The 52,821-nt window shown below is 37.6% G+C and overlaps 5 protein-coding genes across 6 annotated transcripts; 2 read left to right on the top strand and 3 right to left on the bottom strand.

Annotated features, from left to right (window-relative positions):
* The first annotated feature begins 775 nt into the window (after window positions 1-775).
* LOC121514855 (histone H2A-beta, sperm-like) lies at window positions 776-2,504 on the top strand. Its single transcript, XM_041795236.1, has one exon. It carries the CDS (start codon window positions 1,875-1,877, stop codon window positions 2,277-2,279), a length of 405 nt encoding a protein of 134 aa, XP_041651170.1. The 5' UTR covers window positions 776-1,874; the 3' UTR covers window positions 2,280-2,504.
* Window positions 2,505-2,639: 135 nt separating this feature from the next.
* On the bottom strand, window positions 2,640-2,960 carry LOC121514870 (histone H4). The gene has a single exon (XM_041795253.1). It carries the CDS (start codon window positions 2,949-2,951, stop codon window positions 2,640-2,642), a length of 312 nt encoding a protein of 103 aa, XP_041651187.1. The 5' UTR covers window positions 2,952-2,960.
* Window positions 2,961-5,224: 2,264 nt separating this feature from the next.
* Window positions 5,225-21,821, bottom strand: LOC121514849 (cytochrome P450 2F2-like). Of its 2 annotated transcripts, none has more exons than XM_041795230.1 (13): window positions 21,692-21,821; window positions 21,202-21,395; window positions 19,422-19,687; window positions 18,158-18,320; window positions 16,758-16,910; window positions 16,327-16,487; window positions 14,173-14,241; window positions 13,924-14,028; window positions 12,025-12,163; window positions 11,739-11,824; window positions 9,088-9,189; window positions 8,862-9,003; window positions 5,225-8,747 (listed from the first exon to the last, which is right to left on the bottom strand). In XM_041795230.1, exons 3-13 carry the CDS (start codon window positions 19,581-19,583, stop codon window positions 8,560-8,562), a joined length of 1,470 nt encoding a protein of 489 aa, XP_041651164.1. In that variant the 5' UTR covers window positions 19,584-19,687; window positions 21,202-21,395; window positions 21,692-21,821; the 3' UTR covers window positions 5,225-8,559. The 2 variants fall into 2 exon arrangements, with proteins under 2 accessions (XP_041651164.1, XP_041651163.1); XM_041795229.1 differs by having other exon boundaries at window positions 21,718-21,789.
* Window positions 21,822-22,623: 802 nt separating this feature from the next.
* Window positions 22,624-35,557, bottom strand: LOC121514851 (cytochrome P450 2F2-like). The gene is made up of 11 exons (XM_041795231.1): window positions 35,381-35,557; window positions 30,982-31,144; window positions 28,330-28,482; window positions 27,913-28,073; window positions 27,193-27,261; window positions 26,925-27,029; window positions 26,164-26,302; window positions 24,066-24,151; window positions 23,769-23,870; window positions 23,404-23,545; window positions 22,624-23,286 (listed from the first exon to the last, which is right to left on the bottom strand). Exons 1-11 carry the CDS (start codon window positions 35,540-35,542, stop codon window positions 23,099-23,101), a joined length of 1,470 nt encoding a protein of 489 aa, XP_041651165.1. The 5' UTR covers window positions 35,543-35,557; the 3' UTR covers window positions 22,624-23,098.
* Window positions 35,558-38,289: 2,732 nt separating this feature from the next.
* On the top strand, window positions 38,290-45,905 carry LOC121515260 (cytochrome P450 2F2-like). Its single transcript, XM_041795934.1, has 10 exons — window positions 38,290-38,356; window positions 40,725-40,877; window positions 41,091-41,251; window positions 41,794-41,862; window positions 41,987-42,091; window positions 42,301-42,439; window positions 43,865-43,950; window positions 44,908-45,009; window positions 45,106-45,247; window positions 45,364-45,905. The coding sequence occupies exons 2-10, from the start codon at window positions 40,781-40,783 to the stop codon at window positions 45,549-45,551; spliced, it is 1,089 nt and encodes a 362-aa protein (XP_041651868.1). The 5' UTR covers window positions 38,290-38,356; window positions 40,725-40,780; the 3' UTR covers window positions 45,552-45,905.
* The last annotated feature ends 6,916 nt before the right edge of the window (window positions 45,906-52,821 follow it).

The following is a 52,821-nucleotide window of genomic DNA, read 5'->3' as shown; positions in this document are numbered from 1 at the left end:
AGAGGCAAGTCGATTCATCATCCAATACAGTAGACAAGAACTGCAAGTTCTGGAATAAAAAGCTCAAACGGCGAGATTGCATGGATCTTAATAAATAATTTATTACAAATGATCCATGTTAAAAAAGAAAATAACTGACAGTAAACATAAAAGCAGAATCTGCTCTCTTGTATTTTCTCAGTTAAATGAAAAGATGTACTCCATGATTTAAAATAAAATAACTCTATATATAATACAGTTTCTTATGTGTATAGATATTTTTTATTTTGAATCTATACATATTTATATATTAATCTGATTGTTTGACATTTTCATTCTGAGAACTTGCACAACAAGGCCTTTTTCACGGGTATACAAAGTACTTTTGTTCCAGCACTTACTGTGCCGGACCACTTCCACCAAAATGGACCGTCTGCACGAAAAACGGTTTTACGATTTATTTATATGTACTTATATTTCACCATCAGTCATTGTTTTTATGTGGATCATTTATTACATGATTTATTAAGATCCATGTAATCATGTTGTTTGAGCTTTATTCCAAAAACATGCACAGTCCTTGTCTATTGTACTGAATGACATAGTGGACTATGGCAACATGGTGGCGATCAGCGTCCAGCCAGCCAATCTCCCGTTGCATATTATGTCTGTTTAAAGTGATACTTGAATTTGGATCATAAGTCAATAAAGTAAAATCAATTTTACATTATCGCTGTGCTTGTTATTCTGAAAACTCACATATTTTTCGTCTACTTACATCTCCTTATGTGAGAAACTTGCCTATGTTAATGCAGTGGCGATGCACGAAGAAAACAACGAAGAAGCCGTGTGACTTGCGGTATTAGAGATGAGATAAGGTGGCGCTTGTCCAACTTCCGGTGTGAAGAGGAGGTCCCCCGATGCATCCAGGTCCCTCTCCAAGTTATTCTGGTGAGGAACTAATGTTAGATTAATAAAATTAGGTTACAGTCAAATACAGGAAGTGAAATTCTGTCAAACTTAACTCAGAATTTGTTCATGATCATAAAAACAACCAATAAGGTCACAGTTCATGAGAAAAATGACCTTGCTTAATGAACATGATCATTCTGTTTGTGATTTTTATAGACATTTTTCTGATCACTTTAGGTGACACAAGTTCAATTATTCTTGTTCAACAATGTTGTTGTAATTAATACAAAAAAAAAAAAAAATTGGAAAAAAAACTGATGTTTAATGTTAGTATTTATTTTTTGAACGAACATGGCCTTTGAAATTAAAAGATCAAGTAACTGGTTTGTGGTATTTTCCTTTTAATATAAGAATGTGATAATTTACAGGGAAATAAGTATATAATGGGATAATATCATTCTTGTTTTTGTTTTTAATAAACTAGCTCCAGTTATTCAGAAAACTGAAGTTCACAGTATTGCAGAGTACATATTTCATTTGGTACTCCAAGCCCTGTGCTAAAATTCAAAATAAGCCAGTAAAACCTCTACCACACCACATATATTGCTTGTGCAGTCATGCTGCTTCTCTCTCTGTGTGGCGGGTATGTCTGAGTGCCATGTTCCACGCTTTCCTGCCTATCTACTAGTTGTTTTTGTTTTCTGTGTGATTAAACTAATTTGATCTGCTATGGATGTTAAATACTGATACAAGTGACATAAAAAGAGCCCATAGTATTTAAAACGTAGCCCAAATCCGCGGGAAAATTGCGGACCTGGCAACCCTAGTCAGCACATTTGTACTGGGCATGTCTCAACATGCTGTGCACTTGTCTAAACATCACTTCATACTGTAGTTACACACATTTGATAATGTTTGCCAGCTGGGTGGAGCCGCGTTGATATAAAGTGAGATACAGCCCTGTGATTGCATTGAAAATAAACATGTTAGGAAGCGGTAGAAGCGGGAAGACGAGAGCCGCAGCAAAGAGCCGCTCCTCCCGTGCTGGGCTGAAGTTCCCTGTCGGTCGTGTCCACAGGCTGCTCCGTAAGGGAAAGTATTCCAAGCGTGTGGGAGCCGGAGCCAGTGTGTACCTGGCGGCTGTGCTGGAGTACCTGACTTCTGAGATGATGGAGCTGGCTGGTAACATGGCTCGTGACAGCGGGAAGAGACGTATCATCCCCCGATACCTACAGCTGTCTGTTTGCTTTGACCCGGAGCTCAACAAGTTACTGAGACGAGTGACCATCCCTGAGGGCGGCGTGGTGCCTAACCTGAATCCCGCTCTGCTGCCAAAGAGGGTCCACAAACTCGTCAGACGGGAGGGTTTAAGCGACATGTTGTGGTAGTGTGAGAAGAAACCCAACGGCTCTTTTCAGAGCCGAATTACCGGCAGAGACATTTCCTTGAGATGATCAGACTCATTCCTACGCAGTGCATTAATGACTTCTTTTATCTGGTAGGATTGAGGTAACTCGGAACTGAACGAGTAGTGAGAGTTTTAGAGCTGGATGTACGTGAATACCATGTGAAAGCCCCCCTGTCCTGAAGGAAATAAAAGTCTAGTTACTTTACCTGGAGCGGTGTTTTCTTTAGTCATAGCACATTTTGTTATCAAATGAAGTATGCAGTAATAGAAAAACATGTTGCCCTTAAGACGTTTGGGTGGCTCTTAAAAGAGCCGTTGTTTGAGGTTTTAATGACACAGTTTAACCTCCGAATCCGTAAAGAGTGCGTCCCTGTCTCTTGAGAGCGTAGACCACATCCATGGCGGTGACAGTCTTCCTCTTGGCGTGCTCGGTGTAGGTGACGGCATCACGGATGACGTTCTCCAGGAAAACCTTCAACACTCCGCGGGTCTCCTCGTAGATGAGACCGGAGATACGCTTGACTCCACCGCGGCGAGCCAGACGGCGGATAGCGGGCTTGGTGATTCCCTGGATGTTATCACGGAGAACTTTACGGTGACGCTTGGCGCCTCCTTTACCGAGTCCTTTTCCTCCCTTTCCGCGTCCGCTCATTTTGGTAGATTCAGTGAGAAACAAAGTCAAACTGACGTAACTCGCTGTGGAGGGGCGTGTTTATAAATCATTCCGGCGGACGTTTGAGGAGAAAAACAGCTCGCGCTTTATGCGCTTTTTTTCTCTTCCGCATTTCACCCAGCAGTCAATCCCTACTTCCTCTGAAAAATAAAATTAGCAGCCTTCAAAATAAAAGCCGGAGCATGCTCCTACAATGTCCGTGGGTCCATGAAGATCAGAAACGGTTGTTGCATTAATTCACCATAAACGCTGACCTTATTTAATTTTTTTGAATATGCTATAAGATATTTTAGTGGTCACTGTATTTTTATGCTATTACTTGGATGTGACAGATAAAGGATGAACAGTTACTGACAATTACATATGTGCTTTGGTTATCTTAAAATTTCTTTTCAGTTTGATGGCTTACCTGCAATCTCTTGATTGATTCTTCATTTATTTATTGATTAAATATAAGTACATGAGTTAAAAATAAGATGATAGATTACATATAAATTGAGGAGCATCATAAACACAAACTGACTTATGTCATGATCTGACCCTTTGAAAATTTAAATATTAGTTTAAGGACATAATTCAAAAGTAGACGTCTCTGCTGAAAGGTAAATAAATACATGGCTACTGTCAGAGTTCATATTAGAAAACAGATGAAATTCAGACAAAATGCTGTCACCTCATAATTAAACATTTCTGCAAAAGAAAAAGAGATACAACTTAAACATCATTGAATTCATAATGAATCAGTGCATGAGGTCTGTCATATTTAATTGTTAATATCTTGGTAACATATTAGATGTGTAACGGGGCTACCATTGCTGAGCTGCAAGTTTTCAAACATTAACCTTTGCCATTATTCTATATTATCTTCATACAAACCCACAACCTTTGCACAGCCGTGAGACCTTCACAGTTATTGCACAACGTTCTTTTTACATGATAAGTGATTTAATCTGACACTATCTCTGCAGGTCAAGGACTCAAGCTCATCAAAGTAAATCAATGAAATGAAGCACACCTGGGCCTTTTAAGCCTGTGCCTTGGCTTACCCAGCAGTTTCTGAGATATGACAATATAAGTTTATGGGCTAACGCTGGTTCTTTGACTGGGTTTCATGATAAACATGAATGACATGCTTCACATTCTAATTATTCTAAAAACAACATTTAGTAACACAGAGATAACTTTGTAGTACCCTCTTTCAATGACTGGTAAAAACAAAAAGGAAGAAATGGCAGAGGTAAACCATTTAAGTGTTTCCTTCTTCTTAGCTCAGGTCAGCTAAAAATGAATCTGTGATTGAAGGCAACTTTTGAGGGGGGTCCCAGCACATACTAATGGTTCAAAACAATGTACAACATTATCAGTCACACCTGCGCAAGAAAGAAAAATCAGAAAATTCTTAGTAAAAGCAGGGCTGAACAATATATTGAAGTTTCAATAAAATCACAATATAACCTGATATTTTCAGGAGGTACTATATTTCTTTAAGGTCAAAATATTATTTTAATTTAGATATTTTGCAGCAGAGGTGTTCTGGCCTGCTATTCATGCACAGATGTAAAAATAAAGTATCTTTGGTTCAGACATGGCCAAAACAGTGTACTCTTATCATTCTAATAATCTTTCAATAACCAGTGTAAATAACATCTTGATTAAAAGAAAATAATTAGGCAAAATATGACAAAATAATCACAATTCAATATTTATCCGGTTTGTTCAACCCTAAGTGGAAAATGCAGTAGATTTGATGTTTGAGTGTCTTTTTTAACTGTTTCTTTCTATATGAGAGTTTTCAGGGTTTCTGTGGACAGGGTGGCTGTTAATTTATAGGCATTTTAGTTACAAAAATAAAATAAATAACAATAAATAACAGTGAAAAGACTGAAAATGTTAACTTTTTTTTGTCTTGAATAATGAAACTTATAAATGCAAGACAATTAAAACATCATTTAAGGGATGTCACAACAGACCAAACAAACATTCATCATGTTAACCCCTTAACGCCTGTCGTCGCATATTTGATACAAACTTTTATGATACCTCTATCTAATCAATGTGCTAAATAAATTACTCAAAAAACTTATAAATACAATCTGACAAATGATAAAAAAAAAAAAGTCCTCAAGTGGTTTATCAGTTACCAAAAACACCGAATAAATGAAATGAGATGCTAAAAATATATTTGTGTAATTTTATGGGAATTTTTATTTTAATTTTTTTTTTTTTTCATTTTCTTATTTTACTTTATTTTTTTCAGTAGAAAGTTAAATGAACATTTCAGTTCCAAAAAATTTGAATTTTCTGGCTATTATTTATTATTTTTGTTTTCAGGCCTTAAGGGGTTAATTTCAAAGTTTACACAAGTGTCAACATTTAAATTTTCATTAGATAAAGTAACACTGAAAATATGAAATAGTATCTATAGGCTACATATTGAAGACGGTTATTTAAAAACACAAGACGGTAGTAAGTACATACACACAGGTTCCAAGAACACATTGTTTTATAATCTGGTGCTCCAATTTACTCTACAAAAATCAGTATCCACAAAGAGTAAAATCAGTTTAAATTTTTAAAAATCTTTTAATGTTGGCAAATTGTTTTGCGCCCCTTGCACCCTTTCATTGTTACTATGACATCAGAATGGCTATGTCAATATGGATATAACGATTTCTTGTTTTGGGACACTTTTAGACAAAACTGAGCTCAACAGTATCCGCCCATCGTTTTTGGCAGTTCTGGTCCCAGGAGAAAAATGTGCCATTCAAATCCACCATGTGGTGGAAATGGTGTATGGTGATTTAAAAACATTTGATTTGGTGCAAAAATAAACATATGAAAAAGGAGAAAAAGGCAAAGGTTCAAGACTGTGCTTTCTTAGAAGGATGACGAGACTGCGAATCCCATAATGCATTAGAATTTCTGTTGTTTGTTGTTAAATATAGTTTTTCAAGCTTTCAAACCATTTATGCGACTTTTTGTACCCTTACCTTTATTGTAGAGTTCACATTTTAGATAATAATGCCCTTATATGTTGTAGTAGCGGTTAAATTGCTTCATACTGCAGTGGTACGAATGGACTCCATCACCAGTCAATAGCAGTCTTTAGCTGCCGTGGCAGACATTTCCATGGTAACTAGAGACTCCACCAATCAGGGACATTACTGTCACACTAGGATTTTGGGTACTCTCAGCACAGAGGTAGACATAAACTACATGTTTCTATAAAACAATAAATAAATTAATTTAAAAAAAAAGTTAAATTTCATACAAACTTTCGTCTTCTACAGGAGAATATACCATTGTTTTACACTCAGGTATTGATGGCATGTCTGACTCAGACATGTCTTAGAATAAGCCTGATAATCAAATCCACACCAGAGAAAATGAATGTGATTTTCACATCCGGCACCACACTGTTGAGCTCAATTTGTCTGGGGCTTACAGTCTCATTAAAGAACACATATGCAGCAACACAATATTCTTACTTCATGGAATGCACACTACAAAGGCAAAAAGCAGCTCATTACATAAAATGGGCTCTATGCACGGCAGGGGGTGGCATATTTCCGGTGGAAAATAAGACCGGTTCTCAACTTCAGCCTAACGATACATGCTAGGCCAAAACGGAATCTAAACCCTCCTATACTGCCTTAATTTGTCAGTTTTGTAGGGTTTTTTTTGTTTCGATTGTTGTTTGTGTTTACTCTACCATCATCGCTTGGCATCCAAACATGCTAAAATGATGTTTCAAAAACAGGTTAAAGCACTTCTGGACATCGTTGCTGTGTGCTGAAATGTACATCTTCAGCTAAACTTAACTCATCATTGACAGTCAGCTCAGGTAACTCATGCAAACAGCGAGTAAACCGCAACGATTTTGCCATCATACCCCATTCTCTTCTCCCAACTGGAAGTGTGGGAGCGGTCTAATGCCAAATACGGAAGCAGTTTGTGCATAGAGCCCATAGCTTTAAGACTTGTTGCAATAATTAAATTCATCCCATAGCAAAAATTACATTTATTCTAGTGCAACAATACCCATCATACTAGTGCAATACCTTCTTGTTATATATTTATACTTACACATAAGCAGTTAAAGGGCATAAGCATGATTTTTTTGATGCAAAAATAATGCATCTATTAATGTCCCCACTATACAAACTGTGTTTGTGGATGTGATTGTAGTTGGTTGTTTTAGACCATCATATACAGTGCCTATAACAGATATTCACCCTCCTTGGATTTTTGCCTTTTTACTGATTAAACTAAACAGTTAAATTATAATGGCCATGATTGATGTATTAAATCAATAACAGGGTGAAACATCATCTTTCTGTACGTACTATATATGTAATGCTTATTTGCTGGAAAAAGTAGCTGAAAAGACAGTTAAGGTAGTAAGGTCTGAACCTGAGCCTTTAAGTATGTGCCCATGACGCTGAACATTAATGCTGGGTATTTTTTCTATAGGCTTTGTAACGTAGCATAATGACGGTCACTGAGTGGGTGTTTCCCTAAGTTGTCTCTGACATGTCCATAACCATTATAAACTTCAGTGGTTGTTGTGTTGTTTCCAGTATGCAGTAGTTGAGGAGATTGTGGTGATTTATTCCATCGTTTCAGCAGCTTTTAACCAGCATTAGCATCATGTGACCAAGCATAAAATAATGATGGTTTATTTAAGCTTAAGGCATTAGTCGGTGATATAGTCTAAAGAGGTTTGTGGATTTTTTGAGAGCTAATGAAAGATGAGCGGTCAAAGCCTACCAATTTAATTGGCCCGAATTGACACGTCCCCACACATATCCTGTAGACTGGCCTGATCTCATACAGTGAAAAACATATATCCTTTTCCTCTTTTTGGGGCAAGATAGGTCAAGATATATAGAGTTTCTTATTGCTGTTGCAATAATATTGACAAAGAGTTTAGAATCAGAAAACCATAGTTGGCTAGACGCCTGAATGCGTCACAGTAGATAATGCAATTGTAGTAAAGCCTAAACAGATAAAATGTTGTCACATCGCTGGGTTAACACTGTTGTTTTGTGCCATTACTGGAAGCACAAGAGGCCTGATTTCTATTTATTTGAAGAGCTGTATGAGGTACTTAAAGGAATAGTTCAGGGGTTTTTGTCATGGTTGTATGAGGTACTTAAAGGAATCGTTCAGGGTTTTTTGTCATGGTTGTATGAGGTACTTTTCAGTAGTGAGTATACTGTAGTAGATGACAGTCAGCATGACCATTGCCAAATAAGCTCTTTGGAAGCTAAGCTGTGTCTGACTGCAGAAAGGCTCATGAGAAACATGCCCCTTAACCTATTTAAAAGTCCTACAAATAAAAGTCTTGCTGCTGAAGTGTACAGTGTTTATTTGGGCTATTTTCACTGCTTCAGCTTGATGTAAGAAAACCTGTTTTTTGTTTAAATTGATGTAAAAAAAGACAATCCGAAATATTTCATCTCAACTGTTTAACACTCAGTTCTAAGAAACACTCCATACATCCTCCCTCCATAATGTCTGAACTGTCCCTGTAGTAGCTGTCTGTGTCATTCAGGCGCATTCTCCACTGTTTCTGCAGACAGCCTTACTGCGCTGCTCTGAGCTGGACTTTCATGCTGTAGGGATGTGGAGTCAGAGTGACTCCATAGACCGGAGTGTAGTCTGGCTCTCCTGCGTCCTCAGGCCAGCTGAACTTAAACTTCCTCAGCAGCGTCACCATGATGAGAAAAAGCTCCATACGGGCCAGACTTTCCCCGAGACACATACGAGGACCTGAAGCATTAAAAAAAGACCACAGAGCCATATTTAACAATGAAACCCACACTATGCCAGTGAAATTGTCTCAGAACAGGCCCAAACCTATGTTTATTTTTCATGCTGATTTACCTGCAGAGAAAGGCATGAAGGCCTCTGGTTTAACAAACTCTCCCTTGTCATTGAGGAAGTTTTCAGGGTTGAAGTCGTGAGGGTATTTCCATTGGCCCTCCTCATTCAGCACTGAACCCAGGTTAGGGATGATCAGCGTACCCTGAGGAGAAAAAACTGGTGCAAGTAAGCCAAGTACAAATAGAGATTCAACAAAGGTACTAAAGTAAAGGTCTTTTTTTCCTACCTTTGGAAGAGAATATCCCAGAAGCTCTGTGTCTTTTGTGGTACAGTGGAAGACGCTCAGTGGGACGGTGTTGGCTACCCTCTGCACTTCATGGACCACAGCCTGGATGACAGGAGAGTTAAAAAGCATGCTTTAACACATGAGCTTATTTTGGACAGAAAAAAAGTTGATATATTAATGTCACCACAAAAAATAATAGTTGTTTAAGGCTGGCCACATGCTACACAGTTTTAAGCTTTTATAAGTTTTAGGCACGATTTGCTCCCTTGCCAATCACGGGGGTGTATTCCAGGGTGAAGGCTTGTTGTAAATCTTATTTTGTCTAAATCCCCAGGCGGGTGGGGACATGATTTTTTTACATCCAAATCAGGTAGCAGCCTCCAAGACCTTGAATCGTAAATATCCAAAGTGATATTTATGATTCCTCCAACGGCTTACCCACTACCACCAAAGTGAATGAGCTGACCGGGTAGCATCATGAGCCAGATGTTACATACTACTTTAACTACTACATGCCAGGATAGCCTGTAGTCAAGGGATGGCAAGCCAAGGATATCAATCAATGTTTGTTATTCTTCTGAAGTCACATTTGATCACGCGAGATTCTGTGAAATCATATGTGTGAGGAATCTTCACTGTAAGGCTGTATGCAGGTCGGCAGGCAAGGGGAAATAAAGGGGAAAGCTTTCTGGGGACCAGACAATTGGGTATCCCAGGAAAGTCAGGAAAATCATGACCCATTGTAAAGTTGAGCAGTTATAATCATATTCTATACTTACCTGAACAATAACGACTCTTATTAAAGCAACAAAAATGTATTTCATTTATTTATGCTGTAGTACAGTTTAGCTTTTTAAAAGTGTGAACCCATTTTCTTAAAACAGAATTACCCTTTATTGGTTAATACTGTGGATCAGAACATTGATGCCAGGATAAAAAATAATTCCACACTTTTAAAATACAGCAAAAATGGGAAAAATTGGGTTTATAGTGGCAGAAATTGGCAGAAATAAGTGGTGTAAAGAGGTTAATGAGTTGCAAAATTTGGGTAAAGAGTGCCAAAAAATAGGTTGAAAGAGGCAAAAACTGGGATAAAGCAGCAAATATGGGTTCAGAAAGGAATAAAGTGGCAAAAATGTGTCTTCAAGTAGTGAAGTGTTTAAAAAGTGGCAAATATTGGTCAAAAGCGGAAAAAAAAGGTTATAGGAGGCAAAAGCAAGAAATATGGGTTAAGAAAGGAGTATAAAAGAAAATGTGTGTTAAAAATGGGGAACAGTGGTTAAAAAGTGGCAAAAAAAATAGGTTAAAAGAGGCAAGAATTTGGCTAAAGCAGCAAATAGGGGTAAATGAAGGAATGAAGTGCCAAAAATGGATGTTAAAAATGGTTAAAAGAGGTTATAAAGTGGAAAAAAGGGTCAAAAGTAGCAAAAAATACATCAAAGAGGCGAAAACTGGGATGAAGCAGAGAATATGGGTTGAAAAGGGATAACTTGGAAAAAATGGGAAGTAAAACTGGTGAAAAGCAGCTAAGAGTTGCAAAAAAAAAAGCAAAAAAGGTTGTAATGTAGAAACAAATGTCGAAGCAAATGTGGCTTAAAGGGAACATATGAAAAATCCCTTTTTCAGACTTTTCTAACAAAAAATATGTGCCCCTGGCCTGTCCACAATCCCCTCAAGTACCAGAACCCCCACCCCACCCCGCCCTTCTCCACCTTTCAGAAAATGTGTGCTGAAACAAGCCGTTCTCAGATTTCCCCCTCCTGATGTCATGTGGGGAGTTAGCCCCACCTCCAGGTCCTGTTGGCCTGGCTTGGAAGAAAGTTCCACCCTCCTCTCCTGATCCACTCTGCAGCTGAGAGAAAGATCAGGAGAGCCACATCCATTTCCTGAGAGGGGCAGAGTCAGGGATGGAGTTGGACAGCTCAGTAACATTTAAAGCCACAGACACAGAGGGGTTTTTAGACAGATAAAAATCCAATAGTCGAGGGTTTTTTGTTTTGTTTTGTTTTGTTTTTTTCAGCTCAAACTTCACAGGCATGTTTTGGGAACCACTGAGAACAATATAAACTTGTCTTAAAAGGGTAAAATACATCCTCTTTAATGGGAGCCAACAATGATGAAGAAGACTTAGAAACTGGCACAAATAAATAATTTCAGCATCAGAACCCAATTATAGCTTGACACACTTTTCAGCTCCAAAAACTAAGTAACTATTAGCCAGGATGCTGACACCAATGCTACTGATCCAGCACACACACATTGATATCATCAATAAATCAAAGCTAAGGAGGGTCCATTCTCTGTTATTTCAGGGGCCCAGTCAATTCTGACAGCAGGCCTTTTGGCAGGTGTGTGGTCTCCAGTGGTCTGACAGTCTGGCTGAGTCGTCTAGCGTGTGCTCAGAGGATTTAAGATGAAAAATCATTTGGAATTGTCCTTTTGTCTGTGGTCCCTCGTGTTTTTTAAATCATTTAAGATCTGAAAATCGTCTAGTGTGTGGCTAGCCGAAGAGTACTAATTATGATATATATATATATTATACCACTAAATGATTTTTCTCACCAGATTTATTCATTGATTATTTCAGTTTTCCAACTGATTCCCAACCTTGAACAAGGGAAGTGACCAGAGGAGGTGAAACATCTGTTTACCTGCATGAATGGCATGCTGTGTCTGTCGTCAAAACTGACCCGATCTTTTCCTTCCAACACAGAGTCTATCTCCTGCTGACAGCGCTCTGAGAGAAACAGAAGAAAGTGTGGAAAATAATACTTGATGTCACAAGCTGAAATTCAGCAGTATATCTGCTTTAACTCTCAAAGACAATTACATGATCAACAACATGATTAATAGGTTAAGAAAAACCACTTAGTTATATGTATCTGAAGTCACAATAGAAAGAATGTTTTTGACAATGACTAACACCAGTAGACTTACCTTGTATGTGTGGGTACGTTGAAAGGTAAAGGAAACCAGTTAGTAGGGTGTTGGAGGTTGTGTCAGTCCCAGCAAAATGAAGGTCCAGAGCATACATACGCAACTGTTCCTCTGAAAATGAAGAACGATCCTCACTCCTCTAAAGAGAGGAGATTTTGTTAAGCCCTTTTATTCCATCACACTGTATTCATAGCCACAATTTTGCATTAGAGTGCAGTGATAATTGTAGTCAAAACTGAACACCAGTTCAAGGAAAGGAAAAACTGCTGACTCAAGGCTCTTGATTGTCAAATGATTTTCTACATGACAGAGGTATTCATTTATTTGCCATTTAGTTATAATGGAATTAGAAATATAAATTGTCTACAACAACACACCCAGTTTTGACAGTCTAAAGCAGGGGTGTCCAAACTTTTATCCACTTAGGGCCGCATGGAAAATGTATTAGGATGGTGGGGCCACTTTTATATGCCTCAACCTGAGGATAGTAGAGTTAGTAAAACCAATGTTATGATGGTTAAGATATGTTTAGTGATTGGGTATGCTTAAATGTATAGATAATGGCTGACAAGGCAACTAGCCAGTCATTTTAAGGATTTTAGGGAGGCCAATCACATTCCAGGGGGCCCTGGTTAGCCCTGGCTACTTGTGGGACTAATAAAGGAATATCGTATCTTATGGAAAAACAGAAGTTTCCTGGTCCAGTCCAGTGATAAAAGTGTGTTTTGTTAGATACAAAGAAATGTGAGTGAGAAGTGTGATACACGTAGACACATATTATATGCACACATGGACTGAGAGGTATAAAAGCGTACGATCAGCTTAAAATAAACGTAACGCCAAGGCTACATTTAACTCGTTCTGACTCCTGACTCGTCTTTTAACGTAGTATTTCTTGCCACAACAGTAGTTTCTGTTTTTTGTGAAATAATTTTGTTTCTGTGTGCAACGTAAACTAATGTTAGAATCCAAAATAAAACTAGGTTGTTTTGATAGCTATGTTAAAAATCCCTCGCTCTATTTTAACTTAGGAATTACTTTAAAAAAAACTTAAAATTTTTATTGGGGGGTTAACAATTGTAGGTAGAAACAATGGTAGTACTTTAATTTAGTGGGCCTTTATTACCTAGTGATTTTATACAAACAAGTGTAATTATCTATATTTCTCAGGGATGAGTTGGTAATTATTGGTTAATATGTTTGCATTTTACCCAGTAATAAGTTTGTTATATCAAGAAAGTATTGACCAATGAATAATGCATTAATTATCAAGTAATTCCTTGTAAAATTGTTTCAATTCTCTGGAAATTAGATGGTATTTTACCCTAACCCTTATGATATTGCAGCAATTCTCTGGTATTAGATGGTACTTCACCGAAGACTTTATTATAAATAAGATCATATTTTTGTATATTCTTTATTTTGGCCTACTTAATTATAATTTTTAGGGTTTGGGTAGGGGTAGGATAAAATAGCATCTAATTACCAGAGAACTGCGACAGTATTACAAGAAATTCCTGGATAAATAATACATAATTACTTGGTAAATACACTCTTAATAATACTATATTTCTGAGTTATTACTTGGTAAAATGACACAAGGTAGTTTCAACCCGATTCTTGAGAAATTACTAAATAATAAAATAATAATAATAACATACCATAACATAAAATTACTAGATTATTAGGGCCCACTATAATAAAGTGTTACTGAAAAACTTGAATGTCTTTTCCATACATGACAGAAGTTCTAATTTGACAAGGCTTGTTTTAGCTACTTTGTCACTTCTGATTTATCAGAGCAAACCTAGGGGACATGACTTTTAATAAACCCTAACAGGTGAATAGTAAACACCCATCTTTACCCAGGCTTCCTCCCCCAGCCACACACGTACACACCTTATCAAGTTCATCCAGATAACAGTCAACAAAGTCCCGTGGATCTCCAGGGACTCTGGTCTTTTTGTGCTCTGCCAACAAACGTCTGGCATGCTTCTGACAAGTCTGAAAAACAAGAGGAAACACTCAATATTAGGCTTTCAATGTGAACACACTTCCTTAATTTCACATGTAAACCTCAATTCTACATTTTATTCCACTATTTTCATAATTTTCTTGATAATATTTTTTTAAACAAAAAAATCAAACCTCAACATTCTTAAAGGCCTTCCTGAAGGGCAGTGGCAGGGTGCGAATCATGGGAAAAGAGTCATACAGCTGGAAAAGATGAACAGATTTATTGATATGCACCCAGACATGTAGTTTCACTTCTTGGCATGAATTTCTCTACAATATGATTTTATCTAGAACACAGATGACCTTGCAGTTAGGTTTGTACTCCATTTACAATGGAGGCCTAGATTAAAGTCTGATCTGTGGCTCTTTTTCCACAAGTTATTCCCCTCTCTCTTTTGTCCCTGTTTAAAACTTTAACCACTGCACTTCTCTCTAAAACTGTGCAAAAAAGCCCAAATCATTCTTTAATGGATGATTTTTATTCTCAAAAATATCACTAACCTATCTGACCTTGACAGTTCTTTATATGCTCAGTTTTTTTGTTTGTTTGTTTGTTTTTTTTTCTTGTTTAAAGCTGGAGGATGACATTTAAATGTCCTAAAGGGAAACTGAGCAAGTCCGTCCATCTTAAAGGGGCCTTTGATGTATTAGGCATAGCAGATCCAACAGAGAAACACTGAGGCACATGGAACGATGCACGTCTGGCAGCACTAAATGCACAGCTCTCCCCCAGAAAATCCTGAAGGTGAGTGTCCGGCCATCAGTTCATGACCTCAAGCTCTTGCACACTTGGGTCATGCAGCGGGGCAATGATGCGAAACACACCAGAAAGTCCACCTCTGAATGGCTTAAAAAATACAAAGTTAATTTTGGAGCGGTCAAGTCAAAGTCTGGACTTAATTCTGATACAGATGTTATGAAATGCCCTTAAACAGGCTTTTTGTGTCTGAAAACCCTCCAACATTGCTGAATCAAAGCAATTCTGCAAAGATGAGTGGGCCAAAATTCCTCCACAGCGATGTAAAGGACTAATCCCTTAATGAAATCATCCCTTTAAAACTGCATTTCATATTTACTCAGGGTTATCATTGATTTGATGCATTTGAGCATTTGAACATTTGAGTGTGACATATATGCAGCAATTAAGAAATCGTAAAGGGGTAAATACTTTTTCACAGAACTGCAGATGTATAAGGAGGTCATAAAACAACCACAAGTTAGCCAAAAGATTAATTGTTATCACTCGAATGATAATGATTTTTCCTTTATCAATAACATCTGTTCACAATGTCATGATGTGCAGGAATTTGATCTGCATCAAAGACGTATAATCTTATGATATTCCCAGACCGTACTTTAAACATAACAAACATCAAACTTGCTCCTGTGCTGGTATTGTAACTGTCATTGGCATATATCTAAAAGCAGATGATTGTATTAGTACAGTTATTTCTTTAAAGCTCACAGAATAAGTGACTAAATTTGTTCAGATCACTGCTATCAGGCCAAACCCTTGTATCTCCAGAATCACCCCTTAAAACAAGTATTTTTTTAAATTAATTTTTACACTGAATGGTGATAGTCAGCATCTTTTTGACACGTTTCATTGGTTTAAGATTTGTAAACTCCAATGACAAACATACAGGGTGACCTATGGTGCTAATTTATGAAAAAAATAAAATCCTGAAAAATGGCAAAATTAGGTTTTGGCCTGATTTCAGCAAAATGTTTTTTATGTCAATACTTTTTTTAAGACATGTGTTTCAAAGTTATATGTTTATTATATCAATAAAGTATTAAATGGAACAAACACTTTAAAAGTCATGATGTAATTAAGACTAATGCGAGGAATAAATCTATCAAAATGTGTAAATTGCATCACACCTGTTGCACCTGATGGTTGAAAACAAGAAGTTACCCAAGATTTGGTGCCAAGGCCTTATATCTTTGTCTCTGTGCCAACAAAAAGGAATGGGTATCTTTCAATTAGATATGAGTATCTTGTAAAAGTTTAAATTCTGCTAGCATGACAGTACAGCCTACACTACAAAAAACACAAGACGAATACAGGTGCATGGACAGGCCCATGGACAGCTGGATGAAGGGATATAAAATCCACAGCTATGAGTTCATGATTGTTTTATTCTTTAACTTCAGCGTAGCAGTAGTTTCAGGACGCATGAGAAGAGTGAGGGTAGGGATGAGCTACATTAGATCTTAAGCCAAAAATCAGACATAAGTAATAGAAAAAAACAAAAAATGTCTTACAAATGCACTTAAACTCACCATGGCCCATGGTCCATTGGCTATCTTTGCATTCTCAGTGAAGCAGCTGACAATCACTTTAATAAACTCGTCATCGTAGTCATAGCGAGTACCAAAAAGAACCTGGCAGATGATGTTAGAGGCCGCATTATGAAACATGAGCTGAGGACTGAATTTGTTGCCTGTAAAAGATAAAATAAAGTTTAATACAATGCTGCTCAAGAATAAAAAATCAGAGTGAAATAATAATAATAATGATTGTGATGATGGGGAATTATGAGGGAACATGGAGATAGAAATGAGTAACTGTAAAAGTTCCTTCATAATTCTCTGACTATGCCATTATTTGAAATCATTGGTGTTTAGATGTTAGTGTCACAAGTCAAAGCTAGAACATGTGCTTGATGAGTGATCTTGGACATTAGTAATTAGATTTGACTCAGATGACAGACCAGCGCTCTCCTCCAGTGTCTTCATGATGTACTGTAGCTCTCCATGGATTCTGTCTTCCATTGAATTCTTCCCCATGCCAAAGTTTCTCAGAGTCATCAGAGCAAAGCGGCGATGCTCCTTCCAGCTGGGGCCGTAATCTGCCAGGATCACTCCTAAAAACAGGTTTAATAAAATAAGAATGCATTAGAATGAGTTTACAGGTCCTCCAAGGCAACCGTTTCCTTGGAATAGCCCTGTTCAATGTGATAACTACTGTCCTACTCCAAAGCTAATCTACTAACTAGTATGTATTATTGCAGTGAAATCAGAAAGTATACAGAAGCAATTACAGTAATTTGAGTAAATGGCGTTAGTTATTGTCAACCCTGGCTGCTTTTCTTTTAAGACGACTCAGGATTTAAGTTAGGAAATGTTCTGCAAATGCTAACAAGTTTGTGGATCTACAAGCTGATTTTACTCTGAGATAGAGAGACATGATGGGCTTAAAGATCACATATTTTACCCCTTTAAGACAAGTTTATATTGGTCTCTGAGGTTCCCAAAATATTCCTGTGAAGTTTGCTGCTGAAAAAAAACTCCACAATTGGAATTTTGCATGTCTAAAAACCTTCAGTTTCAGCCCTGCTCAGAATGAGCTGCTTCCACGTTTGTACCTTTAAATGTTACTGAGCTGTCTGACTCCGCCCCTGACCACGCCCCTCTCAGAAAAACTGATGAGGAGGGCGGAACTTTCTTCGCAGCTGGGAGGGCCAACCGAACCTGGGGGCGGGGCTAACTCCCACATGACATCATGAGGGGAAAATCTGAGAACGGCTTTTTTGTTCTGATTCTTCGGGGGATTGTGGACAGGCCAGGGGCACATATTTTTGTCAGGAAAGCCTGAAAAAGTTTATTTTGCATAATATTAGATCTCTAAAGGTGGCAAAGACAATAACTTTCACTTCAACTTGTTTTTCCTGGGCCTCGACTTGAGTACTATGATTTAAATTAGTGTATTTATTTTACTAAAACAAATTGTTAATAAAACCTATATTCATTTTGATTATTAGCAATCTTTGAACAATATCAACAGAGATGACTTTAGTGTTCAGTCCACCATTTGCAGAACAAAAAAAAGAGTAGTAGCTAAAGAAAGGAGCCTTAATCTTAACCACAGGTGTTTTTTCTCTCTTTTCAATGACTCTCACCTGTTTGTGATGTGTCAAAAAGCTGTGTTCTTTTGTAAGAATACTGGTATTTGAAAAATACATGTAAACTGCATTATTTTACACTAACAAACTTTGCTATCGTCACAAACCAAGCAGAGCAAGTAGCGCATTCCTCCTTGTACTCTGACTGATAACACAAAGTTAGGTGTGACTACGTGTTGTCTGTCTGATGTCATACCAGTCTGTTTCACCTTTTCTGTTGGTGGTGTCATTGACTAACAGGTCTTGGGGTCGTCCAGCAAAATCATTGGCCTTGGTCACCATGGCCGCCCTCATGGCCTCCATCCCGTTGATGAAAACAGCCGGTTTGGGGCCCAAGTACAGACTGTAGACATTTCCATAAGTCTTTCTCAGCTAGAAGATAACAAGATAACAAGTTAATGTTTGAAATATACATGTTTGTGACAAACTTTGAATTTAAAGGGTTAACTGAATCCTAAAATGAAGACATATATTCTGTTTTGCTCTGGCTGTAATGCCTCTCATTGGCACGGCATGTAGCATTGTCACCACAGTTAATAAAGGAAATAAAAAAGCAAACTATCAAAGCACAAAAAAGACAAACCTCTCAATCAAAAGTAGTAAAAATATGACAGGATAGGACAACAATAGGCCACAAACAGCAGGTAGACCACCTGCTAAAGACAAAGCTAATTAATTTCAGTGTAAATATAATCACTACATATTTCAATGATGCACCTGGGCTTGGAGAGTCTAAAAACTTTTGAAGCTAGCAGTTTTTAAAGGTTTGCAGATGTGAGCTTATATGATAGAAGTTGTATGTGGCATGCAGTCTTACAGGTTTTTTTTATGATTATAAAACTATAGCAGTGTTTCTATACATGAACTTTTAGGATACAGATGAAATGCTTGAGGAATCAAACCGACTGCTACATCTCCTCCCACAGCCATTGTGTTTATCTCTTAGGTTCAAGGAGTCTGATCCTTATCCTGACTTACCCTCCAGTACACTGTTTGATTAAAACGAGGCTGAGCACTAAAAAAATAAACCTTTTCACCTTCACTGCAGCTTGAAATGTCCCCATTATTAACTCATCAAGACCTTGAAGCTGACCATTGTACAGACATGTTGGAAAACGCCCAGAGTAAATGGACTGTGCCACTGGTTGGAAACAACCCAAGATCATAGAGAGTCATCTCTATAGGACAACCTGTTACACAATCACATGAAAACCATGGTTGCAGTGTTGTGAGTAACCCTTGTCCTCAAATGCACACGTTTTACTATTTTACTTACAGCTGATTAGTTTTATTTATGAACATAAAGCAGGCGAGTTGAAAACATTACTGCCTGGTAAAGCTCAGGAATGGTCACAAGTGTAGGTATTTCTCACTTTTAATGCATATAAAGCACTATTAATACTAAAAAACAGGTGTGCAATGACAGTTGTAGACACTGAACATGTAGCATCAGAAACTTCACGTTCAACTCACCCTCTCAAAGTCCTTCAGGGGGTTCTCTAGGCTTATCTGCAAAATGTTTCCCAATATGGGCAGGATAGGGGGTCCTGGTGGAAAGTTCTTGGGTCTCCGAGACTTCAGTTGAAGGATGATGAAGATCACGCAGATCCACAGTAAAATAATTGAAGCAAACATGGTGGAAAGGATCGCACTGAAGCAAAGAGGCAAACTCAGTGACTTGCTTTAGAGGAGAGGCTCAGCTCTAAGCCCTGCCTCTTCTGATGGTGTACTTTGCCTCCCTGGGTTGGGGGTAAAGGGGAAAAAACAAACAGTGAGAGGTCACACCCTTTGAGAGGCATGAGTTTTGAAAAGCTTTGGCCTGAATTATCTACAATTCTTTCAAATCAGTACAGCTAATAGCTGAACTATTTCTGTTATTCACTATAAAACTAAATAGGTAATTAAATGTTTTGTCAGTGTAGTGAAAGAAAACAAATGTGGTTAACTTTGTCATTTACCAAAGATATTTAATCAAACACCACAGGAAAGAGCATGTCTGACGTTCTATTTTCTTTTCCTTTGCTTGCTGTGCTTTTTAAAATAATTTTTGACAAAATATCACAAGGAAATATAATTTCTACTCCTTTTGATGATTAAGTATTTTAAAATCTATTTTCATATAAATAATATATAAAGCCAACAGAAAGTGAAGCTTGTTATCCATCAACAGTAAGATTACACAGTGCTTTGACAAAGTATTTGCCACATTTTTTTCCAAATTTGTCACACTTGTCACAATTTTTATACTGTGACAATGACCCACTCTGCACATCTTTACTTCTGAGAGACTGTGCCTCTCTAAAATGCTCCTTTTATACCCAGTCATATCACTGACCTGTTGCCAATAAATCTAATTACTTGTAAAATGCTCCTCCATTTGTACCAGTTACTTTTCAGCCTTTTGTTTCCCTGTCATTATTTTTTGACATGTGTTGCTGTCATCCAATCAAAATTAGCTAATATTTTTCATGAACTGGTAAACATTTCTAAGTTTCAACATCTGATATTATGTTTTGCTGTGAATAAAATATGGGTTTATAAGATTTGCAAACCACTACACTCTGTTTTTATTTACATTTTACACAGCGCCCCAACTTTTCAGGAATTGGGGTTTTATTAATTATTTTGTTTTCTGCCACGATGTCTGTAATTTTTTGCCATTAATAGCAAGATCAGTCCCTACCACAGCCAGCCACATGGAGGGGAATGAGATATTTTCGCCCTATATTCTAGGGCTGTCTTTTTGCCTATCTGTGGGTTTGATGGTAATATGCTGATTCCTGGCCAGTTAAAACAGGTGTGAAAGCATGTCCCTTTCCCTCCTTACATTTTCTGAATATGGAAATCTTGAGGGGGCCAGGTGGAAAGCTTTAGAGTGGCTGATATGGCCTTCAGGCCACTAAATAATAATTATCGATCTAAAGCACTCAAGTATGACATGAATGCAATATAATAAGAAACCAGGAAGGAGAAAAATATTATTTCACAGCACTTTACATCTTTTATAGGATGTGTTTATGTATCTAAGTATATTTAATCAAAAAGGAAATGCAACTTTGGTGTTTTTGAAATGTTACTGGTATACAGCCCAACTGCTTAACAGTAGTTTCTATTTGTCAAAATACCCATTACACAGCATTTTATACCTATTAGCCAGCTAACTAGCATATGTGCTGAATTAACACTATTATTTTGTTGTCTTCTGTGTGTTAACTGTTGAAATGTGTCAGTTTTATAAGAAAGCAGTTCTTACTCTATTCCTATTCAGGCACCAGTGTAACAGGTGTGTATGAGGCATAGAAGAATTAGACAAATGGACTATTTTCCAGCATTAATTCCCTCCTGCAGAAGACAATAAAAACTCTTCCATTGCCTTCTGGTATCTGGTTTCTGCACCTCTGCTCCCTCAGCGTAGCACATCAGCAACGTGTGGAGCTAAAATATCATCTAAAACACAGTAAAACAACATTTCAGTATGTATTTAACTCTGTATACAAATTACTAGCCATGAACAGCCAAAATTGGCTGTAAAAACAAATGTTTTCTATTAAATTAAACGGTTTTTTTACTCTAAAACAATGAGTATCAGTATATGAAGTCTGAGACACAAACATTGAAACCTAGTGGCAAAAATACATCAGAAAATGAACAGAAACTTATATCTATCTATCTATCTATCTATCTATCTATCTATATATATATATATTTCTCAAAGATAACGTATCTAACAAAACAATAAATACCTTTAAATTGCCTTCTGAAAACGCACCTCTGCTCCAAAACAGCGTTTAAAGGGATTTAACACCGCCGAAAACTAAACCGACTGGTTATTGTTTAAAAAAAACTGTTGACAACGCTGTAGCACTGCTGCATTTTTCCACAAAACTTCCTGTGAGGATTACGTGACAAGAGAGAATAACAGCTGGAACTACGGAAAGCCAGGATGTACACAAACCATAAAAGTGCAAACGTTCCCAAAGAACCATTCATTTCAAAACAACGATGAATTAAAGTGAGCCATTGAGTTAAAATTCACAAATACTTAACAGAATGATATAAAAAATAAAATTCTACAAAACAACTGTCAACAAACTTTAAAACGTGCATGCATTTTAACTCCTTTACACATGCATGTTTTTGTAGAACTGTAATTGTTTCATATTAACTGTAAGCTAATAGTTGTTGTTATTGTTCCAGCAAATTGGCATGAAGTGAAACTGTGCTTGGCAACACTGACCTGAGCTTCTGCTTCAACACGGTGTCAGGGCTCCGTCTAATTACTGGATCTCGTTTACGGTATGTACTTACCACTTTTGTCCACGAGAAGGTAGTGTTGCATCAGTTTGGTTTTGTTAATTACTGGTGTGAAATATAAGCTTTGTGATTTCCTGCATACACAAAACAAGTCTTGATTTAAAAATTGTTTTCCCGTTTTATGTGGAGATCAATCAATATCTAAAAGAGTCTATGGACTCAAGTGTGACTTTTCTGGTTGCATTGGTAAATATTTCATGAAAGATCCTGTAAGTTTTAAATAAGGGCTGATAATCATGATGATACACAGTTCATGAGTGGGACATTAAAATGATAGCTTACAAAAAGAAAAATGACAAAATGCAACACAGAAATCCGACAAGAAAGTTCATTATACGATTTAATATACATTAGGCTGACTAAAATGAGCTGATATTTAAAAATCATGTTTTTTTTAAGGCCAGGAACCAATCTTGGGGTTCTTACTACAGAGCCCCATAGTTGTAGGTCTTTCATACTTTTAAATAATGTTGTAATTACTTTTTCTCTGAAATATTTTTTGACTGTATGATTTCAGTTTGCATACTGAAAAGAAAATGTAAAATAATTTTTTATTTTATTGAAGCTTCAGATGTATTAATTTTCAAACTGAACATTTTCACAGTAGAAATGATTTCCCTCTGATTAAGCAGTAAAATATTTGTTAAATAGCATTAATATTTTCTGGACGTATTCTTCAGCTCTCCACCCAGATTCTTCAAACAGCAGCAGTGCTGATGGTTGTCTCATGTGTTTGTAATTCACTCACAACTGATAATTACTCCATACATCCTCACAGAAAGTCTGAACTGTCCCTTTAAACGCCATCTCTGTTATTCAGGCTCATTCCTCCAGCCTTACTGCGTTGCTCTGAGCTGGACTTTCATGCTGTAGGGTTGGGGAGTCTGAGTGATTCCATAGACCGGAGTGTAGTCTGGCTCTCCAGCGTTCTCAGGCCAGCTGAACTTAAACTTCCTCAGCAGTGTCACCATGATGAGGAAAAGCTCCATACGGGCCAGACTCTCCCCCAGACATACACGAGAACCTGAGGCATTAAAAAAAGACCAAAACGTCATGTTTAACGGTTTATGAACCTAGCCTATCTCAGTGAAGTTGTCTTATAACAAGCCCATAATAAAACGCATTTTTCATCCTGATTTACCTGCAGAGAAAGGCATGAAGGCCTCTGGTTTGACAAACTCTCCCTTGTCATTGAGGAAGTTTTCAGGGTGGAATCCATGAGGGTGTTTCCATTGTCCCTCCTCATTCAGCACTGAGCCCAGGTTAGGGATGATCAGCGTTCCCTGAGAAGATAGTATAGGCCAAGCACATGGCAAAAATTCAGATTCTACAAATCTGCTGTAGTAAAGGTCATATTTGTTCACTAAATGTGCTCGTGTGGTTTAAATAACATGTTGCCTAAATGGTTAAATCTCCAACCTTCACTTGAAGGCACTTTACTGTTACTTAAATCAATACAATTTAAAAAAAAATCAACATAATTGTCCTATATCAGTTGTTTCTTACCTTAGGAATTGAATATCCCATGACCTCTGTGTCTTTTGTTGTACAGTGGAAGACGCTCAGTGGGACGATGTTGGCCACCCTCTGGACTTCATGGATCACAGCCTGGATAAGAGGAAAGCATGCTTTAAAATGTGCTTACTTGACCTGCTTACAGAATAGAGAACATGGAGAAACATGCAAGATAGTAAAAGCACCAGTCACAGTATTGTAAGTAACCCGCCAACGCTGTGCTGAAAACCAGGTGATAAAGGCTGTAATAAATGTCATGAGATGACAGGAAGTGAAACGACCATTTACCTGCATGAATGGCATGTTGTGTCTGTCATCAAAACTGACCCGATCCTTTCCTTCCAACACAGAGTCTATCTCCTGCTGACAGCGCTCTGAGAGACACACAAAAGTGTGGAAAATGATTCTTAATGTCACAGGCTGTAATTCAGCAGTATATTCACTTTTACTCTGATAACATGATGAACAACATGATCAGCTGGCCATCAGCTGATCACGGCTGGGCGTATGACTACCATGTCCTGCATGAACTAACGCCAAGCTTTATTTATATGCAGTGGTGTAGTGCAGAGTATGCACGGGTATACAGAATATACCCACTTACTTTTTAGTCTCCATAGAGAATACCCATGTCCTAATAAAGAGAATAATCAATAAAGAGTATACCATCTTCTCCATGCAATCTCAGAGATACAGAAGAGAGTTAGAATTATGCTTAATTTCACAATCTGTATTCCACATACATTGTTTAAGTGGAAACATGAAGACCAAAGCAAGATGGACAAAAACATTTAACAGCATAGCTCAAGTTGTGGCCGTATTGACTATATTTGCAATTGTTCCTAACCCTTAGAAGTCCACTGGCTATTTTGCCATTTTGATCATTTTCTTTCAACAAAATAAACCACACAGGAAAAGTATACCATGCTCATGTTTGGTATAAACTTTTTTGGCACTACCTCAACTTTATAAATGAAACTATATATATATATATATATATATATATATATATATGTATATATATATATATATATATATATATATATATATATATATTTTTTTTTTTTTTTTTTTTTTTTTTTTTACCAATTTTAATTTACTGTATTAGATATAGGGCCTCCATGAACACAACACCCCACAAAAATTGATTTTTAAAAATTGTTATTTAAAACAATATATTGTCAGTTTAAAAAATAAATTACAATATGCTGGAATTATGAAAAATGCCAGTGCCAGTCCTGTACAGCATGGTCCACTATGTGTAACATTAATTTTTATATCAAATTAAAATGATCATATTTTCTGTTTTACTTGGTCTATTGACATCAAACAAAAACTGAAAGAAAGCTTAAAAATCATGCTTTCCACACTAAGTGATTACAATGCAAAATTGTGGCTTTGTTTTCATGCTGTCATGTGACAAAAGTAGTGCATGATGAAATCACGCCAGTGTAGCCCTGAGGGCTACTTTTAAGTGCCTCTAGCCGCCATAAAGCAAATAAATAAATAAATAAATAAATACATACATACATACATACTTACATACATACATACATACATACATACATAATAATAATAATAATAATAATAATAATAATAATCAAGAGCTGCTCCAGAAAGGAATCCTCTGGTGTAAAAGCATTTAATTTACTGGCTATCATTTTTGCTATTTTTCTTGACGTTGGTTTACATCAAGTGGGACTGACTGAGGAAGGTGGATGTTTTTTTACTGATGATTAGTAATATCAGTAGGCTGTGTAAGTCCTTTTGGCTGAATGAAATATATTTGTACTGTGGATATGAGAGCCAGAGGTATGATGATGTTCAGCCCTCCCCAATGAAGACCTTTTTCTCATTTTAACTGAACTATTTTCCAATTATTTATTGAAATATTATTTACTTCTATTATAGTACTATGTGTACCTGTTCCTTACTGAAATATAAAACTTTTAGATTCTCTAGATCTGTGCCCGAATAATGAGAGGGCCTGTTGGTATTGTAAACACCTTTTCCTCTTTGAATTAAGTCTGAATTATAGTAGAGGTTGAAAATTTAGCTGAAGGTCTCTCGGCTAAATCTGGAACATTATCATACTTAAAAGTTTGTTATTTATCAGAGGTATTACCTGTTGGTTCGGTATACTGTTAGTGGTATTCAGAACATACTGTACCTTTCTAACAGCAAACATTAGAAGTTTATCTGATGACTGAGGCACAAAATAATGAGTGAGAGTTTTAATCAACGCTTGCAGCAATATTTTAACTGCTTTGGTGGTTTGTGTGGTGTTTTCTGCACCTAAAGACCTGTATCTGTGCACATTTCTAACAATCAAAATAGCCCTTTCATGGAAAACTAATAAACAACACATTTAAATGAGCAGGCTCACCTTGTATGTGTGGGTGTGTTGAAAGGTAAAGGAAACCAGCAAGTAGGGTGTTGGAGGTTGTGTCAGTCCCGGCAAAATAAATATCCAGAGCATGCATAGTCAGCCGATCCTCTGAAAATGAAGAACCATCCTCAACCCTCTAAAAGAGAGGAGGATGACTGCTTTAAGTTTCAAGATTCAAGATTCAATAATTTATTGTCATTGTAATGGAAGACAACGAAATATCGTTTAGAGCATCCAAACATTTTACAGTTTTGATGTAAAGTGTTTGTATCAACAATCAAAACTTCCTTACAGCCATCAAAGTGCTGTGAGAAATTGTAGTAAAAAATGAACACATGCACATTTACTCTCATAGATCTTGGTACTTTGATGCAACTGGACTTACATGGCACAAGACAGTAAGATGACTTTTACAAAGAGGTGTGTTTGACTGATCCATGATTTTATTTCTGGAGGTCTGACAGAATAAAAATTCTAACCTCTGGTCTCCAGGACCTTGACCTTTGACCTACAACCTCCAAATCCAACCATTATTGAGGCTGAAATGTATGTGCAAAGTGTTCTTAAGATATCCTGATCACAGAAAGGAATTAAAATGGCGACCAAAGACTTTGACTTTAGATACATGTTCTGGAGATTTTACCACAAGAATGGTCCAGACAGCTTGAAAACACAATGCCCCCTGCCCCAACTAACACCAGCATAAAGGCATAAAAATGGCAGATACTCCACCTTTTGCCCCACTACCACCAACACACCTTATCAAGCTCATCCAGGTAGCAGTCAACAAAGTCTCGTGGATCTCCAGGGACTCTGGTCTTCTTGTGCTTTTCCAACAAATCTTTCAAAAGAGTCTCAATGGTCTAAAAAAGAAAAACAAAACCTAATTTATTTTTTTATTGTACAAGTGTGTTTTCATTAGTTTGATATTCAAACCTCAATTCAATGCTCCTGTATTTTTATTTATAATTTTCTTTAAAGAAATTCCTGAATGCTATTGCACTGGTATCATACTGATTATCATACCTCTATGTTCTTAAAGGCCTTCATGAAGGGCAGCGGCAGGCTGCGAATCATAGGAATGGAGTCATACAGCTGGGAAAAGAAAACATGATTGATTGATTGATTTTTTCATCCAAGTATGTTCAGTCATGTCCAAAAGTTTTAGGCATGTAGGGCACAAAGGATTCAGCACAGGGCCCAATGTGCCTCAGCCTGGGGCTGGGAAGGGCAGGGGGCAAAATTAAGTTTGACACACATCAACACACGTCACTCAGCAGCAAAGGTCAAGCTCAACGGCATTGCTTGGACTTTTCACCCCTGGTGATACGCCCAGAGACGGCTGCTGGTTTTTGGGACCTTGGGACATCTACAGCTCAACAAGAGCCTTGTGGCAACCCTACTACCCGCTCTGACAGTACCCTTGGCTGTGCTTACTTGTCACCTCCAACCCTTGAACTACCCTAAAGGACATCCAAAGCATGACAAGTGTTGTGTCTATCCTCCTTCCCACTGATGGTGCCCACAGGCAGCTTAATCACCACATATCTGCCTTACTTCAGCCTCAATTTTAGGCCCAAACATGCCTAAAAGTTCTGCACAGGACTCTATATCCTGCTGTCTTGCACAAAAAACTATTCGGCACGACAGATCCAACAGAGTAAAAATACAAAGGCATATCAGGTACTGGACATCTTGCAGCATGATAGATGAGTGACTTTATGTCACAAATACACCTAAACTCACCATAGACCACGGTCCATTAGCTATCTTTGAATTCTCATTGAAGCACCTAATAATTGTTCTGATGAAATCATCGTGATACTCAAAGCGTGTACCAAACAGAACCTGGCAGATGATGTTGGAAGCTGCATTATGAAACATGACTTGAGGACTGAAGGATTTGCCTGCAAAAGATGAAATGAAGAAAAAAGAAATTTTTTGTTTACTGTTTTAAAACAGTTAAAATAGTTAACAAAAGTTAAAAAAAAAAAAAAAAAACATAACCACAGGTACTTCTTAAATTCCAAAACATAAATGTACTGATTTGATGTCTTTGGTGCTCAGATATCTACCAACCATACCTCACATACCAGTCTGGTGTGTAAACCTGGTAATTAGTGTTTAGATTTGGTGGATTTTGTTGACCCACAGATGACATACCAACGCTCTCCTCCAGTGTTTTTATGACGTACTGCATCTCTCCATGGATTCTGTCTTCCATTGAATTCTTCCCCATGCCAAAGTTTCTCAGAGTCATCAGAGCAAAGCGACGATGCTCCTTCCAGCTGGGACCGTAATCTGCTAGAACCACTCCTAAAAACAGGTGTTTAGAGAAGAGTTTAAAGGTTATTCAAGGTGACAGTTTTATCAAAGCTATTCCAAAGCTTATCTGCTTACTAGCTTGTTCAGTCATTCACACTCTAAAGAACTGGATTGTGGGGTGTCTGTGGCTCAGAAGGTTGTGGGTTTGAATGCCTGCTACTACAGCCACATGTCGATGTGACTGGGCCAAGACACTTAACCCCAGCTGCACTCACTGCTGGGTCAGTGGTGTGTAAATGTGTATGGGCGCATGACAATGGGACAACTGTAAGTAATACTAATGGACAGTTCTTCATAACAACGTCTGCCATTACTGTATGAATGTGGAGTCAATGGGTGTAAATGGGTAGGTGTGACCTGCATTAAATTGCTCAATATCAGACAACCAGAAAAGCCCTTTACAACAGTGGTTCTCAACCTTTCAAGCCCCCCGACCCTCAAAATAAAGGTGCCAGAGACTGGGGACCCCAGATGTACCTGAAGGTGTTTGAACAGCCGGGAACATTCAAGAATAGTCATGTGTAGACAAAGGTGTCCATGAGGAGGGATAAAGGTGGAGGTTTCTGGGACCCAGCCAAACTGAGGGCCCATGGAGGTCAGTAAAACCATGGTCCATTGTAAAGTTAAGCTGTGATAACCATATTTTATGTTTGACCTGAATAATAACAACTATTATCAAGGACACAAATATCTTGTTTTATTCTTTTAACCTTCTTTAGATGAAAAAAACTTTTGTTAGAAACATAATTTAAATGGGTTAAAAGTAGCTAAAATTGAAAAAAAAATGGCAAAAAATTGTGAAAAGGTGGTGAAATTGTATTTTTAAAGAACATGAATGGATTAAAAGTGGCAAAAATTAGATAAAAGTGACAAAAAATAACCAAAAATGGATTAAAGTGGCAAAAATGGGCATAAAAAATGGTAAAAGGGAATTAGAAAGAGGCTGAAATGGTGTTAAAGTGCAAAAGAAATGGTAGAAATTAGGTGGAATGGGATGAAAAACTGATATAAATGGGCAAAAATGGGTTAACTGTGGTTAGCATGGGCAAAAAGGGTGCAAAAAGGGGTTGACAGAGGCAAAAATGGGTCAACAGAGTTAAAAAAAGGCAGAAAGTGGCAAACATTGGTTTAGAAGTGGTAAAAACAGTCAGAAAAAAGGGGATGGAAAGGGTTTAAAATAGATAAAGGTGGGAAAAATGTGCTAAGATTGGCAAAATTGGTGTTAAAAAGTGAAAAAGGGTTAAGATTTAGTAAAACTGGTTTAAAGTGGCAACATAAGTATCTAAAAAATATTCTTAGGTTTTTTAAGGCATCTGGTTACCCTCTCTAAGTGTCTCGCAATTCCCAAGGGGGTCCCGAGCCCAAAGTTTAGAGCCACTGCTATGCAAGCTCAAATCCATTTCCCAGCTAATTCAGATGTTTTTTAAATTCCGCTTTTCCCTGTATACGTTTTACAGACAAAAAACCTTCTCGAGTCCAAAAATGTGCATGTGCACGCCGCTGCTCCTCTAATTAGTGCCTGATCTTATATCAGTATTATTCGCAGTATTACATGTGTAGCACAATTTACGATTTGAAATTTGTCGCTCAACATTCAGTGGTGAGGCTGCAAAAGCTGATCTCTGCAAGCAGGGTTGTTGTGGATGTGTAACGATCCAAATGAACAGAGCGCAGAATAATATTCACAGCATCAAAAGCAAAAAAACTGTTATGAGAAACAGGATAGGTATATATGTAATATGAGGTTAACAGTATGCATAGGACACATGGAGAAAACGTCATCTGCAGAGCGTGATGTGCAGGACACGGCATCTTTTTTTCAAATGAATTTTGGAAATAAAAATAAATTGTGCATTTTCATTGCTGCAGCCATGCATCCCCCTTGTGTTTTCCTTCTGAAATGTCTGTAAATTTGAGTTCCTTACAAATTTGGCTAATCCCATGCGAATGCACCACATCAAACACTGATGTTAGGGAGTAATTCACAAATTATCAGAGGTCCCTAGGTAATACTTCTCCCGTACGAAAAGGGCATCAATCATTAGTTTAACTATGTTTCAGTTTTAGCCACATTTTAGTCATTTCTAACTTTTAAGGTGCAGAGTGTGTAAATGGAATTACTGGAAAAATAACTTTTGAAAGATATTCATTTTTTTTTAAGATGAGCCATCCATTTAATCTACCTTTTGCTTTTCTAATAATAGAACTAACCAGTATAAAGAGGCAAAAGTGGCCTAAATATCAACTATAGGTGGCTGTTTCTCTCTTTTAAACATTTTAACCATTTTTTCACCTGTGTAAATAAGCAGTGATTTCATTTATGTGTATGAGTAATGATCATTCAAATAATCAACTGCACCACTTTCCACTAACAAACTGTCCCATTCTCACAGTCCAAGCACAAAAAGAAACTCTGATCGACTGATGATTTTATAGAAAGGAAAAGCTAGGTGTGACTACATGCTTTCTTCCTCATCAGGTCGACTTTACCGTTCCTCTTAGTGGCATTATTAACTAACAGGTCTTGGGGTCGTCCAGCAAAATCAGTGGCTTTGGTCACTAAGGCCGCCCTCATGGCCTCCATCCTATTGAGAACAACAGCTGGTTGTAGGCCCAAGTACAGACTGTAGACATCTCCATAAGACTTCCTCAGCTGGAAGAGAACAAGATAAGACGTCAGTGTTGTAGGTGACAATCCTTTTTGTCTTTAAAGTTCAATTATCAAATGTTAAAAAACATATTTGCTGCTTAGTCTGGGTTATTCATCTCTCACAGACTTGGTGTGTAGCATGGTTAAAGCAGATGCACTCATCCACACATCAGATTTAGAGATGACTTTTCTCTGTCTTCACTTGTTCTTTTTGCAGTTCTTTTTCACGTGTCGTGTCAGCACCAGGAACAGTTGTCTTTTTGTGGTGATGAGAGTCATTCTGGGGTGGGTAGTATCAGCACTGTCACTGAATCTTGCATGTACAGAGTCAAGGTCTGTATGATAGGCTGTTTAAGCTGTGATGGACATGTGGGGGGGGGTCATAAATAATGATGGTTCTATAATGGCCTTCTGGGCAGTAAGAGCCAGCATGGAGGGGGTGGCTCTGGGACGCTGTTGATCACTGCTCAGCCTCATGGTGTCTCAAGGTGAACAGTAAGAAGGCTATACTGAAAATCTGACATATAAAATAAAAAATACAAAGAATATTAAAATAAAATGCTAGATACTGCAGATAATGAGTTAAAAAACACTAAATATCAAAAATACTGAAAAATAATAATAAACATACTTACATCTAAAAAAAACTTAATACTGAAAATACTGACATACACAATATAAATCATTATAGCTACTTACATATGAAATACTGAATATTACTGCGTTTGAGATACTAAATATTGAAAATATTGTCATATAAATACTAAATACTGAAGAAACTACAGCAAATACTAGATTGGAACAGCTGACATACAAATATTAAATGTCGAAAATTCTGGCATATAAAGTACTAAATATTAAAAACACATATCTGTAAAATATAAATATTAGAAATACTGACATCTGAAATACAGAATATTAACTAGAAAAGCACTTGGAGAGCACAGACCTCAGCCATTAGCCCTGTCTCTTATCTAGTAAAGAATCCTTGAAAAAAATTCCTGGATCCAGACGGTGATCCGGTTCAGTCCCGAAATCTAATCAGTTCTTCCTTATGCCATTTCTGACATTTCCTGAAAATTTCATCGAAATCCATCCTGAACTTTTTGAGTTATGTTGCTAACAAACAAACTAACTAACAAACGACCAAACCCACCCAATCACATAATCCTCCTTGGCGGAGGTCAAAACACAGACAATATTGAAAATACACAGATAAAATAATAAATACTGGAAAAGCTGACATAGAAAAACTAAATACTGAAAATACTGCTATATAAAATACTAAATGTGGAAATATTGAAAAATAAAATTCAGAATATTAAAAATACTGACCGATAGAATAATAAATATTAGTAATACTGAAATAGAAAATACTAAATATTAAAATACTGAAAAATATACCAAATATAAGAAATACTGACACGTAAAAAAACTCAATGAAGTCAATGCTGACATTTAAAACACTAAATTTTAAAAATACTATCATGACAAAATAAATATTGAAAATACACAGGTAATATACTTAACATCAGTCCTGACATAGAAATAATAAATACAGAAAATACTGATATATAAAGAACAGACAAAAATAATGGTATATAAAATAATAAATATGTAAAATACTGAAAAACAATCATAAAAATCCTGACATATTGAATACTAAATATTGAAAATACTTATTTATTAAATACTAAATACTGAAAATACTGCTATTTAAAGTAATAAATATTTAAAAAAATAAAAATATATATTCTAAATATTAAAATACTGGAATAGAAAATAGTATATATTAAAAATACTGAAAAGGACTATACTAAATATCAAAATACTGACATTTAAAAAAATCTAAATATAGAAAATCCTCACATATAAAATACAAACTATTAGAAATACTGAACTGTAAAATGATGAATATTAAAAATGCATAAGAACCATTATGAAAATACTGACATATTAAATACTAAATATTGAAAATACTGACATATAAATGCTAAATACTGAAAATACAGCATAACATACTAAATTCTGGAACAGCTGATATATAAATATTAAAAACTGAAAATTCTGTCATATAAAGTACTAAATATTAGAAATACTGATCAATAACATACTAAATGTTAGAAAAACTGATATATAAACCACTAAATATAAAAAAAAACAGACATATAAATTTCTAAGTATTTAAATACTAGCTACTGGAAAAGCTGACATACAAATACTTATTACTGAAAATACTGTTTATTTTTAGCATTTGGAGTTACTTTTTGAAATATTTTTATCAGAATTTGTTAAAAGCACCATAATGTTCAGTCTTACAACATGAAGCATTAAGATTGTGGTTTTCGAGGCAGAACCAACAGGGCTAACTCACCAGAAGTTTTTGTATTTTTTAATCCTCATTACTTTAACTTTAAAGTGTGTCTAAGGACTTAAGTTTAGGGTTTAAAGTACAACTACTCTCACTGCATTATCTCAACAAACCTTTCTGGAAACCTGTTGTTTGGTGTTAATCTTAATTTAAAAGCAATAGCCCCATATAAGGGGGCACATGAAGCATATGAAGCTTGGTTTTGTTTTTTACTGATATTTTCGCACATATTAATCAGAAAATTGTCTGCTTTTCTCCGAACGTGTTTTATATCTGTTTCTGAAGTAAATGTTTACTGCCATAAAGGGAAGCTGAGCACAACAGGGAAGAGCCCTCTGACCTGCACTTCAGACTGGCATCTAACAAATGTTACCATCAGTAAATGGAGTTAGCCATTATATTTGGAGCATGCTAGAAAACGCCCAGAGTAAATGACCACTGGCTGGCTACAATTCAAGATCACAGGCAGTCAACTCTATACAGACAATCTGTTACTGAATAAGTGAGTCAGAGTGTGCATACAGAACCCTTCAAGAAAACACATCACAGTGTTTCACAATGATGCAGTGTGAAGAAGCAATTACATAAAAAACGCGGGTCTAAACAGATGGCTCTTAAAGAAGTTTGAAAATGTCCACAGTTTCAACAGTTCTTAGTTGTAGCGCTTTAGAGCAACAGCCTCTAATTACCAGCCTCTTTAGATTTTATTCTCATATGAGCAGTGTTTGGTGCAGTGCAGTATAAGGTAACACAGTATTGTACTGACATTACATTTGCCTGTAATGCAATAGTGTAACATGTTACTCCTGCTAGCCTAATTATCACATTACATTTATTTTACAGTAATAATCACGTAACTTGTGTTACTGTAAATCCTACAACTATGTGTAAAACAGGAGCACAGAGAAAACAAACCAAGCGCCCCTTTTAATGTGCTAGATGCTAGATTATTTAGGTAACTGACACCTTAGCAGAGTGGCTCAAATGAGAAAATCTTTAGATGGAGACAATAACACCACTTTGGATTTGTTTCACAAAAGGACAAGAATGTGACAGTGTAGTGTAAACAACTCAGCATCAGATCTTTCTTAACATCTGCAGTGTCAGGGACACAAAGCTAGAAGTTAAAGAACCCAGAGCAGTGGTACTCAAACTCATTCTACCCAAGACCAGGATGGAATTGGTGTTTTTTTACAGTGGAAAAAATATAATCAAATATCGGTATCTGCATCGGCCAAAATGATTTTTAAAATATCAGCACATCAGATATCAGCAAAAATCCAATATCATGCATCCTTAATACATATACTTTATATATATATATATATATATATATATATATATATATATATATATATATATATATATATATACCAAACCTCTAACATGCTGTTCCTGGCCCTGAGCCTGACCTTTCACAGGTTCCTGGCAGAGCCTGGCCCATACAGATGCTAAGATTTCACAATGCAGAAAAAAATAGAGAATCAAGACATCTAGAAATACTTTGCTTAGTGTGTTAGGACCTCAGTGTTGAGCTGCAGGAAACTGCTTACCATCTAAGCTTTTATACTGTCAATACAAACAGATAGCACGGACAAACTCAGAGGCAGTTTTAACGTCACATTCAAACCATGTTTGCAGTGCTTTAAGTTATACTTGTCCTTAAATGTACTCTACACATTGTCAAGACTTATGTGACTTTTATCTTACTACCCTTACAGTGAAAGTTGACTCGATGGACACAAGTGAAGCTATTTTAACATTTGTAATGCCGTAAAAGCACTATTGATGGTTTAAAAAGATTAATTACACAATAACAGTTTCAAACACTGGACATGTAGCATCAGGAAAATAAAATTTTGACTCACCCTCTCAAAGTCCTTCAGGGGGTTTTCTAGGCTCATGTGCAAAAGGTTTCCTACTATGGGTAAGGCAGGGGGTCCTGGTGGAAAGTTCTTGGGTCTCCGAGACTTCAGTTGAAGGATGATGAAGACCACGCAGATCCATAGTAAAATAATTGAAGCAAACATGTTGGAAAGGATTAGACTGAACCAAAGAGGCAAACACAGCCACTTGATTTAATAGAACAGCACAGATGTAAGCCCTGCCTCCTCTGATGGTGTACTTTGACTCTGTGGATTGGGGTTAAAGGGGAATAATCAAACAATAAGAGGTCAAAGCTTTTAGATGAGCTTTGGCATGAACTTTATCATCTGGCAGATGCTGATGTTCAATATAACAATTTGGCCAATTTGGTCTTTGTTAGTTTACAGGAGGCAAATTCCACCATAGAAATTCACAATACAACTTTTTATTCAAACTGATTTCATCAGAAAATAAACTTTTATTAATACCTGCAGCATAGCCTCTTTAGCCTGAAAACAATCACTACTTACTTTTCAAAACTGACTTGTACATACATATAAATGATCATGTTTAAGCCTATATTTTGTCTATAAACACAGTGCTATTATAAAAAGAAGATACTTTGCACAGCCCTATCTAGTAGGCCAATGCTCAGTAAAATGCTTGAATAACACCAAGCCCAAACTTCTTAGTTACATGCAGATAGCTGAGCCCTACCTCAAAGTCTACTTCTTGGTTAGATGCATGTTTTTCTCCTCAAAGAAGAGCATGTCTGCCTTGTTGCAGCACAACATCAGCGCAGGTTACTTTTTTTGCCGATGGGCCAATGAGCATTCACAGAGCAACCATTGCTTATGTCCACTACTGACAACAGTAGTTTACTTATTGGTTGATACAGCTAATCAGGACAGGTTTTACTGAAAATACTCCTCTATTCAAAACAGGCAAGTAAGCAACAACTGATTACCAGGGCCCACAGGGGAGGGGGTCCTTGAGAAGCCTGTAATAAAAAGTGTCTTTTTCATTTACAGTCATGGACGAAAGTATTGGCACCCCTGGAATTTTTCCAGAAAATACACCATTTCTCCCAGAAACTGTTGCACTTAGAAATGTTTTTGACATACACCTGAGTTTCCATTAGCCGGCATTTGCCAGTCATTGGCTGGTTTTAAGAGCAAATGTCCAGCAGATAAAAATATAACTGGTCAAAATGTCCGGCAGAAAACATGCTAAAAGTAAATATTGAATACTTGCATATAATATTTTGTGTAACCTAGAAGATATGTTGCAAGAATCTTTAACTATAAACTAAAAGTAGCCTAATCTCACTACACCTACTGTCCTGCAGTGCTGGGGTTGTTTATCTCCACAGACAGCAAGTACATGGCTAATTAAGTTGCTTATGTATGCAAGATGATGCAAATGGCATCAAACCAAGCCTATCTCTGAGCATGCTCAGCACTGCTGGGAACTATGCAGGGGAAGTTTGACCAGAACATTCTCGGAAAGCAGAGTTTTAATCTTAGTGAGGTTTTCCTGGTTAACCAAAGGCTTAATATCATCAGCAGTATGGAAAGATTTTGAGTTAGTCATTGCTGCAAGTAATGAAGAGGCTGAAACAAAGAAAACTGTATAGCTGAGCGGCTTAAACACCGATGCAGCAGCAGAGAGAGAAAGGCCTACGCTGAGCAGAGTTGTAGTGGACTGTAGCTGTAGCGGCTAAATCTACCAATGACCAATCCTCAGATAAAGTTGGATTGTAGTCAACACAGGATCACATCGTGCAGAACGGCAAGAGCTGATAGTGAAGGCTCCATCTCTCTTCCCCGTAATTGGTTGTTAATGCGTGCAGTGTCCTGACTAACTAGCAGAAGCAATCTCAGATAAACCATTAATGAGAGGAGGACTGGACTGAACTATTTGCTGTGGAGCTGTTGTCTTTTTGGGACTAGTCCAAATAAACCAGGATGGTTGGATTTACAGCTTTGGCAAAGGTTACAGTTATATCATCAAGAGGACTGATGTTAGACAACTGACGGTAAGCATCACTTTTCCTTTGAAATGTAGACTTTAACCCGGTGTCCAGTTAACAGAGCTCTGGTGAGTTGTGGTTGGGTGCTTCGTTGTTGTTGGTGGAGGATGGTATTTCACTGTTGTAAGCTTTCAAGTTATGGTAGCAGCCAATGTGCTAACAGCCTAACGGTGCTAATGTGAAGCTAACTGTTGTTGTTGTTTATGAGTTTAACGCAGGTGCATTTTGTGTGACTGACTGCGTGTGTACGGAAAAGCTTGCAGCTTTCTTTTTGATACTTTAGACCACTTACACAAAAAAAAAATAAGAGAAAGTCTTTGTGCAGTCATTTCCACGGTCTAATCGTGTGTGTCTACCAGTCTGTAAAAACAGGGTAATAATTACTCTGGTTTACTGTTGGCTTGGTTTCTACTGTTTCAGTTTTGGGTCAGGTTTGGAGATAAAAATGTGTCCTCAGTCTTGTTAAGCGCAGACTTGTATGTATCAATAGATAACAGAATTTCAGATTTATGCGTGTTGCTGCTGTTAATGCAGCAAATTATCTTAAAGCAAATGTCCGTTAGTTGTTCTAAATGGCCTGAATTCTTGAGGACCAGGGACAAAGAAAGTCTAGTGGAAACTCTGCTTTGACTTCTTATTGTTTAATTATTCCCCTTTACCTCAAATCCAGGGAGTTAAAGTACACCATCGGAGGAGGCAGGGCTTAAAGCTGTACTTCTGCAAGTCACTGATCTGTGCTTAAATCAAGCCACTGTGTTTGCCTCTACCGCTCAGTCTAATCCTTTCCACCATTTTTGCTTCAATTGTCTTGGATCTGTGTGATCTTCATCATCCTCCAGCTGAAGTCTCGGAGACCAAAGAACTTTCCACCAGGACCCCCTGCCTTACCCATTGTGGGAACCCTTTTGCACATAACCCTGCAGAACCCCCGAAAGACTTTGAGAGAGTGAGTGAAATGTCAGTATTTCTTATGCTTCATGCCCAGTGTCTGAAACTGTGTTTTATACTATTTATTACACCCTTATGCATTAAAAGTGAGCAATATCTATAGTGATGACTAGGGTTTAGAACTCTTCATCTATGGAATCAGCAGAGCATTGGGAACGTTTATGCAACATGCACTTGGTGCCAAATTAAATTCAAAATTTAGCTTAATCTGAAAACAGGACTTTACACCACTGACCAAAGGTCTAGTTCTTTTATCTTCTCAGCCCAGGTGAGATGGTTTCTGTTGTTCAGGAGTGGTCCATTTCCTGGACCTGTCTGTGTGGAGGTTCTTGATCTACTGATTCCAGCCTCAGTCAGCTCTCAAGTTCTTGTTTGGCTTGACAATCCTCTGAAGGCTGAGTTAATCCCTGTTGCTTGTAGGGGTGGGTAAAAATATTGATTAATCGATGTATTGCAATATTTCCCCCGTCAATTCAATATTGATTCAGCAAATCTTCTGAATCGATTCATCTCCTGGCCAGTGGGGGTCACTGTGCGTGTGATTCACGTTGTATGGATGGAGGCCACACTCCACCAAACGACAACAACCAACCATAACCATGTTATGTGAGGTTATTCACATTTTCCAAGAGGAAAGAAATGTTTTTAAAGTTTACATGCACTTTACTTTTTCAGTGTTTATACAGAACTGGCATGTTTTTTACTTTTGTACTCCTTATGCACAAATAAGTTATTACTGTGCAAAGTTTTATTTTCAGATGTTTTATCGCTAAAAATTTGAGGTGACCTAACACATATGTTCACAAGGACATGAAAATAATTTTAAAAAATTGTCAACAGGTCATTTGTTTATTTCTACTTCTTACTGAATCAACATCAAAGCATTTAAATCGATGTCAAATCGATATCGAATTGAATCGCAACCTAAAGAATTGAAATCGAATTGAATCATGAGGTTCTTAGCAATATCCAGCCCTAGTTGCTTTTGCACATTATTTACTAGACTTTTCCAGTCAAGTTCCCAAAAATATGCTCTCATACAGCCTCTAAGAACAGCCCTACCTTTCAGCAGTGGCTTACCTTCGTTGTGGAGGATGGCAGTGATTGTCTTCTGGACATTTGTCAAGTCAGCAGTCTTCCCCATGTTTGTGGTTGTGTGTACTGAACCAGAGTGAGAGAGAACTTTGCAAATTAGACTTTTCCATCGTGTTCTAATATTGTGGGGTAATGGATTTTTGAGAGCTGTAAACTGTAATCATCAAGATTTAAAAAAAAAGTTTTGAAATATTACTTTGTATGAGATGAATCTAGAATATATTGAATTCAGACTGTCTGAAGTAAGTCAAAGGAACAAATGAACTTTTACATATTCTTTGTTTGCACCTGTATATACATATTGCAGATGAGGAAGTCCTATGGAGATGTCTATAGTCTGTTCTTGGGCCCAAAACCAGCAGTTGTTATCAACGGCATGGAGGCCATGAGGGCGGCCATAGTGACCAAAGCCACTGATTTTGCTGGGCGACCCCAAGACATGTTAGTTAATGAGGCCACCGAGAGGAACGGTAAAGTAGACCTGATAAGTCATAGGGATAAGAGCGGTATTTATCACTAGCTGTTCTTTTTAATTAAATCATCAGTCATTCACAGTGTCTACCCTTTTAAGGTGTTTCATCTTGTGGTTGCACAAATGTTCCTATCTTGATTAGATTTAATGTGCTTGACCATAGTCCCATCCTGAAAACATCTGATCTGTGACAGCGCCACATACTGGTGATAGAAAGTTACTGCTTCTGGTACTACCTTTGATTTCTATACGGATCTTCAAAGCACGCTCATATTTAGTCAAAAACGTCTCAATACTTTCACCATGCACCCCTATGAAAGCCATCCAATGCAGCGGCCATGCTTAATTTTTTGGTCACCATGAAACAGGAAGTAGTTTTACCACGGGATTATATTGGTTAAACAGCCATGGAACTTGGTAGAAAAATTCCACTGTGAAGCTAAGATGATTGATATATATTTTTGCTGATGGGCGTGGCTTGTTGGCTCATTGGCGCCCCCTAGAATAATTTAAAAATTCAGCCTCTGAAGCCTCAGGACTCAACCCAGGATTTTGAAATTGGGCACACACATTCAGCAGACCTACAAAAGAGATTGTTGTACCAGAGATGGGGACTCGAGTCCACAACTTGGACTCTGGATGGATGGTTGGACGGATGTCTGAAGAATGGGATTTCAAAAACATTTCAATATACAGTGAGGTTTTTTAGAAAGTGACTGAATAAGTCAGAAAGGATTAGCAACGGTCCCATTGAACAGTGATGTTTTAATAAAGCTCTTCTCTAAACACCTGTTTTTAGGAGTGATTTTGGCAGATTACGGTCCCAGCTGGAAGGAGCATCGTCGCTTTGCTCTGATGACTCTGAGAAACTTTGGGATGGGGAAGAATTCAATGGAAGATAGAATTCATGGAGAGATGCAGTACATCATAAAAACATTGGAGGAGAGCGTTGGTATGTCATCTGTGGGTCAACAAAATCCACCAAATCTAAACACTAATCACCAGGTTAACACACCAGACTGGTATATCAGTTTTGATTGGTGGATATCTGAACACCAAAAACATTAAATCACTACATTAATGTCGTGGAAATCCTTGGTAATTGTAGTTTGCTTTTATTAAGTAGCACTGTATCAAACTTTATTCTTCATTTCATCTTTTGCAGGCAAATCTTTCAGTCCTCAAGTCATGTTTCATAATGCAGCTTCCAACATCATCTGCCAGGTTCTGTTTGGTACACGCTTCGAGTATCAGGATGATTTCATCAAAACAATTATTAGGTGTTTCACGGAGAGTGGCAAGATATTCAATGGCCCGTGGGCTATGGTGAGTTTAAATGTATTTATGATATAAAGTCACTCATCCATCATGCTGCAAGATGTCCTGTATCTAAAGGATCTGCTGTGGCGAGAGCTGGTTGTAGTAGCCTAAAAGTAATATTGCAATATATATTTATATATAAGAATAGCATGCTGATGGAGATAAACTTTTAATTCAAAATTTAAATTCTGTGGTGGCTGTATAGTCTTTTCATGCATCTCACGTGGCAAAAGCTACGATACATACTACGTACATACATACATATGTATACTCGATTTATCACCCACCCTAGCCAAATATGACAGAAACCTCATTTCAGGTAAAGGATGCTTCTCAATTTTCCTTCAGGGCTGTTAAGTGCTGTCTTTGAACTTAAAGCCCGAAAAAAAACTTGTGAGTGACTTTTCAAATGAACTAAAGCTACTTTGATACTTATTTGATTTCTGCTAAATTTTGGGCACTGAAATTAATCATTAGAGTTTCTAAAACAAAAAAGTGGAATATATATGTTTGGAAAAAATCAGCTAATCTATCTTGTTTTTTTCCAGCTGTATAACTCTATTCCTATGATTCGTGGACTACCGCTGCCCTTCAACAAGGCATTAAAGAACATGGCGGTATGATAGTAGTTTAATAGCTCTCAGATTTAAGAAAAACCCTAATATGATTAATATTAAATTGAGGTTTGAATATGAAACTGAGGGAAAAACTTATAGAAAAATAAACTGTGATTTTTTTCAGTCTTGTGAGAATCTTGTCAAAGTTTTGTTGGTGGAGCACAAGAAAACCAGAGTCCCTGGAGATCCACAAGACTTTGTTGACTGCTACCTGGATGAACTAGATGAGGTTTGTTGTGTTAGTGGGTTTGAGTATCTGCTATTTTTATGCCTCTGTGCTGATGTTAATCAGGGGAGGAGACATTGTGTTTCCAGGCTGTCCTGGGTATGCATGTTCAGGCTATTCTTGTGAATTTGAAATCTCCAGAACACTTTGAGGGATTTTATTTCATTTTTGATCAAATGTCCACTCTCACTCAAGAATTCTCTTCTCTTTAGAGGGTTGAGGATGGTTCGTCGTTTTCAGAGGACCGGTTGATCATGTATGCTTTGGATCTTTACTTTGCTGGGACTGACACAACCTCCAACACTCTTCTTACTGGTTTCCTCTACCTTTCAGCGCACCCACACATACAAGGTGAGCCTGTCCATTTAAATGCACTTTATTGTTTGTCAATTAAAAGTCCATTATGTTGGAGGACTTGTTAACAATATGCATTGATAAAAGCCTTTAGGTGCAGAAAACCCCACACAAACCAAGAAAGCAGTCAAAATATGTCTGCAAACGTGGATAAAACTCCAGATTTAGCCGTGAGACCTTCCACTAAATACTGAACCTCCTACTTCAAATCAGACTTAACAAGAAGGGGAAAGGGTATTTACAATTCCTACCAAGAATCCATTATGTCATACAGACACAGATCTAGAGAACCTAGAAATTTAACACCTCAGTAAAGAACCTGTACTTCACACACTGTACTCAGTTACAAGTAGATAAATATTGTAACTTCTGCACTACTTGTGGAAGTACCAGACAGTTTATCTCTTTGCAGGACGGCTTTATTTTCTTGTAACTCAGAATACAGAATGTACTTAACAGGGCTACTGTTCCAGCCGTAACCCATGCCAACTCTCTCTCCATCCTCTAACAACAACACAGGGGCTCCCAGCTTCCCCCATCAGCATCCAATCAGTGTGCTACATTCATGAGGTCTTAAAGCAACAGTAACCTCAACATAAACATGAACATCTACATTGCATAATGAAGGGTTGTTACAAAATTTAAAGGAATAATAAGAAAATAGCTCTAATAAAATGAGATTAAAAAGTACATGGAAAGACTGTTCTTGGGCAGCAAACTTAATATGATCATGTCTCTGGACCCTAGGGTCCACAATAAAAATGTATTTTTTTCATATTGGTCTCGAACAGCCTGTTGATACTAATCATCAATAAAACTTCCACATTCTTCATTCAGTGGGACTTCAATTCAACAGAAATCAGGGGAAAAGGCAAAAAACTGAAATGTCACATTGAACCAACTGTTCATTTATGTGTACTTGATTTATCCATGTAGCTACAGCTGCTGTTAACTAGTAGATTCCCTCCTGCAGCATCATCTTGATGTTATTGCTTTTTCTTTTTTTTTTCTAAAAGATAATTTTTATCATGGTAAAAGATATATATCATCAAAAACAACCGTAAATATGGTCAATATGCCACTTTTGAGTACATATTTCTCTTTCACATACTATTAAATCACACTGTCCATCACATTGTTGTCTTTGATTCCACTTTCAAAAATATTTATTTAAAATACAGATTGTGAAATCAAGCATCATTTTTCACTCTCTTGTGTATCTTCGAGATAATATACTCTTTATTTAGAAGCGGTTATACTCAACACCAGGGTATATTTTTCAGCACACTACTCCAAGAATCATTTTATCTTCATCAAACTATCAACCATGTTATCATCTTTGAGAGTTAAAGTGAATATACTGCTGAATTACAGCTTGTGGTGCTAAGAATCATATTCCACTCTCTATTGTGTATCTCTCAGAGCGCTGTCAGCAGGAGATAGACTCTGTGTTGGAAGGAAAGGATCGGGTCAGTTTTGATGACAGACACAACATGCCATTCATGCAGGTAAACAGTCGTTTCACTTCCTGTCATTGCACAACATTTATTACAGGCTTTATCACTTGGTTTTCAGCACATGGCAGGCTACAATACTGTGACTGGTGCTTTTACAATCTTGCATGTTTCTTCATGTTGTCTTTTCTGTAAGCAGGTAAAGAAAAGCGGGGTAAACACATAAGGATTTTCTAAATCTTAAGAGATTTTTTATCTGTTAGAGACCCCACACATGAAGATAAAAAATCAGGCATTGAACAGTTTTAATCGTATTGTGTGTGGTGTGCTCCGATAATCTCAACACAGCACACCACACACATCATGATTCTGTCCCACCACCGATCTAGAATCTCATCCTCCAAGCCAAAAATTTCACGCGATCTAACAAAAATGACGAAGAAGAAACATAGCAACAACCAGAAAACACAGCATGCAACATGGAAGAGGACATACAAGAAGAGGGAACGATGGTGTTCTTGGGAACGGAAAAATCACGAATTAAAAAAAAAAAGAGAAGACTGTGGAGAAAATCCTGGAGATAGCGCAAACACGGACTTTACAGTCTACTGGGCGAGCTAGGGGTGAGTTGTTGTCATAGACATTTTATACGCATAGACGTATGTAATGTCTATGGTTGTTGTCAGTCAGCTCGCTTCTTGATTGGCTTCATTCCGTTCCATGTCACAATTCACAGAGTCATGACTCAGGAGTCGTCGGCTTGCCCCACACACATGAAGATTTTTGGTCGTAAATATTGAACAAGTTTAACGATTCTCGGGACAAATTCACTCTTAACACACCTCAGACCACAGCATAATCTTAAAGGATAATCTTATAAGACGTGAGATAATCGGGCGTTTGTCGTCCTTGGTCGGGAAGGGGGAAAATCGGGACAAAAATAGCCTGGTTATCTTTATGTGTGTACCCCACTTTAGTACATGTTTTAAGGCATGCTTTCCTTTTATCCAGGCTGTGATCCATGAGGTGCAGAGAGTAGCCCACACCATCCCACTAAGCGTCTTCCACTGTACAACAAAAGACACAGAGGTCATGGGATATTCAATTCCCAGGGTAAAAAGCAACTTAATTTGAACATTTTCAGCTGATTTGTTTCATCTGAACTTTGGTCAAGTACTTTTCCTATTTACACTCTTTTTTTCTTCTCAGGGAACGCTGATCATCCCTAAAATGGGTTCAGTGCTGAATGAGGAGGGACAATGGAAACACCCTCACGACTTCAACCCTGAAAACTTCCTCAATGACAAGGGAGAGTTTGTTAAACCAGAGGCCTTCATGCCTTTCTCTGCAGGTAAATCAGCATGAAAAACAAGCTTAAGTTTAGGATGTTGAGACAGAGTTTCACTGGCATACAGAGGTTTAATCAAATTGTTAAGCATGGGTTGGTGGTCATTTTTAATGCCTCAGGTCCTCGTATGTGTCTGGGGGAGAGTCTGGCTCGTATGGAGCTTTTCCTCATCATGGTGACGCTGCTGAGGAAGTTTAAGTTCAGCTGGCCTGAGGACGCAGGAGAGCCAGACTACACTCCGGTCTATGGAGTCACTCAGACTCCCCAACCCTACAGCATGAAAGTCCAGCTCAGAGCAGCGCAGTAAGGCTGTCTGCAGAAACGGTGGAGAATGAGCCTGAATAACACGGACAGCTGTTAAAGGGACAGTTCGGACTTTTGAGATGGCGATGTATGGGGCACTTACTGGTTACAAACACGAGACAGCCATCAGCACTGCTGGTGTCTGGAGAATCTGGATGGAGAGCTGCAACAGAAGAAGACATCCAGAAGATATTCCTGCTTCTTTCATCAAGTACTTGACAGCTTAATAGGAGGAAAATCATTTCTGCTGCTTTGTTTGAAAATGTTGCTGAGATATTTCATAATCTTCAAAAACATTGTTAAATAAGATGAGGAAAATTATGCATGGGTATTGAGTCATATTGCACCAGCTACACTGCACAAGATAACAAGAACACCTTTAAAATAGCACTATTGTACCTTAAATAGATGGTGTACAATAGAAATAAAAAAATGCATAAATATGATGCACCTACATGCTCACAGTGCCAGATGTGAGCCCTGTGTTGATCAGTGTTCTGGGTAGATTGATGATTGTATTCTTGGCACTGCTCCTGTAGAGTTTAGTTCAATAGAAACTGTTTCTTAACCTTGATGTGTGAGGTTTTAGGGTCCTGAGACATCATCCAGAAGGCAGAGGAGAGAGTAGGTGGTTGACATCTGTAAGAATGAAGCTGGCTCTGCAGAGACAGTGTGTTTTGAAGACATTCTCCAGAGAGGGCCAGGGGAGTCTAATTATTTTTTTGAGCAGTGTTGATGACTCTCTGGAGGGCCTTCCTGTCTGCTGCTATGTAGCTGTATCCTGCTGTAATACAGTATGATAGTACACTGTGGTAGAAAGAGATGAGCAGCTTTGCAGACAGGTTGCTTTTCTCTGGAGTCCTGAGGAAGTAGAACCTCTTTAACCAGCAGGTGTGTTAATTGTCCATGAAAGCTGTTCTGTTCTGACTCTTTCCACCTCTGCTCCTTCAGTGTGACATGGCAAAAAGTCCTGCAGTTGTCTTCTCAAGTCTTTTATAATTTCCTTTAGTTTTATGTGCAGTGTTGGGTTGTTGTCCCTGCACCACACATCCAGCTTGCAGACGTCGTCCCTGTTTGTCAGTCTCTTCCTCTCAGAGATCAGTCCCACTACTGTCAACAAAACTCTGCTTCTGCTCTCCTTTTTATTGAGAGTAAACGTAAGTTACTCTCTCCTACATGACCCAGTGAGTAAATGAAAGTAAAATAAATCATTCTGTCAATTTCTCTTTTTGTTCCTTTTACCCTTGAGGTTAAAATGTGTGATATAAATGATGATGAAAGAAAACAATAAAAATGATAAAATGTTTTACAATTTTCATCCAATTCTTAACTGGCATTTTTTAATTATTCAAATGCATTTTTATCACTTCATATTTCTATTCACATAATTTTTTTTTTTTTAATCACGTATCATTTCATTTTTGTGACTTTCACCTTTCACAAAGACAAACTTGTTTCATCTAAAACTCAGAGCTCAGTGACCCTCTTTGGTGAGTTGAATTTATCAGCGACCCAACTAAAGCCTGATTTATGCTTCTGCGTTGTGTCTATGGCGTATTGCAATGCCGTCATTGACCATTCGAAGTTCTGCGTCGAGGGACCGCGTCACTCTGTAAATTCACAGGGTGTGGTGGTGTGTGTGTGTGTGGTTTCACATCCGAATCCTTGTTTATCATGTTTATCTTCCCATCATGGTGACCGAGGTGGAGCTGGTGTGTTTGGAGTTGGAGCTCATCGATATCGACGAACAAATTCTTTTGTTGCAAATGTTGAAGCGCAGGCGACAGGGAAGACATTTTCGGAGGTGGTCTGTATGACCACTAAACGAGTCGAGGCTGAAAACGGGTGAGTTTACTGGTTCACCCACAGAGGAACCTGGATGAAAAAAATGATGTTTTGAGTGGACCAATCACAGCCCTTGTGGTGTGCGTCACCACGACAGTTAGTTAGGATTTTTTGGAGGTGCGCATCAGGCTACGGCGTAGGGGTCTGAGTCAACGCAGAGGGCTACGCGTAGCTACGCCGTCGACGCAACACAGAAGCATAAATCAGGCTTAACTGTGCTTGGCTCTTAGTGCCAGTGTGTGTGAATTGGAGGCTTGATTCAATGACTGCTTTACACATAAGGAAGGATTTTTTCCTGAAATAACTGCCATGCAGCCGAGTCTATCAGTGTGTTCATCGTGCGCCGACACTTTTGGTTTCATGCCGTTGACACAGGGACGCAAACACTAGACCTTTTGGGAAGCAAGAGCAAGATGGCGGCAGATGCCTGGCAGGTGTTGCAGGTACAAGAGCTGCTAACTTCTGTTTTAAAGTTCATAAACTTCGCTGCTGCTCGGCATTTAATCCACAGCAGCAACGACACCATGAACACCTTGTTACCTTTAACTCACGGAACCAGTTCATCTGCTTCTCCCAGCTGCTGGATGCTGGAAAAGCGACTTCTCTCGAAACACAAACAACCACAAAGGGAGCACAATCATCTTCACAGCTTTGGAGAATACTCGTACATTTAGCAGTCACAATCCTGCTCACAGGTGATGTACATCAAAATCCTGGACCGGATCAGCAGTTCTGAGTCCGCGTGTGACTCTCTTTCCTCCAACATCCTCAAAAGACAAGGTAACGTTCCATCCAAGCAATATAGTGACAATTAAACTTCTTACCGTCATATGATGGATGTTATTTTAGTAACTTCGACACAAACACCTCCAATTATCCCCGCCGCGCGTCCACACAATCCCACTGCGCTCAAACAACGCAGCTTTCAGCTACTTCAAACAATGAACCATGCAAAAGTTTTGTTGGACCTGCATGCAAAGTCTAAAGGATACTCAGAGGACATTTAAACATCAGAAGCATCACATCAAAAACTGAACAACTTGAAAAATTACTTATTGACTCAAACCTTTATTTCCTTTGTTTATCTGAAACATAGGTGACAGACTCATCACCCAGCTCTGCATATATGCTGAAAGGATATAACGTCTTCAGGAAAGACTGAAAAGCCGGCAGAGGTGGACGTCTGATTATCTACGTGAAAGACTGTGTTAACTGTGAAGAAAATGAAACCGACGGCACTTTGGATATGGAATGCATTGCTGTAAAAAATTTATTTTGTCTCCATCTGTCCTTTACTGTTGTTGGTGTGTACAGGCCTCCCTCATCAAATAACATGTTTTATGAAAATTTTAAAAACATTATAGCGGCTAAGTCTAAACTTAAAGCCACTGAGGGCTACGTAGACGGACGAATTGACTGATTGACATGCTCATCGTGGCACCGATCCTGAGTGTCTTGCGAAATAAGACAGTCCAATATTCTCCTTCTTTGACAGAAGATTTATTTGTAGTCCAACACTGGTCTTCAATGCTCTTTACATGCAAGACTCAAACAAATCCATAAACTTCCATTCAAAGTTTCACAATGATCACTCAGTGTTTTCCGGCATAGCGGTCAAAAACCTGTATGTGCTCCTCCATCTAGCAACACCTGACACCTCAATGAAGGTCCCTACCTAAATGTGCTCTACCTTTACCCAACAGTGACACCTTATGGATAGCTATGTACTTGACATTTTATGGCCTCCTAGTATGGCTCCTACAAAAATTTTAAAAGAGCTTGATACAAATAGTTTAATCCTGCTTGGGGATTTTAACATAAATTGGGCAGACAAGCCAAATAGGAAAAAACTTAAAGATATAACAAACCAGTTTGACCTCCAACAAGTTATCCAAGGCCCTACTAGGATTACTCAGTCATCCAAAACCCAGATAGATTTAATATTCAGCAACAAAACAGAAAGAATAACAAAGTAATTTTATTTAGTGACTGAGATGTCAGATCATAATTTGACATTGATAGCAAGGAAATTAACAAAGCACAGGTTCATGCACCAGCAAGCAAGTAAAATAATGATCAAAATCATTCCTAAGAGACTTGTCAGTGAAGTTGAAAGGAAGTTTGAACAGCTAACTTGGGCTGATATCCTGTCCTCAGATGATCCAGAGTCTGCTTCAAAATGTTTTATGTCTACAATCAACAAAGTTAAAGATTAATTTATTAAAACATAAAATGTTCTCGGAAAAAAAACAGACTTTGCCTTGGATAACTGAACATCTGAGGAGTTTAATGAAACAAAGGGATCATTCCTTAAAAATCGCACTTAAATCAGGACTAAGCCATGAAAGGACCTTTCAGCATCTTCATAATAGAGTGTCAATGAATTGAGGAAAGAAAAAGCAAAAATTTTTGTAGATATGATAGATGAAGCAAAAGGAAATAATAGGCAAACTTGGGAAAACATCAACGAAGTTTTAAAGAAAGACAACTGCAAAGGAGCCAAAGGGTTTGAATTAGAAGTTCAAGGAATTCCAACACAAGACAAAAATCAAATATGTTCTGTGTTTAGTAATTATTTCATAGATTCAGTCCAAGATCTGACACACAAATTTGGCTTAAAAAGTAAAATTATTACTTCACCAAACTGTGATTTCCCTGTTTTTAATATTTCTGAGCTGTCAGAATCCTCTATAATTAAAGCCTTGAACCAATTTAAAACCTCCAAGGCTAAAGTTGTTTTTGATTGTGATCCTGCATTTGTGAAGAAGTACAAAAGTAACCTTTGTGCTCCTATTAGTCATCTTGTAAATTTGTCAATAAAACAATGCAATTTTCCAGCGCCTGGAAATTAGCAGCTGTAACTCCCATCTTTAAGGCAGGTGATAAAACTAATGAGGCAAACTATAGGCCCATCAGTATTCCCCCAGTAATCTCCCAAGACACAGAGAGGGTCATCTGTGACCAGCTGATAGCTTATTTAAACAACAGTCATTTTCCATTGCATCCTATGCAGTTTGGTTTCAGGGGACACCACTCAACCGAGACAGTAATTTGCTATTTTATAGAACAAATCAAATCCAGTCTTGACAGCGGACGTGTTGTTGCTGCTGTTTTCCTTGATTTCAGAAAAGCTTTTGATACTGTGAATCATAATGTCTTGTTGTCTGAATTGTCAAAGTTTAATTTTTCTGGTAAAGCATTGACATGGATGGAGTCATACTTATGCTCAGGAAAACTGTGTACAAGAATTAATGATACATGCTCATCTTTTATTGGTTGTAATGTTGGAGTGCCGCAAGGATCAATTCTAGGGCCCATTTTATTTACTTTGTACATTAATGATCTGCCCCTGACATCTGTACCTCTGGACATCTGTCCAGAGGTTCAGATTCAACTGTACGCAGATGACACGGTTATCTACATCCATGCTAAAACAAGAGAACAAGCTGCATCCAAACTCTCTGCAGCATTAAATAAATCTCAGATTGGCTAACTCACAGCTGTCTAACGCTTAATGTGAGCAAAACTGTAGGAATGTATTTTTCTATCAGGAGAAATAACACATCTCAACCTGATATGACCGTAAATGGAGAGGTAATACAAATTGTTGAACATTTCAAGTTTCTGGGCATAACAATTGACTCCAATCTAAATTTTAAGAAACATATAAAAAATGTCTGCAGAAATGTAAGAGCCAGCCTTATGAACTTCATACATGTCAGGCATCAGCTACCTTTGGCCGCTGCCAAACTATTCATGCACTCAATGATTTTTTTTCTCATTTAACTTACTGTGTCATGAGCTTGTCTCAGGCTTGAGCATCCACTCTAAAACCATTATACACCCTCTACAAACAATCATTGAAAACACTGGCTAAAAAAACAAGGAACTACCACTACTGTAACATCATAAGAAATATAACTTAATGACATAAGACAGTTTTCTTTGTTATGCAGATATGTGTCTAATGTATAAATTAATTCACGATCAGGCCCCACCACCACTTAAACAATGTGTGTTACTCTGTAGGGACAATCTTAGGGAGACCAGAGCATCAGCAAGTCAAGACTGTTCAGCTAAACTTAGGAAAACTGCATTTGGAAAGTTTGCTTTTTCAGTCAGAGCAGCAGAAAAGTGGAACTCAATTCCTACCCATATCAGAGACTGTACAAGCCTCAGTGTTTTAAAAGTAAACTGAAATCAAGAAAAATCAATCATGTGATCACTGATTAATCCTCTGAATGCATCAATCTTAGAGGCAATGAAATGTAATTTTAAATGTGTTGTTTTTAGTTATGGACTGTTGTTGAGTATGCATTGTTTTAAATGCCAGTATGTTTGTTTTTATCATTTGTATTGTACATTTTTTTTTACATCTTCCTGCCCAGGGACCACAGATGAAAATTAGCTTTATAGCTAACTCTGGCTTGACAGTTTTGTTTTGCATGGCCCCTGTCAAACAAACTAAACTACTAATAACTAACACCACTCACAGACAGACAAACACAAGCTAACGTGTTGGTGGTGTAGACCTGAGGTTTCTTTCTGTAGAGGAGAAAAGGATTCAACACAGACCTGAACTTTTCTCCTGCTCCAAAGCTCCTCTCTGACCATGGCGCAAACATGCGTCAGTGCTGTCTATGAATAACCGGTGTCTCTCTCTCTCTTTAGCAAGCTGCAGACTGTTAAAATATTGTTTTAACATTTCACTTCTATATTTTATCATGACAATACACCCTAGTGATTAAACATCAGTTCAGCATATGAGCTCATTATCAAAACATTTGATAAATGCCACGCTGCAGGAAATGTTACATATTTCCTGTACATTGATAATTGACTGATCAAAAACATCATACAATCTCTTACATCCTAATAACTGATCAGCAGGGCAGTGAGAAACAGAGGTAGACAGGAGCCAGGAATAGAAAACTTCAGGAATAGAGTTAAAAAGGCTTCAACTGAAGAGAATATGAGAGTTAAAACAGCTGATTACATCCTTCCCACGTGTTAACATAATTAACACATTAAAATAATCTATTATTTAAATAAACAATTTTTTAATAATTTATAGCATTAAATGGATGTCTATTTTATGTAAATATGGTACTTTTAAGAATGAATCTGGATAAAATTATCTACAATAAGACCAGGAAAGAGTTGATCTCCTAAAACGGACCTATAACAAAAGGATTTAAGCCCTGATGTTTCTAACAGTGTGATTTCTCAGTAATGTGATGTTTAATTTGTGCAGGTAGAAGTCCTTTAGGAGACCAGACTGTGATAAGGTTGATAAAGCACAAAAACAGAGCATGTGTTTTGTCTCATCCATCATTAAGCTTCCTGCCTTTTTATATGAAACTGCAAATGTTGTTAATGTCTGCTTTCACCTGAGGACAAATGCTAGTAAGTTAGAATCACAGTTTATT

This window comes from Cheilinus undulatus, linkage group 9 (assembly GCF_018320785.1).
Source record: "Cheilinus undulatus linkage group 9, ASM1832078v1, whole genome shotgun sequence".
Classification (NCBI taxonomy): domain Eukaryota; kingdom Metazoa; phylum Chordata; class Actinopteri; order Labriformes; family Labridae; genus Cheilinus; species Cheilinus undulatus.
Note: the sequence above shows the minus strand (reverse complement) of the source record. Positions and strands in the feature narration are given on the sequence as shown.

What these genes read in the sequence shown, in the direction of transcription:
- LOC121514855 (XM_041795236.1), top strand. Translation starts at nt 1,875, where the DNA reads ATGTTAGGAAGCGGTAGAAGCGGGAAGACGAGAGCCGCAGCAAAGAGC.
- LOC121514870 (XM_041795253.1), bottom strand. Translation starts at nt 2,951, where the DNA reads ATGAGCGGACGCGGAAAGGGAGGAAAAGGACTCGGTAAAGGAGGCGCC.
- LOC121514849 (XM_041795230.1), bottom strand. Translation starts at nt 19,583, where the DNA reads ATGTTTGCTTCAATTATTTTACTGTGGATCTGCGTGATCTTCATCATC. An exon ending in GACACTGGAGGAGAGCGCTG is followed by an intron (nt 16,488 to 16,757) that starts GTCTGTCATCTG and finishes TATCTTTTACAG; the next exon opens with GCAACAAATTCAGTCCTCAG. An exon ending in ATCTGGATGAACTTGATAAG is followed by an intron (nt 12,164 to 13,923) that starts GTGTGTACGTGT and finishes TCCTCTCTTTAG; the next exon opens with AGGAGTGAGGATCGTTCTTC.
- LOC121514851 (XM_041795231.1), bottom strand. Translation starts at nt 35,542, where the DNA reads ATGTTTGCTTCAATTATTTTACTATGGATCTGCGTGGTCTTCATCATC. An exon ending in ACCTGGATGAGCTTGATAAG is followed by an intron (nt 26,303 to 26,924) that starts GTGTGTTGGTGG and finishes CCTCTCTTTTAG; the next exon opens with AGGGTTGAGGATGGTTCTTC. An exon ending in TGGGATATTCAATTCCTAAG is followed by an intron (nt 23,546 to 23,768) that starts GTAAGAAACAAC and finishes CTATCTTCTCAG; the next exon opens with GGAACGCTGATCATCCCTAA.
- LOC121515260 (XM_041795934.1), top strand. Translation starts at nt 40,781, where the DNA reads ATGACTCTGAGAAACTTTGGGATGGGGAAGAATTCAATGGAAGATAGA. An exon ending in AGGCATTAAAGAACATGGCG is followed by an intron (nt 41,863 to 41,986) that starts GTATGATAGTAG and finishes GATTTTTTTCAG; the next exon opens with TCTTGTGAGAATCTTGTCAA. An exon ending in CTTCATGCCTTTCTCTGCAG is followed by an intron (nt 45,248 to 45,363) that starts GTAAATCAGCAT and finishes TTAATGCCTCAG; the next exon opens with GTCCTCGTATGTGTCTGGGG.